At 37.4% G+C, this 52,388-nt stretch overlaps 1 protein-coding gene across 6 annotated transcripts; it reads left to right on the forward strand.

Moving 5' to 3' along the window:
- The first annotated feature begins 230 nt into the window (after positions 1-230).
- TMEM156 (transmembrane protein 156) lies at positions 231-52,146 on the forward strand. Of its 6 annotated transcripts, none has more exons than XM_030314035.1 (8): positions 231-395; positions 26,277-26,546; positions 28,075-28,335; positions 31,238-31,357; positions 34,459-34,542; positions 40,674-40,716; positions 48,493-48,595; positions 51,426-52,146. In XM_030314035.1, the coding sequence occupies exons 1-8, from the start codon at positions 308-310 to the stop codon at positions 51,483-51,485; spliced, it is 1,029 nt and encodes a 342-aa protein (XP_030169895.1). In that variant the 5' UTR covers positions 231-307; the 3' UTR covers positions 51,486-52,146. The 6 variants fall into 6 exon arrangements, with proteins under 6 accessions (XP_030169895.1, XP_030169896.1, XP_030169897.1 ...); XM_030314036.1 differs by having other exon boundaries at positions 34,495-34,542; XM_030314037.1 differs by lacking the exon at positions 40,674-40,716.
- Positions 52,147-52,388: the final 242 nt, after the last annotated feature.

Genomic DNA, 52,388 nt, shown 5'->3' on the forward strand with positions numbered 1-52,388 from the left:
ATCTTTCTTGTTTGGAAGATAGTTTGAAAGTGTCTATCAGACAGTAGTCTTCTTAATGGAAAGTGACTCAAAATGAAAAAGTCTCAGTTCAAGGCCTCTTTTTTTTACAATCGATCTTAGCCAAAAGCCTGAGAAGCAATCAAGCCCTCTTTTTTTTTTTTTTTTTTTTTTTTTTAGTCTTACACAAAAGGAAGTGAGTATGAAGTTGCTTGCATAAACTTAAAGAACTGCAGAGATGAAACCCAAAGCAGGAAGAAACATGCCACCAATGTACTGGAGGGGAACACACTGTGTCATGTGAATAGACATGACAAAAACAGCCTTCTTTAAATTACTTTTGGCAATTGTGATCGCATTCATTTTAATCTTGCCAGAACATTTTAAGACACCAAAAGGTGAGTACATAATTATAATTTATCTTTTCTTTTTCTAATTAAAAAAAAATTATGATAGCTAACGGTTGCAAGGAAAGATCCTCTCTTTGGATACACGCTGCCTGGGCTGAAGCTCTATGTCTGAAAAGTTAAGAAAATGAGATTGTAATTTTAGTTGACTGTTATATAGCACAGTAACCTTATTTGTAGTACTTAATTATTGTGGCATACCGTAATGAAATAAAAAATGAAAAGAAATATTTAAAATGTGTAGTCTAGATTTTAAACATTGAGTTTACATTCATCTCACATGATTTTGCTCTTTGAAGTAGTTTCCTTCAAAACAGTTTTAAGTATGCTTTTACACTCTAGACTTATTTCACAAAGCGAGTCATATTTGTTATGTTAAAGGTGTTTGATTTCCCTCTACCACAGCTATTTCACACAAATAACTCACTGTTGCTTTTTGAAAAATAAGAGAATTTAAAATAAGATGGGTGCAAATTTCAGCAGGTGTGTGCGTATGTATATTTGTAACTAGAGAAAAAATGGAACGAAATGTCCTCTGTGGATATTTCAGGGATTTGTGATATTATTGTTGGAACCTAGGATAAGAAAATAAATAAATGTAAATTTGAACTATTTTTATATGTCAGTAAAAGATTTAAAATATATATAAATGTGCGTTCGGAAAATAGTTGTGCTCCCTAGCATTTAATAATAAGAAAAAGTAAAAAGAAAACACTATATTCTATCATTAAAGTTATATGAATTTGCTTAAAATCAGGGAAAAGCTTATATTTGATGACATTCTGCCATGATTACTATTGCATGCACATGATACTAAGTGGCCAGATAACAATATTTTTGCTAAACAAACACTATGTGCAATTTTGTGAATGATTGAATTTTTCAAAATTTTCTTGGTTTTCTGGCATTATGTTGCTCAGACTAAACAATCATAACATATATTTTTAATTCTTGATTCCACTTAGTGAAAATATAGAGAATAGTTAGAATTGGAATGGAGATAACTTATTTCAACTTTTAAGCCTTTTAAATAGTAAGCTGATTTGATAGTTATCTAAGGTAGGCCATGAAGATGGACCTCACATCTCCAAAAAATCAGGTTCATCTAACGAAAACCAAGTAATCAGCCTCAAAAAAGATTTCATAAACTATTTGCTAACTGTTGGTTACTGTATTATGAGAACTGGTGATTGCCAGAGCATGTGAAAAGCTTTTCTTTCTTGGGCAGATGTCTTGACAGTAATCAACCATTAATGATTTTTGTGTTTTTACTTTCACAACTAATTACAATCAGCTCTCACTACTACCTATATTGCCTCTGCAAACTTAAAATAGCCACTTCGCTTTTCCTGGTCCAAGAACAGCACAGATATTTCCTTGGACTCTTTAGGGGGATGGATTTATTTGGGAATTTTATTTCAAAGGGACCTTCCTTGGGGCCAACAAACAAAAATGTTTGAAAACCGTCATCTTATCCTGATGTCATTTTGTGGTAGAAGGAATTTTGCACACAGCCACCATAAATGAAAGGTTGATGATTGAGTAAAATATTTTACACATGCAATAGTGCACGTTTTATATTTTATAATGGTTTATGGATCACCAGGAACAAGGTCACATAGCTTCATTTTATCTAGCCTAATACAGATTCAACTAAAGGCAAATGATTATTTCATTTTTTTTCAGTAATTTTTAAATCACAGTTATAGTTGCCTTATGAAATGAGTTGACATGTCAACTGGCATATTTCATAAAATAAAATATCTGGTAAAAATTTTTAGATGCTCATGAAGTGCTAAAATTAACCTTGAGATTCTCCTGTATAGTCCTACTCTTCTTATCAGTTACTTGTGGGTTTTTTCCCCCATTTTTTTCTTACATCCTATTCACTTTAATTTCTAAGATAAATATTATAAAATGATTTTTACTTATAAATTATTCACTGATACCACGTCGTTAACACATCAAATGAATTCAGAAGGAATCTTAATGAGGAATAATGTATTCATGAGGTTTAATAGATTTGATTTCAAAATAATAAACCCTCTGAAGGCCTAAGTTAAAAATAGAGAACTGTGTTTGATCATTTTTCATCAAGAATGTGTCTGAGTCTCTGAATAATCATTACTCAGAATATTCAATTATCATAATTACACAGTATAAGCTATCTAGTCTAACTTTATTGAAGAAGAGGAACTTCTTCAATGGTGTTTTGGACTTTTAATGAGTTTGCATTGAGCATGCACTGGCAAGAGAAACTATTTTAATACTTTCAGTTTATTTGAAAGACAGCTTATACTAAGATACAGTAGTTAATGTAATGATTTGCTACACTTACATTGCATGTAGATAGTGGAGTTAGAAAAGGAATGGATATATTTTGATTCAGAGATGCTTGCAATTAAGAGAGCCTGGGTTGCCCCAAACAGGAGACTTCACCAACCAACTTTTATTGGACTTACAGTGTTTAAGAGAGAGAGACCTGCTTAACCCATATCAATCTCAGTGATCTTTTATTTATTTATTCCTCCGGTCATGAACACTGCCTACCTGTGCTGGCTTCCGCAGCACATATACTGAAATTGGAATGAATAGTGTCTACCTGTACCAGGAACCCGGGGCTACAAAAACAACAGGCAACTCTTCCTTCAAGGAGTTTTCAGTTAGCGGGAGGCCTGACTGGTAAATAATTAAATACAATACTGTAATTACTGAAATAGCAATGTAAAAAGGTACAATGGAAACATAAAAGTTGCTTCCAGGCCTGTCTGGGGAGGATGTTCCTTCCATTTTTGTTGCAAAGAGATAACTGTCAGAGCTCTAATGATCAGCTAATATTTCTCCTTACCTGCTTGCAGAAGCACTCTCTAAGAGAAGCAATTATTTTCAAATAAAATGTACTCATATAAATATCTCAGAAGTTCTTGAAGCCAGAAATTGTAGTCATACAAATGTCTTGCTGATAATTCACGGCAATGCAAGACAGGAATAGCAGAGATAACAACACCTCAAACCTAATTTTATTTAGCTATTTGACTTCCTCGATTACTTGTAAGAGCCAAACTGACATAAACTATGTTTACCAGCTTTCATTTTCCCTGGCATTTCACACTTTCTGATGGAAATGGTAGTATAATGGACCGTGAACTGCAAGAAAACAGTGGACAAAGGAACTTAACTTACAAAGTATACAAAGTTAGGACAAACCCTGAAGTATTCAACCCTATGTACACAACACTTATGTCTATATTATAAAGAACAGTGTTATCAAGAGTAACTGCAACTAATTTGCCTGAAAGTGTTCTTAGTTCTTAAAAATGGGCACTTAATTTTTCTCTCATCAACTGGCTCCTTAAAAAGTTAATCAACAATCCCCAATAAGGTCTGGGATATAGACTAACAACTATTAAAAAAAATTTTTTTTAATGTAATAAATACTTACACATGTACCAGGTACTATACCAAGTACTTTTACAAGTAATAACTCATTCTGACACATTAAATACTTCATCTCATTTGTGGCAAAGCATCATTCTCAAGAGAGACTATTCTGAAAATATTCACAAAGAAGGAATAAAACTAGATGGGTAGATTTACTTTGTTGTAACATTTTATTTCTTATGGAATTTTCTGAATCTTTATGGAATGCAAATGGCTACTGATTGACCCAATATGTTTACAAATATATTGTAGACATTAGATGCTGGCAAAAAAAAAAAAAAAAATAGACACTGCTAAATAAAATGCTTTCCACTGCTTTGGCAGAACAGGTTTTATTCTGTTAGATTATATACAGCAACCCTTGCTTGGGATGCTTTCTATTAGGTTCTCATTGCATTGGTATATGCCCTTTCTGTACACCTTTTTTGTTTTTATAGAAAAAACAACTTTCTTTAAAATAATAATGCGGTAATATATCTTACACTGATACTGCTGTTTCTTTTCTCCATAGCACTCATACCCTATATAACTTACTTATTGTGTGTACTTTTTGCTGTCTGATTTCTCCAAATAGAGCATAAGCTTGATGAAAATGAGGTTTTTGTCTGTTTAGGTCATATTTTAAGCACTTAGGACAGTACCTGCCACATTAAGAGGCACTCACCAAGTATTTGTTGATGGAGTGAATTTTCTGACTCATACTGTAAAGGAAATAAAAGTGAAACATTCTTGAAGGAAACATTTCTTATCTGATCATCATAACCACCTTTTGATTTAGGCAGATCAGGCACTATTATCCTCCTCTTGTATTTTTGAAGCAAAATTTTACTTCCCACCTAGAACTTTTAGGTTGTGCAATGTATGAAATTTATTTCACAGAATCTTTCACTTAAAAGATTATGTGTCTGTTTACCCTAGGTTATTTTCCTACCATTTTTTTTTCCCATGGAGAGTTTCATAATGTGCATTTACTTCCCTATTTTGACAAGTAAAGTCAGCAATCTTTCTTATCTCCCACTGTTCCACATACTGTTACCATAAATTAAAAGTAACCCCAAACTTTGCCCCTTTTCCCCAAGAAATATTTTAAATTGTCTTTCCCAAATGTTCTATGAATAAATCCATATCCTGTCTAGACTCCCCTGTTCCTTACCTGGTTAACACCATCAATGTATCATTCATTTGCAACATGATGTATTTTTACCCTTTCCAACTCAATATTACTAGAGAAGCCTCAATTACTGAACCCAAAATGGAAATGTAATTATTCGAACTTTTGCTATTGAAATTGATACTCTTTGAGTCTATACCAGTTGTTAAAGAGGCAGACCTGTAACCAAAGGAAAAAAAAAAGTATGTTAACTAATATCTCTGTAATTAGGCAGCTAAGCCATTAGCTTTTTTTCTCTCCTGGCAGCTAGTATTTTTTTTAAGTTTATTTATTTATTTTGAGAGAGAGAGAGAGCGAACAGGGGAAGTTTAGAGAGAGAGGAAGAGAGAGAATCCCAAGCAGGCTCTGCACTGTCAGCAGGAGCCTGATGTCTGGCCTTGAACTCAGAACTGTGAGATTATGATCTGAGCTTAAATCAAGAGTGGGACATTTAACCAACTGAACCACCCAGGCACACTAGCTAATATTTTTAAATTGCTGAATTATGATACAGAATATCCAATAATGATTAAATCTATTTAAAATTTTTTAAATGTTTGTTTGTTTATTTATTTACTTAGAGATAGACAGAGTGTGTTGGGGGGGGGAAGAGCAGAGAGAGACGGAAACACAGAAGCCAAAGAAGGCTCCAGACTCTGAGCTGTCAGCACAGAGCCTGACAGCGATCATGACCTGAGCTGAAGTCGGACGCCTGAGCCACCCAGGCACCCCTGATTAAAACTATTTAGAAACAATTGGAGGTGTTTTGTTTAGTTTGGCTATTTTTTTAAAAGCACAATTTACATACAGTAAAATACAAAGATCTTAAGTGTTCGGTTTTATAAATTTTGACAATTATATGTGACTATGTAACTACAACCCCATACAAAATACAGATTTCCATCACTCCCAGAAGGATTCCTTTTGCTCATTTCTGTCAAATTTTCTCCTATTCCCAAGGCAACTTTCTGACCTGTGTCACCATAGTTTAGTTTTATCCCTTCTTATACTTTATATAGACGGAATCATCACACAGTATCTATTTTTGATCTAGCTTCTTTAGCTTAGCATAATGTTTTTGAGATTCACCCATGTTATTAAGTGCATCACTAGCTCTTTTCTATTTATTGCTAAATAGTCCATTATACAAATATATCACATTTGTCCCTTATGCCACTGGGTTGTTTCCAGTTATTGGCCATTATAAATGTGCTGCTATGAACATTTTTGTACAACTCTTCATATGAAAATATGTTTTCATTTCTATCAGGTAACTAGTAGTAAAATAGCTCAATTATTTAATTTGATAAGAAACTGCCAAATGCATCTCCAAAGTGGTTGTACTAGCTATGTTTCTGGTGGTAAAAATTGCTTATTTTCTTCAGTTTGTATTTCATACACTGAACCAATAACACTTAGAATATGTATTGTCTGAAAGAATCCATGCTTCTTCCAAAGTTCCTTGACAACTCGTTAACAGAGAAATAGCCTAGGTATTGGGAAAATATGACTTGACATAGAGTAGTTTCTGGAGCTGCTCTTGTCTGTCAAACAATGAAGATTTTACTGTACATTCTCACTTATTTTTGAAGGTCAACAGAGAGTTGAGACTTCTATTCTTGCATTCAGCCTTGAAAAATACTCTTGGCACAAAATATCTAAAAATATGAGATAAACATTAAAAACTAAAACATTAAGAACAACAACAAAATATATAGTTGAACTACTAACAAAATAAGAAAACTCCTCAAAGGTGGAAAATGATTATAAATTATGAATCCAGACTGGTAAGCAAGAGTAAACAGATTGGTCACCTGAGTAGCCTAGAGTCTGTTTCATGGGTCATACATGGTAGACAGAAGCCAGAGCTTAAGACTGGGACCCCAAAGGTGACATGCTCTGTGAAGGAGTAAGGAATAATCTAGGGAAAACTTGTTTGGCTATGAGGAAATTTGTCTGCCTTTACCTAGGCCCTGGAGAGAGTAAGGAAAAAATTTCCCTTGAGAGTTTGTGAACACAAGTTGGCCATAGCTTGGATATTAATGATCATTGCCTATAAGGTGTGAAAGGCCAAATCCAAGAATTAAGTCTTATCTTTGTTTTTTTTTTTTTTTTGTATAAATTTGACATGTGACATTGTTCCCTAGTACTTTGTTGAGGATGTTTACATCTGTGTTCATCAGAGATATTGGCCTGTAGTACTTTTGTGTGTGTGTGTGTGTGTGTGTGTGTGTGTGTGTGTGTGTGTGGTGTCTCTATCTGGTTTTGGTATCATGGTAATGCTGGATTCAGAATGAATTTGGATGTTTTCCTTCTATTTCTATTTTTTGGAATACTTTGAGAAGAATAGATATTAACTCTCCTTTAAAATTATTTTTTTAATGTTTATTTACTTTTTTGAGAGAGAGAGAAAGAGAGAGAGAGAGAGAGAGAGAGAGAGAGAGAGAGAGAGAGAGAAGGACAGAGAGAGAAAGAGGGAGACACAGAATCTGAAGCAGGCTCCAGCCTCTGAGCTCTCAGCCCAGGGCCTGACACAGGGCTTGAACCCACAGACTGAGAGATCATGACCTGAGCTGAAATTGGATGCTTAACTGACTAAGCCACCCAGGCACCCCTATTAACTCTTCTTTAAATATTTGGTGGAATTTGCTTGTGAAGCCATCTTGTCCTGGTCCAACTTTTTTTTGTTGTTGGGAGTTTTTTGATTACTGATTCAATTTCTTGGCTATTCACATTTTCTATTTCTTCCTATTTCAGTTTTGGTAGTTTATATGTTTGTATGAATTTATCCATTTCTTCCAGGTTGTCCAATTGGTTGGCCTATAGTTTTTCACAATATTCTAATTGTATTTCTGTGGTGTTGGTTGTTATTTCTCCTCTTTCATTTATGACTTTATTTATTTGGGTCCTTTCTCTTTTCTTTTTGATAAGTCTGGCTTGAGGTTTATCAATTTTATTAATTTTTCAAAGAATCAGCCCCTGGTTTCACTGATCTGTTCTACTGTTTTTCTAGTTTCTACACCATTTATTTCTGCCTTAATCTTTATTACTTCCTTCCTTCTTCTGGTTTTGGGTTTTGTTTGTTGTTCTTTTTCTAGCTCCTTTAGGTGTAGGGTTAGGTTGTTTATTTGAGGGTTTTGTTGTTGTTGTTTTTTGTTTGTTTGTTTTTTTGCTTTTTGAACTAGATCTGTATTGGTATAAACTTTCCTCTTATAACAGCTTTTACTGCATCCCAAAGGTTTTGGATTGCTGTGTTTTCATTTTCATTTGTTTCCATGTATTTAAAAATTTCTTCTTTGATTTCCTGGTTGACCCATGCATTGTTTAGTAGCATGTTATTTAACCTCCATGTATTTGTGGTCTTCCCAGATTTTTTCTTGTGGTTGACCTCTAGTTTCAAAGTGTTATGGTCAGAAAAGATGCATGGTATGATTTCAATCTTTTTGTATTTGTTGAGGCCTGTTTTGTGGCCCAGTATGTGACCTATTCTGGAGAATGTCCCATGTGCACTTAGAAAGAATGTGTATTCTGCTGCTTTAGGATGAAATGTTCTAAATATATCTGTTAAGTCCATCTGGTCCAATGTGTCATTCAAAGCCATTGTTTCCTTGTTGATTTTATGTTTAAATGATCTGTCCATTGATGTAAGTGAGCTATTAAAGTCCCCTAGCATTATTGTATTATTATTGATTAGTTCCTTTATGTTTGTTATCAACTGTTTTATATATTTGGATGCTTACATGTTGGGTGCATAAATATTTACAACTGTTAGATCTTCTTGGTGGATTGTCCGCTTTATTATGATATTCTCCCCTTCTTTATCTTTGTTACAGTCTTCGTTTTATTTTTTAAAGTTTATTTATGTATTTTGAGAGAGAGAGAGAGAAAGAGAGAGAGAGAAAGAGAGAGCACGAGCATGAGAGGGGCAGATAGAGAATTCCAAGCAGGCTATCAGTACACAGCCCAATGCAGGACTCAGTCTCACAAACTGAGAGATCATGACCTGAGCCTATCTCAAGAGTCGGGCACTTAACCAGCTGAGCCACCCAGGCACCCCTCCAGTCTTTGTTTTAAAGTGTAGTTTGCCTGATGTAAGTATTGCTACTTTGGCTTTTTTTTTTTTTTGACATCCATTTGCATGATAAATGTTTCTCCATCCTCTACTTTCAATCTGCAGGTATCTTCAGGTATCTTAAGTCTAAACTGTGACTCTTGGAGGCAACATATAGATAGATCTTATTTTTTTTAATCCATTCTGACACCCTATATCTTTTTGTTGGAGCATTTAGTCATTTATATTCAAAGTAATTATTAATAGATATGTACGTATTGCCATTTTATTACTTGTTTTGTTGTTGTTTCTGGAAATTTTCTCTGTCCCTTTCTAGTATTTGTCACTTTTGGTCTTTTTCTCCCAAAGAGTCCCTTTTAATATTTCTTGCAGGACTGGTTTAGTGGTCATGAACTTCTTTAGTTTTTGTTTATCTGGGAAAATCTTTCTCTCTCCTTCTTTCTGAATAATAGCCTTGCTGGAGAGAGCACTCATGGCTGCAGATTTTTTTTCCATTCAGCACTTGAAATATATCATGTCACTCCCTTCTGGCTTGCCAAGTTTTTGCTGAGAAGTCTCCAGTTAGCCTTATGGGTCTTCCCTTGTAAGTTAAGGACTTCTTTTGTCTGGCTGCTTTTAAGAGTCTTTCTTTATCACTATATTTTGCAAATTTAATTATGTCTTGGTGTTGCCCTGCTTTTGTTAATTTTGATGAGAGTTCTCTGTGCCTCCTGGATCTGGATGTCTGTTTCTTTCTCCAGATTAGGGAAGTTTTCAGCTATTTTCTCAAATAAATTTTCTGCTCCCCTTTCTCTCTCTTCTTCTTTTGAGACTCCTGTAATACGAATGTTATTATGGTTGATTGAGTCACTGAATTCCCTAAGTGTATTCTCATGTTCCATAATTCTTTCTCTCTTTTGTTCACCTTCATTATTTTCCATTACTTTGTCTTCTAGGTCATTAATTCATTCCTCTGCTTCCTTCAGCCTACTCTTCATTGCATCAAGCCTGTTTCTAATCTCTTTTGCTACATTCTTTATCTCTGATTGATTCTTTCTTTACTCTTTTATCTCTGTGGTAAGGATTTCACTAATGTCTTCTATTCTTTTCTCAAGTCCAATGAGTATACTTATGATTGTTGCTTTAAATTCTCCATCAGGCATGTTACTTATATCTGTTTCACTTAGATCTCTGGCTGTGGCCTTACCTTGTTCTTTTATTTGGCATGAATTCCTCCATCTTGGCATTTTGTCTAAGTCTCTGCCTTCTTCTCTGTGTTAGAAAAGGCAGTTATGTTTCCTTCTTCTAAAAGTAGTGGCTTTATGAGGAGGTCATGTAGTGTCAAGGGCCTGGAGCTTCAGGGAGTGTCTTTGGTGTATGCTGTGTGTGTCCTGCTATTTTGTTTTAGCTGCTCTATCCTTCAGGTAAGTCATTTGCAGAGGCTTTCTTTGCCTGCTGTGGGCAGTGTTTGGTTCTTGGTCTGAATGTGGCAAGTATTAACTAGGTGTTCTCTGGTCTGCTTGTGAAATGAGACCTGATACCACTTCCATCAGAACTGAGACCATGCAGAAATCTCTGGTCAGATGTGGTGTGGGCAGAGGTTTCTGCTGGTCTTCTAGGGGAGGGGACCCACAATGCTGGGACTGAGGCAAGCTTGACTGAGAAGAGTAGTCTAGTCTGAACTCAGGGGACTTGGTGTAAGCAAGTTAGGTAGCCAGTGTCAGTGCTATGCTGCCTCCCGCAAGTGGCTCTGTGTTTATGCTGAGGGGTGGGGAGGGAAATGGTGACAACCAGTTCCTTTGTTACCTGAGAGGCATTTCCACGAAGCTGCCTCTCAGGTATATGCTCTGAGAAGAGCAAATAATCTCCCTGCTGTGTGCCCCAGGCTCTCTTCAGATTATTGTTTCCATGCTGTCTGCCCCTGGGCTGTTTGCCTGCCTTCTCTCCCTGACCCCTCTTGGCTCTATCCTGGCCTAGCCCACTGACCTTTAAAACTCAAAACTTCAAGCCCCACTGGTTGTAAGATCTCAAAAAATACAACCCCTCTCATTTTCTAAGCCAATGGCTATGGGAAATGTTCTCCTTGTGTATTCCCCTGTGTGCTCCTCTCTGTCTCTCTCTCTGTCTCTCTCTCTCGCCCTTCTCCATTACCGTGGCTCCCTCCTCTCTGCAGTATCTGTGATCCATTTCTCCCCTAAACCATAGCTCCACACTTTTTACCTTCTTCAATGTGGACTCTTCTCTCCCTTTGGTTGTGGAGTTTGTTCTGTCAGTCTTCAGGTTGATTTCTGGAGTATTAGGATGATTTGATAGTTATCTAGTTGTGTTCACGGGACAAGGTGAGCCTAGGATCCTGGTCCTCCAACTCTGCCACCATCTTCCCTCTCTCATTTGATGTTTTTTAGATTTCACTTATAAATGATATCATATAGTAACTGTCAATCTTATTTTACTTAGGATAATGTACTCAAGTCCATCAATTTTGTCACAGATGGCAGGATATTCTCCTTTCTCATAGGTGAACAATACTACACTTGTGTATATATAACACATTTTCTTTATTCATTCACCCATTGATGGGCACTTGAGTTATTCCCATATCTTGGCTATTGTGAATAATACTGTGATAATACTGTATGGGTGTGCAGATATCTCTGTGAACTCCTGTTTTCATTTCCTTTGGGTATCTACCCAAAAGAGGAACTGCTGAATGATATGATATATTTTTAATCTTTTGAGGATCCTCCATATTGTTTTCCATAGTGGACAGACTAATTTATACTCCAGCAGTATGTAAGGATTCCTTTTTTACCACACCAAGAAATTTAATTTAAAGTGATTTTGAGATAATGTGGTATTAGATACCAAGCAGAGGCAAACAGCAATCCTTTCTGGAGGAAAACATCTTCAAATCATATCTCAAATAATTTCCCAAACAAAATTCTAAGTAACATGAGCTATTGTCAAAAATCATAAAACACATGAAGGCTTATGGGCACCTGGCTGGCTCAGTCAGAGGAGCATGTGACCCTTGATCTCAGGGTCATGAATTCAGGCCCCATGTTGGGTGTAGAGATTACTAAAAATAAATAAATAAGTAAACTTTAAAAACCCCACATGAACAGACAATAGTCAACAGAGACAAAAATAGCAGAATCAGATCTTTAAGGAATTCAGATATTGGGGTTATGAGATATATCATATAAAGTAAATATTTAGTTTGTTTCAATAAAAAATGGTATCAAATGAGTATGAGTAAAAAACAAGACTATTAAAAATAATCAGGCAGATTTATGAATCACTATATTATATACCTGAAACTGAAATATCATGCAGATTGGAAAAAGAATAACTTGAAAGTCTAATTATGAAATTATAATAAGATGAAGTAGAAACACAAGGAATAGAATAAATGGATCAGACACAACTGAATAATGAATTGGAATATATATCTGAAGAAATTACTGAGAACACAACACAGAGAGTCAGAGAAAGAGCAAATATGAAATACAGATTAAGAGACATAGAGAACAAAGGGAGAAATCTCTAATGAAGCTATCAAAGGAGAGAAGAGACAGAATGGGGAAACGACTATGTTTGAAGAGATGTGGCTGAGAATTTTACAAAAGTGAAGAAAGACATACATCCTCAGATTCAGGAAACCTAACAAGTCCCTACCAGAATAAATACAAAATTCTCTAGAACATGAAAAAAAAATCAAAAATAGCCAGAGATAAAGACTGATTTTCTTCAAAGGAAAATTAGGTAGCTCATTTCTTGAAAGCAACCATGAAACTCAGAGGCAGTGGAATAAGCTCTGCAAAGTACTGAGGTAAAATTAATGTCAATCTGGAACTGGTGAGATGTACATTTTCAGATGAACAAAAGCAGAGAGTTTGTAAACAGCAGATCTTCAGAGAAGGAATTTATAGAGAATTAACTATAGAAGAAAAGATATAATCCTAGAAGGGAGGTCAAACATGCAAGAAATGACAGGGGAAAGACCCTCAATAATTATAACCACGTGGGTTTATCTAAATAAATCTTGAAAATGTTAACTGCATACAACAAAAATAACCACTGATTTGTGTGTCAATGAAAAAACAAGATAGAACTAATATGCTGTACAAAAATAGCATCCCTTTCAGAGGCTGTAGGTGAGAATCCATTTTCTTTTCTTTTCCAGCTTCTGGAAGGTTTCTGCATGCCTTGGTTTGTGTCTTAACTTCCATCTTCAAAGCCAGCAATGGCCTGTTGAGTCTTTGTCACATTGTGCTATTCGGACACACTCTTTTGCCTCTCCCTTCCATATTTGTGATTATATTAGGTCCTTGGATAATCTAGGATAATTCCCCCCAACCCCCTTTTTTAAGATAAGTGCACCAGCTATCTTCATTCCATCTTCTGCCTTAATTTCTCTTTGGCATGTAATGTAACATATTCACAGGTTCTGGGAATTAGGATGTGGACATTTTTGGCAGGTTATTGTTTCTGTCTATTAAAACTGAATAACAGTAATGTTAGGATTGGAAAAGGACACAGTAGAAATTTAAAATGTAATAAGAGATTACTATTAATAACTTTAAGTCAATAGATTTAAAATGTTAAGGACATATTTATAGAAAAATATAACTTACCCAAGCTTACTTAGGAAGAAATGGAAAATTGAAGAGTGGTACAACAATTAAAGAAATTGAACCAATGGGTTAATATTTGCTAAAAGAAACCCTAGATTTGGGTAATTTTACATGCATGTTCTGCCAAACTTTCAAGAAATAGGTTGAATAGATAAAATAATTTTATAATAAACATTTCCAGAAGATAGAAACAGGGGAGTATTTTCCAATTTATTTTTTAAGGCTAGTATATATCTTGGTACCCAAACTTAACAATGATGGAACAAAAAAGAAAAACTTACAGGCCAATCTCATTTATAAACATTGATTAAGGGGTACCTGAGTGGCTTAGTCAGTTGAGCATCTGACTTTTGATTTTGACTCGGGTCATGATCCCAGGGTCCTGGGATTGAGACTCAGTCAGGCTCTGTGCTGAGCATGGAGCCTGCTTAAGATTCTCTGTTTGTCTGTCTCTCTCCCTCTGCCCTGTCCCCCATTTGCACTCTCTCTCCTAAAAAAAAATATTTTGAAATAAAACATTAAGAATCTAATTGGATAGGGGCACCTGGCTGGCTCAGTCAGTAGAGTATGCAACTCTTGATCTTGGGGTTGTGAGTTCAAGCCCCATACTGGGTGTAGAGATTACTAAAATTAAATCTTAAAAAAAAGAATCTAGAGGGGAAGATGGCCGCATAGAACGGTGCTGGGCTCACCTTGTCCTGCTGATCACTTAGATTCCACCCACATCTGCCTAAATAACCCAGAAAACCACCAGAAGACTAGCAGAATGGACTCTCCAGAGCCAAGTGTATACAAGAGGCCCATGGAAGAGGGTAGGAACGGCAGAGAGGTGGTGCATGCTACACGGACTGGTGGGAGGGAGCTGGGGCAGTGGAGGGGCAGCCTGCCCAGCAAGGCAGAGCCCCTGAGTCTGGCTTGCAAAAGTGGAGGGGCTGGACTCCGTGAGTTCTGACAGCCAGAGGGACTTAACATCTGGAATGTTAAAAGTCAACAGCTCTGCTCTCGGAGAGCGGGGAGGGCGAGAGGAATCCAGGAGGGAGAATTGTTGAGCCTGGGAAGACAAAGCTCAGCTTGGCAGGGGAACAAAGGTGCTTTCAAGTGCCATCTCCCTCTCCCGTCCCCCAGCCTAAATCCCAAAGGGAACCAGTTCCTGTCACTGAACTTTCTTGCACCACGAAAACACCCAATGCTGTGCTTCTGTGAATCCATCCCTCCGATGGGTCTGCCTCCCTCCTGGTGCCACAGGGTCCCTCCCACAGGGGACCACCAATGGCAAAGCGAGCTGAGCCTGCCCCTCCTGCCCCTGTGCACCTTGCAGATCCCCCCCGGCTAATATGCCAGATCCCATCAAAGCAGCACCACAAGCCTGGCAGTGTGGAAGTAGCCTGGACAGGGGCCACACCACTCCACAGTGAGTCCTGCCCCTGGGAGAGGGGAAGATAAGGTACACACCAGTCTGACTGTGGCCCCAGCAGTGGGCTGGGGACAGACATCGGGTCTGACTGCGGCCCGTCCACCAACACAAGTTACTCCAGACAGCACAGGAGAAGTGCCCTGCAGTTCAGCCCCACTCCAGGGACTATCCAAAATGACGAGACAGAAGAACTCTCCTCAAAAGAAACTCCAGGAAGTAGCGACAGCTAATGAATTGATCAAAACCAACTTAAGCAATATAACAGAACAAGAATTTAGAATAATAGTCATAAAATTAACCACTGGGCTTGAAAAAAAGTATAGAGGACAGCAGAGAATCTATTGCTACAGAGATCAAGGGACTAATAAATAGTCATGAGGAGCTAAAAAGTGCTATAAATGAGATGCAAAATAAAATGGAGATGACCACAGCTCGGATTGAAAAGGCATAGGAGAGAATAGGTGAATTAGAAGATAAAATTATGGAAAAAGAGGAAGCTGAGAAAAAGAGAGATAAAAAATCCAGGAGTATGAGGGGAGAATTAGAGAACTAAGTGATGCAATCAAACGGAACAATATCTGTATAATAGGAAGTCCAGAAGAGGAAGAGAGAGAGAAAGGGGCTGAAGGTGTACTTGAACAAATCATAGCTGAGAACTTCCCTGATCTGGGAAAGGAAACAGGCATTGAAATCCAAGAGGCACAGAGAACTCCCTTCAGATGTAACTTGAATCAATCTTCTGCACGACACATCTTCTGAAACTGGCAAAATACAAGGATAAAGAGAAAATTCCAAAAGCAGCTAGGGATAAACATGCTCTTACTTATAAAGGGAGACCCATAAGACTAGTGGCAGACCTATCTACTGAAACTTGGCAGGCCAGAAAGGAATGGCAGGAAATCTTAAATGTGATGAACAGAAAAAATATGCAGCCGAGAATCCTTTATCCAGCAAGCCTGTCATTCAGAATAGAAGGAGAGATAAAGGTTTTCCCAAACAAACAAAAACTGAAGGAATTCATCACCATTAAACCAGCCCTACAAGCGCTCCTAAGGGGGATTCTGTGAGTGAAATGTTGCAAGGACCACAAAGTACCAGAGACATCACTACAAGCATGAAACCTACAGACATCACAATGACTGTAAACCCATATCTTTCTATAATAACACTGAATGCAAATGGACTAAATGCTCCAACCAAAAGACATAGGGTATCAGAATGGATAAATAAACAAGACCCATCTATTTGCTGTCTACAAGAGACTCATTTGAGACCTGAGGACACCTTCAGATTGAAAGTGAGGAGGTAGAGAAGTATCTATCAGGCTACTGGAAGTCAAAAGAAAGCTGGAGTAGCCATACTTATTTCAGAAAAACTAGACTTTAAATTAAGGGCTGTAACAAGAGATGAAGAAGGGCATTATATAATAATTACAGGGTCTATCCATCAGGAAGAGCTAACAATTATAAATGTCTATGCACCAAATATGGGAGCCCCCAAATACATAAGCAACCTTATTGATAAGAATGTGGTAATTTCAGGGGACTTTAACACTACACTTATAGCAATAGAAAGATCATCTAGACACAGTATCAATAAAGAAACAAGAGCCCTGAATGATACATTGGATCAGATGGACTTGACAGATATATTTAGAACTCTGCATCCCAAAACAACAGAATATGCTTTCTTCTCGAGTGCACATGGAACATTCTCCAAGATAGATCACACACTGGGTCACAAAACAGCCCTTCATAAGTATACAAGAATTGAGATCATACCATGCACACTTTCAGACCGCAATGCTTTAAACTTGAAATCAACCACAGGAAAAAGTCTGGAAAACCTCCAAAACATGGAGGTTAAAGAACACCCTACTGGGGCGCCTGGGTGGCTCAGTCGGTTAAGCGGCCGACTTCGGCTCAGGTCATGATCTCGCGGTCCGTGAGTTTGAGCCCCGCGTCAGGCTCTGTGCTGACAGCTCAGAGCCTGGAGCCTGTTTCAGATTCTGTGTCTCCCTCTCGCTGACCCTCCCCTGTTCATGCTCTGTCTCTCTCTGTCTCAAAAATAAATAAAACGTTAAAAAAAAAAAAAAAAAAAAAGAACACCCTACTAAAGAATGAATGGGTCAACCAGGCAATTAGAGAAGAAATTTAAAAATATATGGAAACAAATGAAAATGAAAATACAACAATCCAAACGCTTTGGGATGCAGCGAAGGCAGTCCTGAGAGGAAAATACATTGCAATCCAGGCCTATCTCAAGAAACAAGAAAAATCCCAAATACAAAATCTAACAGCACACCTAAAGGAAATAGAAGCACAACAGCAAAGACACCCCACCCAGCAGATAAAGAGAAATAATAAAGATCAGAGCAGAAATAAACAATATAGAATCTAAAAAACCTGTAGAGCAGATCAATGAAACCAAGAGTTGGTTTTTTGAAAAAATAAACAAAATTGATAAACCTCTAGCCAGGCTTCTCAAAAAGAAAAGGGAGATGACCCAAATAGATAAAATCATGAATGAAAATGGAATTATTACAACCAATCCCTCAGAAATACAAGCAATTATCAGGGAATACTATGAAAAATTATATGCCAACAAACTGGACAACCTAGAAGAAATGGACAAATTCCTACGCACCCACACATTTCAAAAACTCAAACAGGAAGAAATAGAAAACTTGAACAGACCCATAACCAGCAAAGAAATTGAATCAGTTATCAAAAATCTCCCAACAATAAGAGTCCAGGACCAGATGGCTTCCCTGGGGAATTCTACCAGACATTTAAAGCAGAGATAATACCTATCCTTCTCAAGCTGTTCCAAAAAATAGAAAGGGAAGGAAAACTTCCAGACTCATTCTATGAAGCCAGTATTACTTTGATTCCTAAACCAGACAGAGACCCAGCAAAAAAAGAGAACTACAGGCCAATATCCCTGATGAATATGGATGCAAAAATTCTCAATAAGATACTAGCAAATCAAATTCAACGGCATACAAAAAGAAGTATTCACCATGATCAAGTGGGATTCATTCCTCGGATGCAGGGCTGGTTCAACATTCGCAAATCAATCAACGTGATACATCACATTAATAAAAGAAAATGTAAGAACCACATGATCCTGTCAATCGATGCGGAAAAAGCATTTGACAAAATTCAGCATCCTTTCTTAATAAAAACCCTTGAGAAAGTCGGGATAGAAGGAACATACTTAAACATCATAAAAGCCATTTATGAAAAGCCCACAGCTAGTATCATCCTCAATGGGGAAAAACTGAGAGCTTTCCCCCTGAGATAAGGAACACGACAGGGATGCCCACTCTCACTGCTGTTGTTTAACATAGTGTTGGAAGTGCTAGCATCAGCAATCAGACAACAAAAGGAAATCAAAGGCATCAAAATTGGCAAAGATGAAGTCAAGCTTTCACTTTTTGCAGATGACATGATATTATACAAGGAAAACCCGATAGACTCCACCAAAAGTCTGCTAGAATTGATACACGAATTCAGCAAAGTTGCAGGATACAAAGTCAATGTACAGAAATCCGTTGCATTCCTATACACTAATGAAGCTACAGAAAGACAAATAAAGAAACTGATCCCATTCACAATTGCACCAAGAAGCATAAAATACCTAAGAATAAATCTAACCAAAGATGTAAAAGATCTGTATGCTGAAAACTATAGAAAGTTATGAAGCAAATTGAAGAAGATAAAAAGAAATGGAAAAACATTCCATGCTCATGGATTGGAAGAATAAATATTGTTAAAATGTCAATACTACCCAAAGCTATCTACACATTCAATGCAATCCCCATCAAAATTGCACCAGCATTCTTCTCGAAGCTAGAATAAACAATCCTAAAATTTGTATGGAACCACAAAAGGCCCCGAATAGCCAAAGTAATTTTGAAGAAGAAAACCAAAGCGGGAGGCATCACAATCCCAGACTTTAGCCTCTACTACCAAGCTGTCATCATCAAGACAGAATGGTATTGGCACAAAAACAGACACATAGACCAATGGAATAGAATAGAGACTCCAGAATTGGACCCACAAATGTATGGCCAACTAATCTTTGACAAAGCAGGAAAGAATATCCAATGGAAAAAAGACAGTCTCTTTAACAAATGGTGCTGGGAGAACTGGACAACAACATGCAGAAGAACAAAACTAGACCGCTTTCTTACACCATTCACAAAAATAAACTCAAAATGGATAAAGGACCTGAATGTGAGACAGGAAACCATCAAACCTTAGAGGAGAAAGAAGGAAAAAACCTCTCTGACTTCAGCCGCAGCAATTTCTTACTTGACACATCCCCACAGGCAAGGGAATTAAAAGCAAAAAGGAACTATTGGGACCTCATGAAGATAGAAAGCGTCTGCACTGCAAAGGAACCAATCAACAAAACTAAAAGGCAACCAACAGAATGGGAAAAGATATTTGCAAATGACATATCAGACAAAGGGCTAGTATCCAAAATCTATAAAGAGCTCGCCAAACTCCATACCCAAAAAACAAATAACCAAGTGAAGAAATGGGCAGAAAACATGAATAAACACTTCTCTAAAGAAGACATCCGGATGGCCAACAGGCACATGAAAAGATGCTCAACGTTACTCCTCATCAGGGAAATACAAATCAAAACCACACTCAGATACCACCTCACGCCAGTCAGTGGCCGAAATGAACAAATCAGGAGACTATAGATGCTGGTGAGGATGTGGAGAAACGGGAAGCCTCTTGCACTGTTGGTGGGAATGCAAACTGGTGCAGCCGCTCTGGAAAGCAGTGTGGAGGTTCCTCAAAAAATTAAAAATAGATCTACCCTATGACTCAGCAATAGAACTGCTAGGAATTTACCCAAGGATATCCTTGGGCATGGATATGCTGATGCATAGGGGCACTTGTACCCCAATGTTTATAGCAGCACTTTCAACAATAGCCAAATTATGGAAAGAGCCTAAATGTCCATCAACTGATGAATGGATAAAGAAATTGTGTTTTATATACACAATGGAATACTACATGGCAATGAGAAAGAATGAAATATGGCCTTTTGTAGCAATGTGGATTGAACTGGAGAGTGTTATGTTAAGTGAAATAAGTCATACAGAGAAAGACAGATACCATATGTTTTCACTCTTATGTGGATCGTGAGATACTTAACAGAAGACCATGGGGAGGGGAAGGGAAAAAAAAAAGGTTAGAGAGGGAGGGAGCCAAAGCATAAGAGACTGTTAAAAACTGAGAACAAACTGAGGGTTGATGGGGGGTGGGAAGGAAGGGAGGGTGCGTGATGGGCATTGAGGAGGGCACCTGTTAGGATGAGCACTGCGTGTTGTATGGAAACCAATTTGACAATAAATTTCATATTAAAAAAAATAAATAAAAATAAATAAAAAATTAAAAAAAGAATCTAATTGGATAAAAATGATCAAACATGTATAAAGGTGTGTAAAATTATCAAATTAGATTTATACCTGGAATACAAGATGAGTTAGCATTAGCAAACCTAATAATGTAACTCACTGTATTAACAGATTAAAGAAGAAAGAACACACAATCATCTCAAAGTTCTTGAATGAGCATTGAATTATATTCAACAGCCCTTGTAATGAAAAACCATTAGCAAACTAGGAATAGAAGAGAGCTTCCTTAAACTGATCTCCAAAAATGATTATATGAAATATTATTCTCAGTGATGAAATGTAAGTATTCTTTAAGATCAAGAACAAGCCAAGATGCCCTCTCTCAACATGTCTATTCTTCATGTTGTCCTGGTAGTGCAATAAGTAAAAGAAATAAAAGTTATGAGGATTGGAAATCAATAAATAAGATTGTTTTTATTTGTAGTTGGTAAGCATATCTGCATAGAAAGTCCAAAAGATTTATACAAAATAAAAGTTAATAAGGAAGTTTATAAGTGGCAAAAAATAAAATTGATGTTCAAAAGTCAATTGTATTTCCATATGCCACTAACAAACTTAAAACACACCCTTAAACGATACTGTTGGCCCTAACAACAAAAAGTAAGGAACCCAGGAGGAAATCTAACAAAAGGTATATGGGGTATAATGTAGAGAGATCATTGAAAGATATCAAAGAAAGCCCAGATAAGTAGAGAAAGAAGGAAGAAAAAAGCGACAGGAGGAACTCAATATCTTATCTCTCTTTTCCAATGGATTTCAGGGTTCAAGTCAGAATCACAGCTAGGTTCCTCACTGATCTTAACAAGCTGATTCTAAAATTTATTGTAAAGAGCAAAAGGCCAAGAATAGCTAAGACACTTTTAAAACAAATGAACAAGGTGAGTGGACTTTTCCTACCAGATATAAAAGCTTTTTTATGAAGCAAAAGTAATTAAGTCAGTGTAATTTGCCAAGATAGAAAAATGGATTAATGGAACAAAATTGAGATCCCAGAAACACACTCATATATCCATGGGTACTTGATATATGTCAGAGGTGTCTTTATGGGTAGCAAGGAAAAGATAGTCTACCCAATAAATGCTAATGCAATTGATTATCACATGTGGAAAAAATTAACATGGCTTCCTACTTCACACTGTACCCAATTCCAGATAGATTAAGAACAAAAATGTAAAGGCAAAACTTTAAAACTTTTAGAAGTTCATTTTAACTTTAAGGGAAAAGGATTTCTTAAGGCACAAAGCACAAATTGTAAAGAAACGATTGATAGATTTGCTGCATTCAAATTTAGAGCTTCTTTTATCTAAAAGATCATAAGGAAAATGAATTGATAAGGCATAATCTGTGAGAAGTTACCTTGATAAAATATTTAAAGACCTTCTTAAAATTTTAAATAGAAATTTTAAAGAACTCCCAAACAGTAATAAGAAAAAGAAAAACAATCTAAGAGAAAAATATGTCAAAATAGAAAAAACAAGAAAATACACTTTGAAACATAGTGAGATTCTAGTTAATACTCACTGAATTGGCAAAACTTGAAAGGCTTTGGCCAATATGTATTGTCAATGGGAACCTTTATACATCACACAAAAGAATATAAATTGGTACAATCACTTCATATAACAATTTGGCATTTTCTAGGAAAATCAAAGATACACATACTGAAAACCCAGCAATTTTACTCAGTATGTATACTAGAGAAACTTGTGTATTTTTATACTGGCAGATATGTTCATCAACGTTCATAATAGCATTATTCAAACATAAAATGTACTGAGATAAGACTTACATATAATAAAATGCTCTAATTGTAAGTGTATAGTTAGAGGTTTCACAAATGTTCACCCCAATGTAACTACCACCACAATCAAGATATAACACTTTCTAAAACCCCACAAAGGTCCCTCTTTCTCCTCTGCAGAAAAACCCTTCTCCCACGGTCAATATATTTTTCCATTTCCTAAGATTTCATATAAATGGAATAATAAACTATGTAATCATTTGTATCAGGCTTCTTTCCCTTGGCATAATGTATTTGCGTTTCATTGTGTACAAGTTGTTGTTTGGATCAGTATTTTCTTGCTTTTTGTTGCTGAATAATATAGTCCATTATAAAGGTATGCCAGGAATTGCTTATATATTCACTAGTTGTTGGGCTTTTGGATTGTTTCCAGTTCATGGCTATTACAAATAAAAAAGCTGCCATGAAAATTCATGTATAGGTATTTTTATTTCTCTTGTGTAAATTTCTAGGAGTAGAATTATTGGGTCATATACAAAGTATATATTTAACATATAAAAGATGGAAATCTGTTTTCCAAAGTGGTTGCACTATTTTATGTTCCCACTGGCAATGTATGAGGGCTATAGTTCATAGCAGCATTATTCATAACAATAAAAATAGAAAGAACCCAAATGTTTACTGTCAGAAGAATAAACAACTTGTGGTATATTCATTCAAAACAATACTACAGACAATTAAATTAACTGTAGCTATATGCAGCGACATGACTAAAACATATTAAACAAAAAAGGTAAGTCATAGATGAATACATATAGTATATTCCATATATATATGTGTATACACACACACACAAACACATTTCCAAAATATGTTAAATGAAACACTGTTATTTAGGAATATGTACATCTTGGAAAGACTCTAAGATAAAGCAAAGGAGTGATAAACACAAAATTCATGATTGTGGTTAACCTCTTGGAAAGGAATATGTAGGGATGAGAAGGGATAGGGTGCTTCAAAGATATTGGTAATATTAATATACTTAATCTGCATGATAGATACATGGGTGTTTGTTTATTTTTATCATTCTTCAACTGACACGACACATTTTACATATGCTTATATATGATAAAGCTTTATCATAAAAATTAAAAAAGAAAATAAAGGTAGTTGATGTTTTTATAGCCTTACTCTTGGCTTTCTTAAAAAAAAAAAGTTTGACTTGGGCATTTGTCCTATAGTGTAATGTATTTTTAAGTTTATGTATTCATTTTGAGAGGGGGGAGACAGAGACAGAGACAGAGAGAGCAAGCATGAGTGGGGTAGGGGCAGAGAGAGAGGGAGAGAGAATTCCAAGCAGACTCTGTGCTGACACAGCGCAGAGCCTGATGCAGGGTTTGGACCCATGAACTGTGAGATCACGACCTGAACTGAAGTCAAGAGCCAGAGGCTCAACTAACTGAGCCACCCAGGTGCCCCTGTAATGTTTTTTCCTAATTCTACTTAATATTCTATATACTTATGCTGAGAGATTGCAGTCATAGTACTGGAGTAATTCTGGAATGCATTTCTATCTCTGGGAGTGAGAATTTAGATGTCTGACTGCCAGCAATATTAATGGCAGTAGTTAAATTCATATATCCTTGTTTATGGAGATGAGAAAATAGGCCACCTGATAACAAAAATGATTGAGTACAATTTAATATTTCTTAAAATTATACCAGGGAAGGATATATCCTCTATTTATTTCCTTTCCAATTGAATTATTTAAAACTAAGGTTTAAAAACCATCATAATTACCTCATAGTCATATATAAAGGATATAGCATTAATTCTCGAAAGCCTAGCTGGTCACTTATTGGATAAGATGATTGTAATATTGACAGAAAAAATTTCCCTATCTAGATTGTATCATAGGAACACAAATTCAAGAAATGGAAAATTTTGTGAGATGAAAAATGCCAGTAAGTAAAATGGAAACATGGCAAGAGATGTTTTTGTGTCTTTTAATAGTATAAAAAAACTATAGGTTATAGTGTTCCATCAGATTGTACATTTCTTTCTCCTTCCTGGGACATTATTATTGAAGAAAATAGTTTCAAAAATTAGTTACAATTCAATCATAACATTGTTTATAAATATATTAACAAATATGTTAACAAAATTGTGGATTTGAGTAAAATATCATCTCCCCCCCCCAAAAAAACCCTTTATAGCAATACAAGTATGAAATGTGTTTATAGCTAGAAATCACATGTGAATCATTATAGAAACAATTTCAAATGTAGAGGACTGAAAACAAGCCTCTAATTTTACTAAATAATAAAAATATAGCCATCAGTAATGAGACACGTATGGAATTATTATTAAAATACAAATTCCACAAATAAAAAATTCTTTAATACCAATCGATAGCCTGGTTTTCTTTTAATATTGAGCCAAGATGTATGACTAGTAGTAATCACTGTAAGAATTGAAGTAATTCTTTCATCATACTCCACATTATTTGAAAAACTAAAACATTTATTTTGCCCTATGTGATTATATGAGAAATGGTAAAGAAAGTCACATGAAGGGACAATTGAGTTATTTTTTCCTACTAGCAAATGACTGTCACACTAGGAATACCTGAGAGAGAGAGGTTACCTATTCCTTACATGATCATTACTGCTAAATAGGGATTCTCAGTTTTTATATAGTGAGTTTTAATTACTTATGCGAATTATTTCACAGATAATTCTACCTTAAATGAAAGTTGAATTTTTAATTTTCACTTTGGAATATAGGTTTGAATTTTAAATAATATACATCTGTACAAATTTCAAAAGTGTTTTCATATGTACTATACCACTTGATGCTACTATAACCTGATGAGGTTAGCAGGATCTAGAGGTCTTATCTCTATTTTGCTGATAACAAAACAAGACTTACAGAGATTAAGTAAATTGTCCAAGTATCTTGCCTAATGACAGATATAGCTCTAGAGTCCTTGTCTTATTTTGAATACAATGTTCTTTCTTTTATACCATCGTTTCCATATCTAATGTTTGTCTTCAGGCAAAAATAAAAATTAGGATGTCACTCTGTTAAATGTCACCTTTGGAGGTTCAGATAGGTTGAATAATGGCTACCCAAAGATATCACGTGCTAATGCCTGGAACTTGTGTTACCTCATAAGGAAAAAAGAGCTCTACAGATATGGTTAACTTCAGGATCTTGAGATGGGGAGATTATCCTGTATTACCCAGGTGGAACCTAAATTCAATCACAATTGTCCAATATAACATGCTTATAAGAGAGGCAGAGGGAGATGACACAGACAGAAGAGTAGAAGACAGGACAGAGGAGAAAGCAATGTGACCAGAAACACGGAGATTGGAGTGATGTGGCCACAAGCTAAGGAATGCCAATGGCCACCAAAAATTGGAAGAGGGTGGCCAGAAACAGATTCTTCCTCAGAGCCTTCAAAGGGACAGTGGTCCTGCAGACACCCAGATTTCAGACCAATAAAATGGATGTTTGAACTTCTGGTTTCTAGAGTTGCAAGAGAATAATTTCTCTTGTTTTAAACTACCGACGTTGTAGTAATTTGTTACAGCAGCCCTTAGAAACTAATACAGACTTACTGTTCAAGATTTTCATTCCCTGTTCAATTCTGTGCAATTGACTTAAACCTCTATTTTGGGACAGATGGATTTGGAGGAACTCAAGGTTTGTTCATTAAAACTTTCCCAGAAGAGAGATGGTTAAATGTTAAGGTTTCCAAGAATATCTCAATTTCTCTTCCCTGAAAATTAATAGGGAATGTTGACAAATTTTTAAAGGAAATATTTAAATGAAATAGATGTTGTTAATTCATGTAAAAACATTCTTGTCACTGACAAGCTGAAATATACTGTATCTGCCTAAGAAAAACCAGGCACTTGTTATGTATTTACTTGAATGACAAAAACTCAGAATTTCATAGTAAACACATTTTTTTTTTTCCTTTATAGGAAATATATTGGAGCTATCATGTCTGGAAGTGTGTTTACAACCTAATTTCAACTATTCACTCCCCTCTTTCAATTTTTCTTTTGTGACTTTTCTGAAACCAATAAGAGAAACTCAGACTATTATGGGAATCTTTCTAAATCACTCCAACTTTCAAAACTTCACCAGAATTTGCCAAGGCATCGCGAATGAATTTAAAATGTGCTCCTCATGTTTGGCTTGTGAGTCCACAAAACTCATGGATTTTATTTCTCAGGAACAAACATCAAAAGGTAAAAATGAAGAGAAAGTGATAATAAAATTTGTCAAGGATAAACCACCTTATTCTGCTAAAAAAGTAATAAACCATTCCATTTTAAATCCAATGGTATTGGAACAATCAGCAGTGTGGCTCTTGATGAGTGGCTTGCAGGGCTTTGGGACATTACTCGTTCTTGGTTTACTTTACCAAACCAAAATATCTATTCTTAAAATACATCAAAATGCCACCATAATTTATGTAATTTGATGGTTAAAAGATTATTTAGCATGCTTTCTTCAAAGGTCTTGAAGTTTTAAAAATTAAAAAAATGTCTAAGTAAACCTATAGGTTCTCACAGTAGAATCGAACTTTGATTCCTTAAGGAGTCATTGAATCCTTGATACATTTGTACCTAGTCCTACCCAACATTTATCCACTGAATATGAATTGTCTTTTCACTTGTCTAACTATCCAGTGAGCCTCCTGATGCTGGAGACTTTGTCTTTGTTCACTATATTTCTAGATCTTAGCAGAATGCCTAACACTAGATGCTTAATAAATATTTGTTTAAAGAATGAAAAAATAAAAGAATAACTGTATTATGTGTAATGTTTAACTGAATCTCACATCTATTTTGAGAATGAATATATATTATTTAATTAAATCAAATCAACTTGTATCATTGAGAAATTAAATAATTCACTTGTAGTCATAAAATACACTAGTGGCCTCAGGCCCAAGCATCAGATTTATTATTTATACCTATTCAGTGAGATTGCTGCCGGTATCTCTCCATATTGGCATTTTTTCTATTCTTTCCTAATGGGAATGCGATTTCTTGGTATTGACTTTAGATGAAGTATAAAAGAGGTATCTTTTTCTGGGTTCTCATTCAAGTAGTGCTGCAACTATTGCAGGATTCTAGGTCAAATTCACCAGAAAGCAAGTTGGGAAAATACCTTTACGGTGATAGAGAACTAAGAAGTGTTTTAAGGTTTGGTCACTCATAGATGCTACTTCTCTGCCTCCTTGAAATGTCAAACAGTGCATTGATAAATTATTCCAGTTGCTATGGTTGTGTAACATTTTACCTCAAAACTCAGTGGTTTAGAACAACAGCAATCAATTTATTATTTTTCTTTCTTTCTTTCCTTGCATTATTTCTTTTCTTTCCCTTTCTTTCTTCACCACCACCCCCCCCCCCCCCATTCCTCTTCTTCTCCTCCTTCTCCTCCTCCTTCTTCTCCTTCTTCTCTGGCTGACCAGGGATTCAAAATGGGCATAACTAGGCATTTCTCGCTTGGAACATTATAATCTGTCCCACAAATCATCAGGGAAATGTTTGTATTTTCCTTGAGATGCCCCAATTCTATTTCAACCCAAATGTCACCTGGTTTTCACAATCTTAAAATATGTAAGCACTTTAATCATTATTTTTAGTGCAGGGAGCTTCTCATTTCTACTTTCTAGAGGAAGTAAGGTATTTAGTTTTGAGTAGTGAGTGCTTTCTTACCACGTATTACTATGTTGCAAATAACATTTTCCTAATCTCTTCCTAGTTCTTACCATGAAAGGATCAACGGAAGTGAAGGCAAATGACTTTCATTCACCTTGTCGACATTTTAACTTCACTGTAGCTCCTATAGTTGACCACTTGGAAGAACATAACATTACATGTAATCTTAAAACCCGCACCAGAACGTCAGCAATTGTGGAAGAAGATCCAAAGGAGGAAAAGTCTATGAACCATACTTGTAGGATTATGGAATACCTGAATAATTGTACACACATTTCTCTGCACCTAGAAAAGGATGTCAAAAGTATGTATTTAAGGAAGTTAGAGGGAAAGAGAATTGGACACAAACTTAAATAAAGGCTAACACATTAACTTCACTAAAAGTTAAATAGTTGAATTTTGTTGATGAAATAGTATGACTGGAAAGAATGTTAGCCCTTTTATCTGTTTATTTTTGCTTTTCATGGGGTCTAGCAGTACCCAGAGGCTGAGGAGGCATCTGTGGGTTGTGATTTGAGGGGCACTAGAAAGACCTCAGAGTAACTTTGGACATGCCTATTAGCTGTGCTTGATGTAACACCACCACACCTAGGTATTAAAGGGTGAAATTAATTTTTAAAGGTATACATTCATGTACATTGTGATGGCCTGTGAAAACCTTATTTTGAATTGACTTAACATGTTTTCTCCTAAAGTTGAGAATGAGGACTGGATAAAATTGGATTTTTCATGCAAAGCATGGAGATAAGCAGGGTGCAGGTTAGGTACTCTGGGTCACTGGATGGCTCTGAGGGAAAGGTAGGAGTCCAAAAGATAAAACTTACACATATCTTACTTCCCTTTTAAGCTTATTAGCTTCCTAGGTACCCTATTCTGAATTGCCAGAATTGATCCTTTCTGCTAAGCAGTGTGCCCCACTTCACCCATAAAACCTACTTTTGAGAACATTTTATGATATAACCATTTAATAAGTGCCTACTGTATGCCAAGCAATGTGCTAACATTAGGGACACAAAAATAGATGAATGTAAAGTGGTCAAGCAAGTAAATTCAGTGTGACAGGTGCTATGGTAGAGTAAGCTGCTGTGCTTTTTGATATTTCAGATATATGGAAGCCTTTCATATTGCCTTAGAATGCTTTAAAAGCTTTAATTTTTCAGATATAATTATTTAGAAAATATTATATATATCTTAAAGCAAACACAACTATATAATACATATGCATTTTTAAAGTAAAATATGAGGCTTCAAAGGAATTTCTCTTGTGAGTTAGTCTGCAGGGCCCTACAGCCTCTGCAGTTAGTGGGTATTTCAAGATGTGTGTATAGGGTAAGAGAGAAGATCTGAACAGAGGGGGTCAGTTCCCTTGGGTTCAGGAGTGAGATTGGAAGGTAGGCCTTCATCATAACAATGATGAAATCTGAAAGATAAAGAGGTTTGCATTATAAATATTAAAAACTTATATTTCTTTCAATGTATCCATCTAATTGCTTTTTATGTTTTCTAAAACATAAAGGAAAAATAAGCACTTCCATAAGTATGATTTTAAGACAATTTTTTGTGTTAATGAAAAAAATCGATAAATGCTAGTCAAAGTGAAATCATAGTTGACAACTTTTTTGTGTCCATAACTCAGCAAGATAACAGCGGTATACAAGTATGTAGTATTGTATTCTGGAAAAAGTATATCCATTTGTCATGCATAGAAGATTTAAAATGCATTCATATTTTACTCTGCTGTGCAGAGACTGATTTGATCTCCCTTAAAAGCCCTATCTACCAGGGGGTGAAACTAAATTTAGTCCAATCTGGTAAATTTGTCTCTTCAGACTTTTTTGAGATTCCTCTCTGTTCCCCCTTGATCCTTTCCAAGATGACTGCAGGGATGGGGGGTAGGTGGGCAGCATGGGATGTGGGGAGACACATTCTTCTGCATTTGCACTGGAGCTTTGGTGGGTGTACAGGCAGGCTTGGCCCCAACTGTGGACATTCTGCTATTGTTATATAAAGTTGGTGAATGCGTAGTTCTTTTTTCATAGCTCGATTGGTGCCCAGTGACACCTTGGCCATTGGGCCCAACGTGGCTCTTGCTGGCACTGTAAGTCTTCCATTCCGATTACCTGCATACTTTTACTTTGCTGAGCAAGGACTGCAAGTTTGCAGCTGAAGGGCTTGGGATGATTTGGGGGGTGGGGGCAGTTGCTGAGGGCTGTTGTTCCAGTCAACTTTTATCTTTTCTCCATTCAGTCTCTTCTCTATATAAGTGTTGGATGACAATATAATGTACATCTGCCCATGGGGGTGGCCCCTGTGAAAGGGGTACCCATATCATGAACCTGAACCCCACAAGGGCAAACATCCAAGGGTATAAACAAGTTATATATCCTGCTACCTTGAGTAAGTACTGTGTTTTGTGTGCAAAGAGGAGGGTCCACAGGGTGGCTTGGGAAGTCAGTAGACAGCTATGTCTTGGACATGATGAGGTCACCTTCTGCTATGTCACCGATTCACAGGTCGGTTGGCCAGTGTCTTTATGGCAGCAAAGGAGATGGTGCTAAACTGTTGCTGGCTGGGGACTATCCTTCCCATGAGCCTCATTGTCATTTGAATGAACAAGCTTTTTTTCTGTAGGCTAGGGTAGCTATCTAATTAATATGTGCACCTGATCTGATCATTGCAGTGAAAGTCTGTACGGAAAGGGGAGTCTGACTATTTATCTGCTTTGGCCTCTTCTTATATGCCTCATTCCAACCCTTTCTCTTTGTCTTTCTCTTTCTTCTCCATCTTCCTTACGCTCACTGCATCTTGGTCAACTTGAGGATATAATTTTTGGCTGCTTGGCCCAGGGTCACACCTGTTAATTACAAATGGCCCTGATACTGGGACTCTGCTTTTTGTGGTTTTAGCCTAGTGATAGAAACTACCTGGCAACTACTGCCGGCATAACCTGTAAGTGAAATTAAACCTAGAATTTTGGAGCTAAATGAACCCATGGAAGCTCCCTGGTCAAATTTCTTCATTTAATACACCCATTTAATATGTCAAGGAAGAAGTCAGGAGAGCAAATGACCCTGTAACAGTGATGGTTAGATATTTAGCTTTTCAGTTAAGGCTAGAATATGTACTAGAATACAACCACACTGCCATATGGCCTCTCTCTGTTGACTCATTTTATTGTATTTTTATGGCATTTTTTTTCTTTGCAGATTTCACTTGTTCCATGAAGATCACTTGGTACGTTTTAGTTCTAGTCGTTTTTATATTTTTGCTCATCCTCACTATCCACAAAATACTTGAAAGCCACAGAAGAGTGTGGAAGTGGCAGAGTAAGTATCGAGGAGTAAATCTGTTGTCTGGCACGATTCATTTAGGGTCTCATCTATAGATTTACGTTCTTGAAAAAAAATTTTTTTTAAGGCTTATTTTTGAGAGAGAGAGACAGAGTTCTAGTGGCGGAGGGGCAGAGAAAGAAGGAGACACAGAATCCGAAGCAGGCTCCAGGCCCTGAGCTGGCAGCACAGAGCCCGACGTGGGGCTCGAACTCATGAACCGCGAGATCGTGACCTGAGCTGAAGTCAGACTCCTAACTGACTGAGCCACACGGGTGCCCCTAGATGTACATTCCTTTTAAAGTTCAGTTTGCCATTTATTGAGCACCCACTGCGTGTCAGTGGCAGTTCTAGGTTACCCAAGGAGAAGAAGCATAAGTGAGACACAGTGTCAGCATTCAAGACGCTTCATGTATCTTTCTCTACTCAGACAAGAGAATAGAGGGGAGGCGAAGCTAGGCAGGAGTTCAAAAGGGCTGGAGGTGGAGCAGAGGCTCAGTGGAAGTGAATGCAGAAGAGAGGTAGAAGGGTAGGGAGTGAGGATAAAGAATTTCAGAATTGGAGATCTTGAGCAGAGTGGCTCTAGGTGATGAGTGTGTGAGTCATTCTTTCATAAGTAGAAGGGTGTCAGTAGATTTTTGGCTGGGCAAAGCTAAAATGTGTGATTGGAAATCAGGCAATAGGGATGATATTAAAAATATTTAATTTGGGGTGCCTGGGTGGCTCATTCAGTTAAGTAGCTGATTCTTGGTTTTGGCTCAGGTCATGATGTCATGGTTGTGAGTTCAAGCCCCACATCAGGCCCTGTGCTGGGTGTGGAGCTTGCTTGGGATTCTCTCTCCTCACCCAGGGCCCCTCCCCTACCCGCTTACACACACACACTTTCTCTCTCTCTCAAAAAAAAAAAAAAATTAGTATGACTCAGGCATCCATCTATCAGGATGGACATTGACTGTAAACTGCTCAGGTAGCCCTAATGGTGTGAACTCACACATATATTAACCCTTTGGGTGTGTACCCATGCGTATACTGGCTCTTCTACTGTGTACCTGTGCATACAATGACACTTCCGGGGTATGTCCATGCCTTTACTGGCTGAATATCACGCCTGAGCGATAGTTTACAATATGAGTAGATGGTCACTTAAAGACAGTCTAAAATGTATCCTTAAGAGAAGAGGCTTTGGAGATAGGTAGACAGAATAGAATGTTAGTACTATCACTCATCAGTTATGTGACTTTGAGCAAGGTATTTACTAGATCTAAATGTCCCCTTTTTCCCCTCTGTAAAACAAGAATAATCACCATTACCCCACAGGTAAGGATTGCGTTAAAGAGGTTCTAGAAGAAGTTTATCACAGTGTCTAGTGCATAGTAGTTCTCAATAAGGGAGAGTAGTATTGGGATGGTTGGAGTATTTCCTAAGACTCTTTTTTTAAATTCTTTTAAAGTCTATTTATATATTTTGAGGGAGAGAGAGAGAGAGAGAGAGAGGGAGGGAGAGAAGGAGGGAGAGAGAGAATGAGTGGAGGAAGGGAAGAGAGAGAGGGAGAAAGAATCCCAGGCAGGCTTCACGTTGTCAGTGCAGAGCCCAACACTTGAACTCACAAACCGTGAGATAATGATCTGAGCCGAAACCAACAGTCAGCTGCTTAACCAAACAAGCCACCCAGGCGCCCAAGACTCTTAAATTCTTTGCCAGGCAAGGCTGTGCTGGGCATCTCAGTAGGCAGAACAAATGGTTGCCCCTAGGTTGGGGTGCAGGTACCGTTAACTCTTTAGGCTATGTATTTGTTGCAGGTATTTCTGAAAGCAGTTTCATATCAAGTCTTACCATTGATACTGTAGTATATAAGGCTAATATATAATAATATCATCAACATTGTGTATTTGTAGAATAACCATTTTCAGAGCATTTTCACAAGCTTTTTTTTTTTACTAGCTTCTCAAAGTATGTAAACAGGGTATGTACTATTATTTTCATTTATAGATGAAGAAAACCGTGAGCCTCAGAGAGATTAAATGGTTTTTCCAAAGTTATACAGCTAATAAAATATCAGAATTAATACCTAGGGTTTTCCTAGTTGTTATTGTTTTTTTTTTTCTTTTTTGAGAGAGAGAGTGCACGCACACATGTGGGACAGGGGCAGAGGGGAAAAAGAGAAAAAGAATCTTAAGCAGGCTTCCATGCCCAGCATGGAACCTGATGTGGGGCTTGATCTCAAGATTGTGAGATCACGACCTGGGGCAAAATCGAGGGTCAGAAGCTTAATCAACTGAGCCAACCAGGCACCCCAGAGGTCTTTCTGGTTTTAAAGATATTATTTTAAGTGAACATGTTATTTGCAAATAGTGCATGGTTTTGAGTTTCTTGATCTGCTTTTCCATATAATTGCATATCAGGAAAGAGAGATAGTAGTAGCTAGGTAGAGAAAATGTCTAGAAAGAAACCAATAGTGGGGAGTGAAAATCTTATGAACATCTACACAAATGACAGGCTTAGTGACTTTTGAAGGCTTGTCTTACAAATCCAAGCATGTAAAGTAATGAAAAAATATCACACCATTTAGGACATTAAATATGCATTAAAGGGGCGCCTGGGTGGCTCAGTCAAACGTCTGGCTCTGGATTTCGGCACAGGTCATAATCTCATGGTTCCTGAGTTCAAGCCCCACGTCGGGCTCTGCACTGATGACATGGGGCCTGTTCAGGATTCTCTCTGTTTCCTTCTCTCTCTGTGCTCTCTCTCTCAAAATAAATAGACATTAAAAAGTCAATATGCATTAAATATTCTGTACATATCTATGTATATATAATAATGTAAGGAATAATAACATCCTATACATGACAGCTGGTGCTTTTCCTTAGAGGAGATGGCATGATGGCATTTATGGTAGTGGAGAAACCGCTTGCTTTAGAAAGAACCTGTATTTGCTCATGGAAAAGAACTTAATAAGGAAAGCTCTTAATGTCTCGTGGCTCCCGACCCTGTTGTGAATGGCCCATTTTCCTTGGTAATCCTTTGAGTCAACATGGGGAATATATATTAAGAATGTGGTTGTTTATCACTTAAATATTTAATTTCTGTTCTTGGAATAGGTCATAAATATGAACGTACATTTGTTCTCTTAAAAGGAAAGGATTCTGAGAAACTGCGAACACTGAACGTGCGGGTCATTTCAGGTGAGTTCTATGATGTGCAGACAGGGCATGGCTTTGAAAATCCCAGTGCTTCACTATTCCACTGTAGACCCAAGATCGAATGATCTGAGCTCATTTAGATTGGCCTTGTATCTGGAAAAAAGGAGCTGTGGGCAAATGAAATCTAGTTTAATATGTCTTACTATCAGGGGACAGTCATGATCAAAACTAGCTCCTTAAATAATGGAAAGTTTGCCTAATTGGCAAGAAGAAATTCATGTGAGTAGGCAGAGGAGAGAAAGCAATAAGGAATCAGCTTCAGATTTATTTTTAAATGAGACAAGATACTATTATTCCTCAGAATTGCAAGGAGTAATTGCAGAGTGGGCATGGCTTTTGCTAGGGCTTTCACTTAGCAAAGGGTGTCATTGTGTAAAGAGAACTTCTAATAGCCCCAATTAAAAAGTCCCCTGTCCTCTCCCGAGAAACAGAAATGGAATAAGGGAACCCTAATTAGAGCGGCTAAGGGAGCTGTTAGCACAGACGCTGTGGTTCGATCTCCTAATTGTGAAGCCTCCTTCTGAATTCAAGCTGTCAAGTCATATTAAAAAGAAAGAGAGGGAGAATGTGAGATGAGCAAAGTCCTCTCCTTCATCAGGGAGACGTCCTGTCCTCGACTCTTGGAAAACCACAGAATCATGAGTGATATTTCTACAGCTCCTGGCGTATTAGCCAGTGAGCCGGCTGCCTCATACTTTGTGAGAAGTCAGATAAGGGGAAGCTTCAAGTCTGGTGTATAAACGGTTTTCAAAAATGAAAGGAAACTGAACAAAGCCTCAGGCCCCCGCTGCAACTGCATCGCAGCCACATGCAGATCTGTGCCCAGCATTTTCTGGGAACTGTGCTCCCGAGACTTTTCTTACCTACTTAGATTAGCATGTACTTGGACCCCTAGCTTGAGGGAAACTTGGAATGAATGCACCCAAAGAACTCAATTTAAAAAAAAAAAATGCAGACTTTCTCTTCTCGGTGTGAGCAGTAAAATACTAACCTATGGCTAATAATAAGCAGTTAGCTTAGTGATCATTTGATACTAACCAAATGTGGGTCAGTGTGGTTTGTGTGGTCAGTGACAATTTTGTTGGATTAATGAAATTAAAATCATAAGGTTGTTTCAGATGCCAAAATTCATTTTTATAGGGAAGAAATGGTATTTCCCCTGTTCTTCCTCTTAGGCGGTTCCCAGGCCTGACATTCATATACCAGGAATGTTTTAACCCAGTTCTGCGGAGCTTGTCAGGGGCCTTAGGAATCCTGGTTCTCACTCTTTTCAAGTCATAATTTTGAGCCGTGCAGTTTTGTCTGAGAAAAAGTCAATAGTCCCCCTGCCAACTCATATAATCAGGGGAATCACAAATTTAAAGTACTAGCTAACCACAAGACTAACCTCACAAGTTGTATTTATGAGCCTTTGATTTCCATTCACCAGAGGAAACTGTCTCAGGCATCCGTTCCCTTTAATAGCTCTCATTAAAAATCCTCTAGCTTTATGACCAGGTATATAATACTAATGTTTAGAGCGAGCCAGGGGGTGAAGGCCTTTTTAAAAAAAAAAAATCAAGAGTCCTTTTGAGGCTTAGCATCTTAAGGGCTGTTGGGGGAGGGGGGGAGGAGAAGCAGATTCTTTCTTGTTATTTATAATCCTTTAGCCTAAATGCAATTTTTCCTCTCCTATTATAAGTTGCTCTTTCTGAGAGAGAAATGGAAAGGAAATAATGTCTCCCTTGAGTGCCGTTTTTAAGGCCTCTCTTTGTAATGATGGATTATAGGCAGCAGTGAGAATGCAAGGAAAAAATGTGCCAGCATGGTTCTCTGGAGAAGCAGTAACATGAGTAAAAAAAAAAAAAAAACAAAAAACAAAAACAACAAAAAAAAAAACCAGATTATTCAAAGGGAGCAGAGACTACAGTCACATTTGGCAGAGCGGCTTGCTGTCGTGAATGCCTCTCCAGTTGTTCACGTAGTACAAAGTAAGCGTTGTTACACGTGTACACACAGAGATAGATAGGCTCACACCCTCAAAAGGATGAGAGAGAAACAGAGAGAGTACCCAGCCCCTGGCATTGCACAGTGCCCGACCCGCTCTGGAGCAAACACTGGGAGAGTAAGCATATCTCATTGCTGTAGAAAGCGATGGCACGCAGAATCAAATCCTAAGCTTTTATGTGTCTCTAATATTTTCTTCCTGGCTTTGAGAAACGGGGTGGCTTAGGTTGCCTGTCTTGACATCAATCTACTTCCCATGTTATTCAGTGGATTGTTATCTTCACACAGGTGATGACTCTCTTATTCAGCTTCGGATCTTGTCCCTGACATAATATCTGGCACGTAGTTTGTGCACAATAAAAGCTTATTAAATCACAGAAACCCTGAGGGGAAATGAGTATGAAGTAGAAAGAGCAGATGAGCAAGAAATGAATCTTGGGGTTTGGGAAAGGTGAAGACAAAGTGAGAGTGATCAGAGGGCACATAATTCTACTTCATTAAAGAACATATAACTCATTCTGCAGCATTGCTAAGGATATCAAGGAATAATGAAATACATTGACCTTCTTGAAGAAGAAATTTTGAGAACTATGCAAAAGCAACTTTGAAATATATCCCTAAAACAGTGTTTAAAGGGTTGATCACTGTCGGCAGACCAAAGTCAGGGGCAGGAGCAGTGGCCTAGGACCTGAATCATCAGAGGCAAACAATAGCAATCAACTTGGCTGGGTTGCCAGAAAGGAAACATATTGGAAAACCAGTAGGTAACCCCTAGAAACAACAGACGTGTTAGGCACTCAGAGGTTGCAAAATAGACAAGAGTTAAGGGAGGCCAGGCAGCCAAAAATACAGCCAAAGTCACAGTGGGAGTGGCCTGGTGAGCATGTCTCTGATCGGATCACTACCACTGAACACTCCCTCCGAGCTTCCAGAGCTACCCTTTGACCATTTCAGCTTTGTATCAAAGCCCCAAGGAGGGTTATCTGGTTGAATGAGCGCAAGCCACAGATTGGTACCCTGGAGCCAGGAAGCAGCAATATCTGCCCTCTGGCCTCCTGCGTCTTTGAGAGCAGCCCTGAGATGTCCACATGTTGGATAGCCGATAACTAAATATCTATGACACCAGGTTTCTAGGACTAGAGCTTCTACTCACTCCTGCTGAATAGGCCAGTGAGGTGGCCTATGTCATCTCCCCCTCTGTGGCCATCGAAAATGGTGAAATCTTGGGGTACCTGGGTGGCTCAGTCAGTTGAGGGTCCAATCCGGCTCAGGTCATGATCTCATGGTTCGTGGGATTGAGCCCCGTGTCTGATGCTGAGCTGACAGTACAGAGCCTGCTTGGGATTCTCTCCCCCTGCCAAATAAATAAATAAACATCAAAAAAAAAAAAAAAAAGAATATGGAGGAATCTTTAAAACTTGAAATTCTTCACCTTCAAATATTCAACCCAAATCTACTGAATACCGACTAAGGGGCATGTGTTATGCTAAGCATTGATGGGACAGGGGCACAGACCAGCAGTCTCTGCTGTCACAGAGCTGACAGCACAGTTAAGGAAATTCTACCCCTTGGTGCCTTAGGAGAAGGGAAACCCGATTCAACTATAAACATTTATCAGGCAACTTTCACAGACATCATTGTATTTCATTTCACAACAATGTCGCTTTTTTTCCTGATGAGAAAAACTGAAATTAAGAGAGTTTATGTAACTGACTTACAGGCAGTTCCTAGCAGAGTGAGGGTTCAAACTCAATTTGGTCCAGCGGCCTGTCTGGCTCACCACTTACTGACTATGGTGAACTGAGGAGTTGACTCCTGCTGGGTCAAGCCACAGATCACAACTCTCCTTGCGTTTTTATATTTAACACTGGAGACCGAGATGAAACATTTTCTCTACCCTGTATAAGGTTGTAGGAGCTTGTGTGTGACAGTGTGAGTCTCCCTCAAAGTAACATTTCAGCGTTAGTGATATGTTTTTTGCAGTTAATGTGAGTGGGTTCTTAGGGACCATGAAGGAAAGAAAATGGAATTTTACTGTGAAAGAGAATTACTAAATGCCAAAAGTAAGTGGATGACCCAGTAATTTGTATTACCCACAAATAAAACGAATGGCAATGTAAAATTACAATTTGCAACATGTTTATGGGCAGCATAATAAAGACTAAGCAGCTTTCGATTTCCAGCAGAAAAGCAGATAAATTACTCGTGCCAGATGTCCAACAACCAAGCAAAGTACATGGAAATTTAATTTTTACTTGCTTAACTGTAGCATTTACGACTCCTAAACTACGGGTTTGGGTTCATAAAACAGTAAAGGTTGCAGCCATCTGGTGGGTTACAGAGTAGATCAGAATGCAGAAGATGACTCTACATGCAGAAAGAATTTCTTAAGTGTGAGGAATCTATAGGCAAAATAGGATGATTTATCTATTCATCCATTGAATGCCTTTATGTGATAGCCTTTTGTGCTAGGCCTGGAAGAACTGAAGATAAAACACATGCAGATAAACATCTCCATCTTCGCACAAACTTTCCCTGCCTGAACTAGCCACTCCCTGCAGACCTCACCTCCTCCCACTGGCCCTTCCCATCTTGGCTCAGCTAACACTTCCCCAAGGAAGTCATATTGGACCTTGTAGACCAGGGCAATTCCCTATATCACACATCCTCGTAACGCCACAAATCTCACTTTGTGGCAATGATCACTATTGTTATTTTATATATTTGTGTTATTGTTTGATTGATGTGGCTCCCATGAGCCAGTTAGCTCCCTGAGGTCAGGGACTTGACCTGATAATATTCATCACAGCATCCCCAGCTTACACTGTAGGTACCCAATACATATTTGTTAAATAAATACAACTCTACATTGGCTATGTTGAAAGAATGGCTGCAGCTGTCTTACAAAGACCTTTCAAAACCCTTTTCCCCCTAAATTATAACTTTTAAACACTTCATCAGTTTCATTCCTTGGAGTGTGAACAAACTGGCAAGTGAGACAATGGCTCAGAGTACTGGCAGCTGTCTGTTCTCTTCAGTTGTTAATTCTAGGTAATTTTGCAGTCATGTATTTTCCCCGTCCTCATTTGATTTTCACACTGGCCAGATTTGGAACAGCTGAGTGGTTTTAGGATCACTGTTAACAATAACAGATGGAGAATTTGAACACAGTAGAGAGTTGGCTCCTTGAATAATGGAAATCTATTTTAAGCTACCATAATTGGTTCTATTAGCCCTAAAAGCAACTAGCTATCTTGGGCTTGCACAAAAGTGCCAATGTTTTTATGTGATGAAAAGGTCAGAAGGGTGCATAGCGGTGCTGAAGTTCTGCATTCCTAGGGCAATAAGAAGAAATAAGACTGGAAGGTTTTCTCAGAGCCAGATTAGAGAACTGAATAAGAATCACCAAACCATCGGAGAACTTCTGCATCCATCTCGACTACAGTGATCTGTGAAGATTAACTTGCATTCCTTCATTTCTGGAGAAGCTCCTATAAGGAAAGCAAGTACTTTGTGGATAACAGTTTAGACATTATTGCCATTGTCTCCACGGAGTCATGGCCGAATTTCCCAAAGTACAAGGAGGGGAAGGACGCCCCGAGGTCACCATTTCCAGGGTTAGCCATCCGTAGCCCACCCCTGCTGAGCAAAATGTGGTCCTATTAAATTCCAAGCCCTCTCAAGTGGGCTTGTAAAAATATTCTGCTTTGCACTTGGTAGTGCTTTCTATTTTTCAAAGTACATCAGAATACATCGTTATTACCTCCTTTACCCTTACCTTGAGTTTCTTCCTTTTAGCGTCAAGGCAACCACAATGGCTTTGATGAAGTCACGAGGAAGTTCAGGTGTGAGTACCCACTGCCAGCTGAGGCTGCATGCCTGCTCCACCCACAAGGCAACCCAGGTGCCTCACGTTGGTGACTTTACCTGGTCCAGAGCCTTTCTTCAGGCCTGAAGGCTCAGCCTCCTGCAGTGGTGGCTCACCAAAAAAGATCCATTATGTAATCCAGCTCACAAAACAGGTTTATAAGAAGGCCAACGTATTGATTCACAATGAGTATTACAACCGAGAGAAAATACGGACCCAAACACTTCCGACAGCTAACACGTGTGCCCTCTCTCCTCAGACAAAACCATGCTGGGAGTCAAATCACGGCCAAGGCTTGCTTGGTAGGTCTTAAAGCAGATTCCTTTGCCAACACAGCTTGAAAGGCCTTCTTCCCCATTTTAGGGATAGCTTGATGGCTCAGCACTTTTAACATTTAATAGGCTTTGACCTGGGAATGATTGCTGAAGATAATGCTTCTGTTGTGGTTATGAGTTGATTTTATAGGCTAACTCTCAGAGGACAATCTTATTTTCCTTATCTCCAAGTTCCTAGGAGGCACCCCAGAATTGACTTCTTGTACAGCTCGTACCCATGCACTTTCATTAAGAAAAATGAGGCACAAAGAAGTTAGATGACATTCTTTCAGTCATTCGACACATATTTTTACCTATTATGTGTCATACTGCAAGGTTGGTTCTGGGGAATATAACTGCATTAAATACAGTCTTTGCACACAAGGAGACAGACAAATAAGCAATTACAACCAAATTGGATAAATTCACTATCGGGGAAATAGAGGTCACAGAATCATATATGGTACGGGATACCTAGTCCTGTTTACTATTCCTCGTTTTGTTTTGGTTTTAGCTATTTTGTCTTTCCAATTTCATAACCAAGGATAGCTGAACCGGTAGCTTTGGAAATATGAATATAAAAAATCGATGGGACAAATTCTCTAAGCAGCGAAGAGATCGTGGCTAGGATGAGGAAGTTTTAGAGGTACCTTCGCTGTGGGAGAAGTACCTTGTCTTTGACATGAAAATCATCAGGAACAAAGAGAAGAAAACACCTTGCAAGTTTCTGTTACTCAGTGGGAATCAAATATTACTTTGGAAGGATGAATTGAAGTTACAAACCAGATGTCATAGATGTAAAGCACTTCTGAAAAGTGATAGAAATCTAAAAAAAAAAAAAGAAGAAGAAGAAAAAGAAAAATATCAGAGACAATGTGGACATTGTCATGGCCAGTGTGATGAGGGTTTATTCAAGAACACAAGGCATGGAGTTTTATTTTTAATCAAACTTTCTACCACTGGAAATCCATTTTGTTCACTAGATTCAGGAAGGCCAAAACCCATTCTGAGGTTCCTGAAAAAAGTCAAAGAAATGTTTGGTTCAGACTTTTGACAAATTCATGAATAGACTTCTGTGAAGTTTTAAGATATTCCTGACTGCTTCTGCTGCCTTAACTAGTGTTAGTGAATTAATTTTGTTTGAAAGAAACTCTATTTCCCAGTGTAGAAATAGAAAAATATCCCACCCATCTTAGCTATTCTGAAGAAGGCATCAAAATGACATATATTCTACCTTTTTGCCTTTTTATCAATTTTTCAGAAGTTTTCCTATTAGCATATAAGTTACATGTCCTTGGGTACTAGGAGAAACAGAATATAATGTACCACTAGAGAGTTATTTGCAACTAGCTATCATTTTGACAGATAATAGCATTCTGTAGTAAATTACGGTTACACCATATTATACAACATCAGCAAACCAAATGAATCAGCAAATGATGAATAGTTTGGCTTTCTAACCAAAAGAGCTCTGTTAATTTTCTTTGGTAATTAGTTAATTTCATGAATAGGTTCTTTTGATATTTTAACTTTAAAAAGAACTGTCTCCAAATCTCAACTTCTGAATAGTATCAGATGCTTTGTCAAAGATTGTCTAAGCAATTATCTGCATGGCAAGTTCATTCTGAAGTCTTAATGTGCATCAGAATTAATTTGGATGTCTGTAAAATTTCAGGCTCCTGGACCATTTTGAAGGGAGATTGTAATTCAGTAGATTTGGGACAGAGTTCTATTAACTGCATTTTATTAAAAAAAAAAAAAAAAAAAAAAAAAGCTGTGGGCACAGCTTTTTTTTAAGTTTATTTATTTATTTTGATGTGGGGCTCAAACTCATGACCTGACCTGAGCTGAAACCAAGAGTCAGATGCTCAACCAACTGAGCCACCCAGGTGCCCCTAGAACCTTCATTTTATTTTATTTATTTACATTTTATTTATTTTTGAGAGAGAGACACACACACAGCACAAGTGGGGGACGGGCAGAGAGAGAGGGAGACACAAAATCTGAAGCAGGCTCCAAGTTGTCAGCGCAGAGTCCGACGCGGGTCTCAAACTCACAAACCTTGAGATCATGACCTGAGCCGAAGCTGGACGCTCAACCAACTGAGCCACCGAGGTGTCCCTAGAACCTTCATTTTAAATCCAGGTTCTGGTAATTTTCAGGCCAAGGTTCTGTTGATCATTTTACTAATTTTCTCTTGTGTGACAAATTACCACAAATTTAGTGGCTTAAAACAACACACCTTTATTATTTCGTTTTCTGTGGGTCAGAAATGTGGGCACAGCTTTGCTGGATCTCAGGGTCTCAAGGCTAAAATCAAGATGAGAGCTGGCCTGTATTGTCATCTGGAGTCTCTACTTCTAAGCTCATTTAGGTTGTTGGCAGAAGTCATTTTTTGAGGGTTTTTTTGTTTTGTTTTGCTTTGCTTTGCTTTGCGGTTGTTTACTAATGCCTCTGGCTTCTTACTGGCTGTTTACCAGAAGCTGCTTCAGGACCTAGAGGCCACCTGCAGTCTTCTGCTACCTGACCCTTTCCATAGTTCAGCATGGTGGTTTTCTTCTTTAAGCCTCACAAGAGATCCTCTCTGACCTCAGGGAAGGCCCCATCTCTTTTGCAAGGGCTTTTACTTCATTAGGTCAGCCTCACCCAGAATAGTCTCCCTTTTGAATAACTCAAAATCAACTGATTTGGAATGTTAAATACACCTGCAGAAATTTCATCTTTGCCATATAATGTAACCTACATCCCATTCATGGTCCCGCCCACACTCAAGGGAAGGGGATTAAATGGGGCATTACCCCAGGGGGTGGGAATCTCAGGGACTATCTTAGAGTTCTGCCTACCACACCCACCTCTGAGAAGCACATATTTAGAAAGACAAAAATCACAGATTCAGTGTGAGACAAATGGGGATGATAGAACTAGCCCCATAGATGTGGTTGTTCTTACTGATAATAAGGTAAAAATAAAGGATGCTAACAGGGTCAAGTGCAATGGCCCTTTGAGGAAGAGAGCAAGGAAATGAGAGTTTTGTGTCTGTCTAGGTAAAGACTGGTCTCATTTTCTCACCTTTGTCCTAACCAGTCAGGAAAGCCTTGTCACTTACCTTTTGGAAGGTTAAATACTCTATAAGAAGGAATTCTAGGGACACCTGGGTGGCTCAGTTGGTTGAACATTCAGCTCTTGATTTCAGGTATGAACCCAGGGTCATGGGATTGAGCCCCTCGTTGGGCTCTGCACTGAGTGTGGAGCCTGCTTAAGATTCTCTCTCTCCCTCTGCCCCTCTCCCCTGCTCACATGCCCTCTATCTCTCAAATTATATATATATATATATATATATATATATATATATATATATATATATATTTTTTTTTTTTTTTAAAGGAGGAATTCTAACTTTGGCAGTTATTTTAGCATTGCCACAGTAATGGAAGGGTCGTTAATATCTGTTGAAATGGCTTAAAAAAGGCATCTACTCCTGTCCCTTAAAGAGTAGTTACTACTTTTTAATGTCTCTAATTAAGATCAATAATTTTCTGGAAAAATTTACAAAACCTGATACCAGAAGAAATAGAAAATCTAAACAAAACAATTATCATAGAATAAATAGAAAATTTGTCAGTTATCCCCGAAAAAGTAACAGAAGGAGCAGTTCACAGGGGAATTTTTTACTGATCTCTAAAAAATAGATATTTCCAATGGTATTTAAACTGTTATTGACCATAGAAAAGAAGGATGCTTCCTAGTTCTATTTTGAAATAAACATAGTAATATTTATTATTATTATCATTATTATTTTAAAATGTTTTTTATTTTTTTAGGTTTATTTCTTTTGAGAGAGAGGGAGGGAGCACACATGGGAGGGGCAGAGAGAGAATGAAAGAGAGAGAATCCCAAGCAGGCTCTGCACTGCAGGGCTTGCCACGGGGCTTGAACTCATGAACCGTGAGATCATGACCTGAGCCGAAATCAAGAGTGGGACGCTTAACCAACTGAGCCATTAAGGCATCCCAACATTAGTAATATTTAAAACTAAGAAAGATTGTGTCTAAAATGAAATCAGTGGGCAATCTTATGTATTTCTGTGCAAAAATTCTTTTTTTTTAATATGAAATTTATTGTCAAATTGGTTTCCGTACAACACCCAGTGTTCCTCCCAACAGGTGCCCTCAATACCCATCACTCACCCTCGCCTCCCTCCCACCCCCCCATCAACCCTCAGATTGTTTTCAGTTTTTAAGAGTCTTTTATGGTTAGGCTCCCTCCCTCTCTAACTTGTTTTTTTTCTTCCCTTCCCCTCCCCCACGGTCTTCTGTTAAGTTTCTCAGGATCCACATAAGAATGAAACCATATGGTATCTGTCTTTCTCTGTCTGACTTATTTCACTTACATAACACTCTCCAGTTCCATCCACGTTGCTACAAAAGGCCATATTTCATCCTTTCTCATTTCTGTGCAAAAATTCTAAACAAATATTAGCAAAATAATCCAGTAGCTCAGTTTTAAAAAAATATATGTATATATACATACATAAACACTTCTACTATGATAAAGAGGAGCTTATTCCAAGAATACAGGAACAGTTCGCCATTAGGAGATATCTATTAATGTCACTCATAAAATTTGTTTGGTTATCTCCATACATCCTAAAAAATGCATTTGACACACAATAATGCCCATCCTTCATAAAACTTCCCAAAATAAAATAAATAAGTACTTCCTTAACATGATAAAATATATCTGTCTCAAAAACCCAGAATCATATTTACTAGGAGAACACTAAAAGCATGCCTAGCTAAAGTCAGAAATTTTCAAGAATGTCCAATATTTTCACTTTATCTACCACCATCCTCAAAGTACTGGCCAACACAATTAGGTAAGAGACAGAAATACCTGGTTAACAAATTGGAAAGGTAAAATGATCACTTTGTGTACCTGGAAAATTTAACAGATTTCTCTTAAAAACATTCTTTAAAAATAAGATTCAATAGGGATAGGGTACAAAATTAATACAAAAAAATTGATGGCATTCATATATGTAAATACAACCAGTTAGAAGATATACTGCATTTGAAACAGCCATAAAAAGATAAAATAGGAGTAAAATTAATATAAAGAAACATATAAGATCTTTCTAAAGTAAACCTCAGAAAAATGCCCTGAGAGACATAAAAATGACTTGAACAACAACAAATGGTCTATTATATTCTTGATTTGGAAGATGAATATATAAAGATGCCAATTTTTCTTAAATCATAAACAAGGTCATTTTAATATCCTGATGAAAAATAGGCTGTCAGTAACAGCCAAGAAAAAATTGACATGGAATAAGAAAGAAGAGAAGTATCTGTTTCACCACGGTACTGGTACATAAGTAGAGAAAAATATCTAATGACAAATTAGAAAGTTTAGGACTTGAGTAAATGATAAAAGGGGCACATCTAATCAGTAGGAAAGAGAAGGACTACTGAATGAAGGGTGTTGTGACAACTGAATAATCATCTAGAGAAAAAAAAAATGTGCTTAATCCAGAGTTCACAATACTGCTAGGGTAAATTTCAAAAGCATCAATAATTTTTAAGTAAACATGAAACCATAAAAGTAATAGGAGAAACAACAGTAGAATCCATTTATAACCACAAAGTAGTGCTTTCGATCCATGGCACAAAATTCAGTTAAAAGACTGATAAATTTGACTACAAGAATGAACACAGTAAAAACCGTTAGGGAAAAGTTATTTGCAGTTCATCACATACGATAAGCAATTTTTCCTGGTAAATAAGGAAGTTCTAATAATTAATAGAGAAAAGACCATAAACCAGTAGGCAAATGAGTAAAGGATAAAAATGGACTATTTATAGAAAAGGAACTACAAATGGCTCTTAAATGTATGAAAAGTTGTTTGGCCTCATTCAGAATAAATTCTTTCAAAAGACTTTTTTTTTTAATTTTTTTATTTTGATGTCTACTATGTGCCAATAATGTTGGCCTTCTGGGTATAGGAGACACAGCAGTGAACCAAACAAAGATCTCTGTTGAGCTTACATTCAGGTGGAAATGAAAATTAAAGCTACACTGAAATGCCATTTTAATCTACCAGATTGGTAAAAATCCTGAAGTTTGACATCACCCTCTGGGGCCAGAGGCAGTAGGCGCTCTGCACTCTTATACTTTACTAAGGTAAACCAAGAGGCTAATGTGCTACAACTGCTGTGATACGTAATTTGGCAATAACTATCAAAGTTACAAATGTACAAGCCCTTTGAGCCAGCAATTCTATTTCTAGGGATTTCTCCTATGGATTACTAATCTAGGAGAGAAATGACATATATACAATGTTTATTGCTAGTGTGTTTACAATACCAGATTAGACACAATCTGACAGGAAGGTGCTTTGATGATACATCCATACTATGGAATACCAGAAAGTTGTAAAAAAGAATGTGGAAGAATTTATGGGGAAAGATCTCTGAGATAGATCATTACATATACATACATGTGTATAGTATGATATCATTTACATAAAGATAAAAATAACATATACACACATATGAACATATAAATCTATGTATATGTATCTATATCATCTATCTATCTACAAAAAAACCCTAAAATCTTTGGTTTCCTGTGGCAGAGGAAGGAAAGAAGGGAAAGAATTATGTATGTGATGTGGTAAAAAGTGGCTGTCTGTAGGAAATGGGGTAAAGAGGAAGACATTTTGCCTAATATCCCTCCCTAGTTTATAAAATTTTAATCATGTGACTGTATTCTTTATTCAGAAAATTAAATACAAAAATCAGTCTTATTAAATTTTTTTCTAATTAAAAGAGTATAATTCTGACAGATGGTTTCACAGTATTTCTATTTCGGTAACCTATACCAGTGTTTAATCATCTTCATGGATAAGAAGCCTCATATTCTTTTTTTTTTTTTTTTTGATGCATATGGAAATTTTAAAAAATTAAAAAAAATTTCCTTTGATAAGCATCATATTCTTGATTACACTTAAATCTTCCTTTTTGATTTGTCTTCTTAAGAAGCAGCTGCTCAAACTTCTTTTTAAATTATAGGTCACCTCATTTCCATTCATGTCCAGGGCTTTGTATAAAAAGAAGAGACATCTGTGAAGCAAAAACTACATGTATTATGTAAAACTCAAGTTTCAATATAAAAACCAGAAAAGCAAGACCCCAGATCCCAGTGGAATGAAAGAAAGACCATATGTCATGGGTCTGAAATTTCACCTCCTACCTTGAAGTCAGCTGAAGATAATATTAGAAGGACTTGATGTCACATAGTCCTAGAAAAGGAGGACAGATTAGAATTCATCTGATTTGTAACTTGGCTTCTTGCTAAAATTGTCCCTGAAATCAGAGATGTCCTTGATATTCTTCTTAGGGACCTGTTTTAACAAAATGCAAAGAAGGAAATGTTTGTAGTCAGTTTCCAACTAAAGTTTTTTTCTTTCTACTTGGCATTGAACGCTAAGAATGTTTTTCTCTACTTTGCTCCCCCTTTAACTATGCTGCAGGTCTTGTGCTCAGGAAGTGGGGGTGGGGAGGAGAAATGAAAGAAACAGAGTTGAGAGAAATGGGTTAAAGGTGTCACAGTTGTAGACAGGAAATCTAGCAAGTGATGGAAACTACCAATATCCTTGCTAGATGGAGGGTATGGTTCTCTTAGTACATTGGAAAATGTTGTATCTGTTTTTGCATTGCTATTGACTGCATACAGACCAGAACAGCTTTCCTTCTTAAAACATAGGGACCAAGCAGAGACTGCCCTTGACTCCGGTCAAGAAAGCGCTTCCTCCAATACCAGAACTAGAAGTTACTTCCACGATGCATCTGCAAGATCAGTATACACGGTGAGTGAAGACTGGGCTTTACTGATGATTTGTCTTTATTCGTTATAAACATGAAAGATCCAAGGAGATGCAGTTTACCTCAAACTTCATTTCTATCTGGGTGTAGGAGACAGAAGGTGATGAACTTGCAAAAGTACTTCATATGAATTAGATGGCATGAAATAAAATCACTATTTTCTCCAAGGTCTAGGAAGGACCAATAAACTAATCTCTTAGTCTATTAAACAACATGTGCCCCTGAGATGTCAGCTCATCCCTTGGCTGTTTCCTAAGGTTGGATCATACATAATTCCAGGAGGCTAATCGTTCTTTAGTCAGAACATGAGAAAAGAGAGAATGTAAATTTATAAAGCCAGACTACCCACTGATCCTCAATTACTGAAATTAAAAACTTCCCTCAATATAGGATCTGATAATAAATCTAATGTACATTGATTTTCATGTGCTTGAATCCCAAATTATGGCCAGAAGTGCCTTCGAAATGTATATACAGTAAAACCTTGGATTGTAAATAACTTGTCTGTGAGTGTTCCTCAAGACAAGCAAACATTTCTAATAAATTTTAACTTGATAAACACTTGAAAAATGAGCAATGTCTTGTAATACAAGTAGTACATGATGCTGAACATCACGTGATTACTGAGCCAATGGTTCTTGAAATTTGCTTTGATATACAAGTGCTTTGCATTATAAACATATTTCTGGAATGCATTATGCTCGCAAACCAAGGTTTCACTGTATATTTTTTAAGTAGGCTCCACATCCAGCATGGAATCCAACGTGGACTTGAACTCATGACCCTGAGATCAAGACCTGAGCTGAGATCAAGAGTCTGACGCTAAACTGACTGAGCCACCCAGGCACCCCTCTTAGAATTATTTTTCATTTATTCAACAAATATTTATTAAGTAGCTGTTATGTTAAGGCACTATTGATAGCTGTGGTAGGGGATGTAAAAATTATAACAGGGAAGAGGAAAGACACTAGCATTTATTAGTATCCTTTAATTGTCCTTGGTGGTGATAAGAATAAATGATCTAGACTTTGTTTGTTTGTTTGTTTCAGGTGTAGAATTTAGTGATTCAACACCTCCATACAACACCTGTGCTCATTATAACAAATGCACTCCTTAATCCCCATCACTTATTTCACCATCCCCAACCCACCTCCCCCTCCCCTCTGGTAACCATGTTTGTTCTCTATAGTTAAGAGTCTGTTTCTCGGTTTCCCTCTCTTTTCTTTTTCCCCTGTGTTTGTTTGCTTTATTCCTTAAATTTCACATATGAGTGAAATCATAGGGTATTTGTCTTTCTCTGCTGACTTACTTTGCTTAATATAATAAGCAAATTATTACTCTCTAGGTCCATCCATGTCATTGCAAATGGCAAGATTTCATTCTCCTTATAGTTGAGTAATAGTCCAATGTATGTGTGTGTGTGTGTGTGTGTGTGTGTGTGTGCATTACTAGATCATTTATTCTTTATGACACTTTAAGTCAAGATTCTAGCAGGAAACCAATAGTATACTCAAACTGAATCATTTGAGGTGAGTTTAATAAAGGGTCTATTAAGCCGAGATGTGGGAAAACCCAAAAAGAGAGTGCAGCACCCTAAAACTAGTTAACAGTAGGACACTGCTACTATCCCTAAGACTAAAGGGGCAAGGAACCCAGAAAGATAGGCACAGGCGCAGACACACACACACACACACACACACACACACACACACACAATATATGGGGAGGGCTGCCTGATAAGGACTGTGACTTATGGCCAAGTGACACAACAGCCTGCAATTGCCCTGAAGAGAGAATAAATATCTCAGTTTGGCTGTTCTCTCTTTCCCCGATGTGCTAGTACTTACCATTGGTCAAACCCAATCAGAGCTAGAGGACAATGGAGCTGGATTGAGGTAGTTCATATAGACTGGCCTCGAGGGTAACAGTAGGGTGGGAAAGAAGTGGAGTGCAGATCTAGAGAGGCAACCGAAGAGATAGACTGTAAATGGCCCAAAATGTCAAACTGGAAAATGAATGCCAAGTATATATTTGTGTTCAGGACTAGAGAGAAGCAGGTCTTAGTGTTTGGGTCTTAGTGGAATCAGAGTCTGCTGTTGGCTTAGAAATTGCTAGGTAGACTTTAATGTAATCATGTGATTGCTTTAATGAAATATTATGCTTGATATCTCTCATCCTGGTCCTCGTTCTGGGATGTTCAACCTTTCATTTGAAGAGATCCCCTTTCATTCACCAAATACTTTTTGAGCACCTACTGTATGCCAAGAATTCTGCTGCTCATTGGCAAAGTAACATGCAGTCAGTGGAGAAATCAGATTGAGTGCCAATAACATGATACAGGTATTCATTCATAGGGGACTCAGGGAGCATAATGGAGAGACAGCTCATTCAACGGAAATGCTGCCTAGTATATAATACATGTTCAATAAGTATTTGTTGAATGAATGATTAAGTCCCAACTTCTGTGTTTCTTTAAAAGAAACTTGCGTGAACACTTACACTTTATTTTATAGAAGAGGACAATAACCCAAACATACTGTGGTGACAGAGGCTTGAGGAGACCCTAGTTTCCTGGGTCCTAGGCTGAGATGTTTGTTACCACTAGCCACACTGTCTTCCTAGGTTTATAATGGAGGCTCCATTGTCTACCACAGGATTAGAAAGAGCTCTTAATCAGTGGTATTGAGAAGATTTTTGGTGTCCTTATAAGACACAGTTTTAATAAATGGTTTAAAAATTATTCTCCACTAATTCTTTTCAGATAATAACATTCTTGCATGAATAATATTTGTCTTTTTTTCTCTTTATCTTCAGAATATCCCTCTGAATTCCTCTGGACCATTTGGACTAAACCCTTTTGAAGAATACTCATAATTTTATTTCAGGAATGAGTTAACTAGTAAATATATGGGTCCAGCTGAGAATGCACAATGGGAACAGTAGGAATGGTCACTGGCTGATGAAAACTGGCTCAAGAGCATTCATTTGGCCCACGAGATCAAAGAAACCAGAGTTTTTTCAGGAAGCCATCATGAGTCATGGAAAACAAGCTGATGACACCCATAAAAACAGCAACGGAATGCTTCCTCTCCTTGTTTATCTATCATTATACAACTACAGTGGCCTCAAGATTTTGATATTGAAAGGAACCAAAAACCAAGGTCAAGGATGAAAATCCTTTCTCTCATTAGCCCACATTGCAGATTCTGATTTGATGGGTTTTCCTATACAGAGGGATTGTTTCTATTTGGCAAATTACTTAAGAGGGCCTGGGTTGTTTGTTAATGTATTTGTTTGGATTTATAAATTTTGTCTCCTTTTGGCACTGAGGATGCTTTAAAAAATTCAAAGATACCAAAATCAAATGACTTTAAGTGAAATACTAAGTGAAACTTGAATATTGAAACATAGTAGCAAAATGTTTCTTCTGATTCTCTCAGCGTTCATATTATTTATAGCTATCACTGATGTCAAGAGTAGTTATAGTTATTAATTACAATAAGAGCACATATAGACAATTTCTAACATTGAAAAATATAAAAATACCTTTCCAGAATTCAGGTGGAATTTAATCTCCTGGCATCATTATATGGTTAAAATTGCTTTTCTGAGAAGATTTCTAGATTTTAATGGCAGGGTCAGGTTTAATATTAAGCAAACTAACAGGAATGAATGATTCAGCATACAGAGGGTTTTTTGGTATCCTCTCCCTCTCTCCCATCCCCTCTTCTCCCCTCCCCACCTCTCCCCTCCTCTCCTCTCCTTTCTTTTTCTAGA

This window comes from Lynx canadensis, chromosome B1 (genome assembly GCF_007474595.2).
Source record: "Lynx canadensis isolate LIC74 chromosome B1, mLynCan4.pri.v2, whole genome shotgun sequence".
Classification (NCBI taxonomy): Eukaryota; Metazoa; Chordata; class Mammalia; order Carnivora; family Felidae; genus Lynx; species Lynx canadensis.

Excerpts from the sequence above, each read along its gene's own strand:
- TMEM156 (XM_030314035.1), top strand. The coding sequence starts at position 308 with ATGACAAAAACAGCCTTCTTTAAATTACTTTTGGCAATTGTGATCGCA. Across the intron at positions 26,547-28,074 it reads TCAGGAACAAACATCAAAAG|TTCTTACCATGAAAGGATCA; the intron begins GTAAAAATGAAG and ends ATCTCTTCCTAG. Across the intron at positions 40,717-48,492 it reads TCACGGCCAAGGCTTGCTTG|GGACCAAGCAGAGACTGCCC; the intron begins GTAGGTCTTAAA and ends CTTAAAACATAG.